Source organism: Quercus robur, chromosome 11, assembly GCF_932294415.1.
Source record: "Quercus robur chromosome 11, dhQueRobu3.1, whole genome shotgun sequence".
Classification (NCBI taxonomy): domain Eukaryota; kingdom Viridiplantae; phylum Streptophyta; class Magnoliopsida; order Fagales; family Fagaceae; genus Quercus; species Quercus robur.
In genome coordinates this window covers 3,969,010-4,041,098 of record NC_065544.1, presented here as the reverse complement: position 1 = coordinate 4,041,098, position 72,089 = coordinate 3,969,010, and the positions used below count along the sequence as shown (strand labels likewise).

Sequence of the window (72,089 nt, the reverse complement as noted above, 5' to 3'; positions counted from 1 at the left end):
ACCTCCTCACAGCTGGTAGCTTCTCCTTTTTTTTGCTTCTTCTTTTGCGTTTTTGTGTTCTCTGCTTCTTCTCTTCTTCTTTTTCAGTCCTTTGCGTGTAGTCTGCCTTCACTGCCTTGTATTGATTTATTGTTTAATAGTTAATACTTTAATTTCTTTTAGTTTTGTGAGCCCTTCACACATGAGTCACTTGGGAAAGCTGAAAGTTTCAGCCTTTAGTCATTTGTGTTGACTTCCAAGACACCCCACTCCACGTGGCTAACCTATGCCTCACCATTTTTAATTTTTTTTCCTCTTTTAATTTTACTTTTATCATTACTCTTGTTATAATCTAAAAAATAATTATTAATTAATTATTGTTATTATTAATTATTATTATTATTATTATTATTATTGAGTGATATCTGGGATTTGGGCTTAATAAGTTTGACATATTAGTTGAAATATGAACTTATAATTATGAAATTCTTAAAAATTTATATGGATTTTGATGAATAACCTACAATATATAAGAAATAGCTATAACCCGAAATGGCATACCGAAATAGACCGGTACCGAAATATTCCATTTCAATTGACAAACCGAAATGGTTTCCGAAATGGTATTAAGAACATTGCAGGTAACCATATTCCTCTTTCATTATTCTTGAATTTTTACTATAGATTTGAGCTTTTGCATGGTGGGTTTAACAATTTACTTCAATAGAAATTTTGGGTTTGGTTTTTAGTTCTTGGCAATGGGTATCTTTGGGAAGGAACTTTTCTTTGTTCGGATTATGAGCTTATGTGATTAAGTTTTGACTTGTTTCTAGTTTCTAGTTTCTAGTGTTTGTGAATTCCAGATGGCTTGATGTGCAATGGTGTATAACATCTGGATCCAAAGGAACAATAGGGTACATAATGGGGTAGTTTAAACAAAGGAGCAGTTGTAAGAAATATTTGCAAATCTGTAAAAGCTAGGATGGCTACAAAGAGACATGTTTGTAATTCAATTCTTAATAGAATGTTGTGTAATAATTGGGGGTTATCTTGGTCCTAGAGGAGAAGCAAAATGTTTTTTGTTGTCCTGTTATAATTTCTAGAAACTAGTTTGTAATTTGAGTTTGGTCTTTAGCGAAAGGACTTATTCTGATCACAGAAAAATTAAGATAGCCTTAACAATAGAGTTAAGTCATTTTTTGGAATTTACACTCAAAACAACTATTTTTAAAACAGCTTATCCAAACGCTTAATTTGGCTTTAAAAATAGAAAACACATATTTTCACATTTTTACCAAATGCTTATCTGTGGTTTTTAAAATGGAGTTTTCGAAACGCATGTTTTAAAAATGCTAGTTTTTAAAACGCACATTTTGAAATAGTTTATCCAAACAGGCCCTATATTTTAAAAATGAGGTTAACTAATGATTTTTTTTAAAAAAAAAATCTCACATAAAAAATATAAAAAATATTTTTATTAATTTTATAGATTTTTTTTTTTCATGTAAAAAACTTTTTTTAAATGGAAAAATTTTAATGAAATTAAACAGAAGGCTTGAATTGAATAACTTTGAAATTTTAAAAGACCTAATTTAACGAAAATAAAGTTAGATGACTGAAATGAATTTTAGTTAAACTTAAATGATGCAATTTGAATTTTAACCTTAATTCTTTTGACAAGTAGTATGTGCAGGTTAGATCTTAAGACAACTTGAATGTGTGTAACCTAAAGCCTAACAGTACATTTTGGTGTCAAACTTGGTGAACAATAAAAATGTAAACTTTAACACCAAAACATGAAAAGGAAGACAATGGTAGAATAAAGAAAGTAAAGAACAAGGATATATGCGGAAAACCCTGTGTAAAAACACAGTGAGTGAAGGACAAAGTATCCTTCACTCTTGAAAGATATGTAATAATATGGAAAGTTGAAGGTTACACAAGGTGTTGCTCTTCCCAAAAACCTATCAATTTGCCTCTCTTTCCTTCCAAGATTTCCTACCTCTCCACCATCTTTGCTTAGCAACATTCTCCTCTTACAGTACAAGGAATGCTGCTGGGTGTATAGTAACAGTTGTCTCACTCTCATTTCTCCCCCACAAATGCTAATACAGCTACTATACTATATCATGGCTGGAGGAGAGAGAAAAAATGCTTTTGCCAGGATATTGGGATGAAAGGCAGCTCTAATACATTGTGAGGGACAAACATCAACAAGGAAAGGGACTGCATGGACCCTGAGGGCGTTGTATGTGTCTCTAGTAGTAATCCAGCTTGGTACTAACCAATGTGGGGTGTTTTACAACCTCTGATCAATAGAGATTGAATCCCCTTTCATGGTAGTGCCAGTGTCCATGCCAAATTGTGCATTTCTTTTCCCCCAGTGGTGATCACGCTATTGGCACAAGCCAAAGGTGTAGCTCCCCTCACCAACATCCCTCTTCTTTTATCTCACAATTTGTCCGCGAGTACGGCCCAGATGTAACCAAGTCAGCACACTTTTCTTTCACTAGCTAGTGTAATGTACAATTTTTAGTCAAATTTTTTTTTCTTACAATATGAATTTATTAACTTTACACATTCTTCTTTGGTGGATTTAACTATACATATAACTTTACCTTTACATATTCATCTATTTTAATTTGAATGTTTGTAACTAAACATTGAAATTAGTGAAGAAAAAAAAAACTTTGCCTATACATATTCATCTACTTTGATTTAGGTTGTTTATAACTGAACAGTGAAATCTATATAAATAATGTCTATATTCTCAACAAGAAAAACAACTATAAATAATGTATATAAAAAGGTATTAACTAATCTTGTTTAATCTTTGATGATATAACTTGACAATTGCCTTGTAGGATGAGCTCAAATCAAGCATTTTGTAGATCTACAAGAGGTTTGTATCCTCATTATCCTATCCTTAATTAATTTTTTATATGATCCATCATGCAAGTATTTGTTCTGGCACTTTATTTACAATACTGAATGCTTTTAATTAATGATGTTTGTTGGTGACCTGAGTTGAGGGGAAAAATCAAATTATAATATATCTTACTTCTTCTTGTTGTTACGTCTTAGTTTATTGGGAAAACAATACAATGGTGAGTGACAATTTTTGCAATGGAAGAAGATGGTCTACCCAAATTAATTTTATGTTGTTTCCTTTCACCTTTTTTTTAAATATCTTGTTTGACAAATTAGCAACGAATTGTTATGTCTTTATTATACGACGTTCCTAGATCTCTGAGTACGATTATTCCATGTTGGATTAGTTTATGACATTATTTACACAATTTTTTTTTTCAAAAACTTTCCTCTTACCTTTTTTCTTAAATAAAAAAATATTATAAAATATATATTTTATAATATATATATATTTTTTTTATTTAAGGAAAAAGTGTTACAATTGTCATATATATGGCTACAAGCCTACAACCACCACCGCATACCCTTGGTGCGATAGTCACTTCACAAGTATAAGTGCTTGTGGGGTGTAGGGGGTAAAGGCCGAGGTTTAAGTCTCTAAGAAAGAGTTTCACACCTATATTCTTGATGAGAAAAAGAATAAGGATCCCATAATATACTAAATTTTTTCCCCATAATTCGTTCTTCTCCCCCACTTATTCCAACTTTGATTTAATTTCATATAAGTGGTGTTGAAGTAAATATTTTTTGTATTTTGGTTTTGAGTTGTAGTTTGGTTGTGTTTTATTATTTTTTGAGATACGTTTTGGGAGATTTGGATTGTAGGAAGAAAAATAATTTGGGTTTGACAAATTTAATTTAAAACTAAAAGAATAATTTTCAATTTCTAACATGCTTTTTAAGGATGTATAAAATGTTATAAACAATTAGGTGGAAATACACTTTTGGTCCTTATATTTTGGGTCGATTCTCAATTTGATCCCTAAATTGATTTTGCTCCTAGGTCAGTCCCTGACTTCAGAAAATTGATTTTATTTTGGTTCTTGCCTTCAACTTAATAACAGAAAAATCTAAGGTGGCAAACGGAATGCATTGTGTGTACGGTAAATGCTAACGTGGCTAATAAAATTAAAAAAAAAAAAACTATTTGGCATTCATTAAATGCCACGTCAACATTTTAATTTTTTTTAAAAAGCCATCTCAGAAATTAAAAAAAAAATTAAAGAAAAACCTTAAATCTAATTAATTTAAAATTCCATGTCAAACAATTAAACAAAAAAAAAAAAAAACCTTCAATCTAATATTTATTTTTACTTTATTATATATTTCTTAATTTCCCCTCCCCAGTGTAAGATCAGAATAAGAACCATTCCAAAATCCCTATACAGAGAGGCAGAGAGAAATCGAAAAGGCCAAAAAGAAAGAAAATCCATCTCGTTCAAGACTCAGTGAGTCAGCCATCGAGTCGACAGCCGCCATGGATAGCAAGGAGGGAACTCAACAACCACACCTCATGCTCGCTCACAAGCTCTTCCTCCTGAGGCACCAGATGTCGCCGATTCAGTATTAAAGCCCAGATCAGCGGTTCTCAGACCTCTTCGATCCATGGCAAAAGACACCAAGCTCCAAACCCAGACACCCATGGCCAAATAAAACAAAACTCTCTCTTTGATCTACCCAGAAACCCACCTTGTTCTTCCTAATTGAGTCCATGAATTCCTTGGGGACTCTCTTCATGTCGTCGTGCATGTCCTTATCGACTCCAGTCTATAGAACTCTCTCTCTGACCTGGGTTTGTTTTTCCCTACGGGTGTTGGTTTGTTTTAAATTTTTGGGTTTGGTTTTTACATGTGGGTTTGATGATTTTTCTAGGTTGGTTTTTTCATGTAGGTTTGATGTTGGAGGATTTGGTGGATGATAGGGATTTGGTATGAATTTTTTGCATCTTTTTTTTGTTAAGAAAAGAAAAGAAAATCTTAGACTATTTTAATTTTCTGGGAAACCCGAAGAACATGTTACCCTTATTCTTCTGAAAATAATGAAAAGAAAAAAAGAAAATAATTCAACGTTGTTGTTGTTGTTGTTGATTGTTTGTTTTTTTTTTTTTTTTAATATAATAAATTTTTTTAATATTATTAAATTATTTTTTTAATTAGATTTTTTTTTATCTGGTTTTTTTTTTATTAATTTAAATGCTGATGTGGCATTTTAAATGTTGACGTGGCATTTAATAAATGCCTAATAAAATTTTTTAATATTTTTTTATTAGTCACGTTAGCATTTATTGTGTATACAGTGCATTTCGTTTGCCATCTTAGATTTTTCTGTTATTAGGTTGACGGCAGAGATTAGAATAAAATTGATTTTCTGAAATCAGGGACTAACCTAGAAGCGAAATCAATTTAGGAACAAATTGAAAATCGGCCCAAAATGTAAAGACCAAAAGTGCATTTTCGTCAAATAATTATTATTAAGAAATGACTATTTTCTTAACTTACCTTTGCAGAAATATTGTGTGTGTATATTAATTTTGGTACTACAGAATTTGTTTTATCATTTTTGTATTAAACTTTCATGTGCATTGTGCATGTTTGTGACTTCTTACTATTAATAACAATATGCAATCATAAACAAAAGAACAATAAACTTCAACATAATATTAAAAATAATAATACTTCTTAATTGTGATTTTGGTTTCAAAGAAATACCCTTAACCTTAAGCCTTCATTGTTTATTTTTTAACCAATAATTATAAGTTGACAAGGTTGTGCATTGAAATATGGATAATTAATGTAGATACCGTATTTTGTCCGTCCTTGATTTACATGTCAGATTCTAAAAATTTCAAAAATATTATCTTTTCTCCATGGGGATGCGGAGACATCTAAATTGACATGGCGTAAACTGTTCAAGCATTAAAGTACTTAAAGTGCATTTTATGGTCAAATTGACCAAAATGTCCCTAGTTAATCCTAGGTGGACCAAAAGTCAAACGAGGTCAAAGTCCTCTTCAAACAACAACTTTCATGCTTTTACATCAAACTTGAGCTACTCGGAGATTTTTGTCAACTTTGACCAAATTTGACCCAATGCTAACTCTCGGAGGTACTAGAAACCCAAATTTTGATCTGACCATCATAACAGGTTGGGACTAGTCCCATTGTGATATTATTAAATTCCATTTCCAATAACTATTCATGTGTCGAAATCAGAGTTAAAACGGATGAGATATCCAGAAAATTGTGCAAAGCGAATCAGCACGCTTCCCGAGGCCATAACTTTTGATTCGACTGTTGGATTTCCAATTTCTTTAGTGTTATGGAAATTAGACATCCAGAGCTTTCTAGGGACACCAATATCAGCTTAATCTTACGCGTTCGAAGTTGGACCCGAAAAAGCTAAAATTGCTGATGTCAATAGAGCTGACATTAGTAGTTCCAGCGACCATTTAAGGGCTGACGGAAGCTAAAAGGTCAGATTTTAGCCATAAATGCTTCTAGACCCCTTATTTTGCAGAATAAAGAAGATTTTGGGCAGTTTTCTAGGCAGATCCTCTTTCTCTTCTCTCTAATTTTTCTCACAAACACATCCAAACACTTTTGACTCTTCTCTTTTCTCCACAATCACAAGGTAATGTTCTTGCATCCAATCTTCCTCTTCTTGGTTCCATACCTTGGATTTAAGGATTAGAGGTGTGGATGTAGCTTTTTAACTACAATCCACACCCTTTTCTTTTCATAGCTTTTTTTTGTTCAATAATATGTTTTATTGCTTTTCCTAGTATGTTCTTTCTTTATATTGCTTCCTAGCATGTTTTATGGTTTTTATAGCATGTTCCCTTACTTTTTGCCATGATTTATCTCTTGATTTTGTTGGCCTAGCCTTCTTGGGCTAGGATATGTTTAAATTCCATGCTTGAGCTTAAATCTACATGCCTATACTTTCTTTGCCATGTTAATGCTTAGATTTACGTGCCTATGTTTAGATCTATGCCTCTATGGGCCTTGTGTCATGCCTATGGTTAGATCTATGTGTTTATGTGCTCCACGACATGCTTGTGTGTTTAGATCTATAAGTTGGTTGCTATGCCATGTGCTTCTATAGCCCTTTTGTTTGTTGATGTCTCTTTTTCTTGTGTTTTGGCCCTTATTGGTGGGGTGTAGATCTAGATCTCATGGTCTAGGTCTACATCCATACACCTAAGCCTATATTAAAGGGTTTGAATCATTTCCTTATATGCATGTGTATGTTTGCTTGCTTCTATGTGTTATGTCTATGCTTGCCTTTCTAAATCTAGGCTTTGCCATGTTTTGTGTCCTCTGTGGGCTTGTTCTTGTGTGGTTACATCCATCCCCTTCATGGCTTATTGGGGTGTAACCACTTGTGAGATGCATTCCCGTGATGCCAGTTTGCTTGATGCATACCTTTTCTCCGTCCCGTGCGATGTTGCTTGCCATGCTTGCTTTGTGCCACCCGTTTGGCTTTCTTTGCTTCTATGCTTTCTCTTTGCTTGCTTGCCTACATGTTCATGCACAAGTCTGTGTGTGGTCCATACTTCAATCTAATGGAACTATGGGCATTCAATCCAAACCTAAATTTGTCCTCCTACAACATCCTCTTTTGTTTGATAACATGCTTGCATGCCCTTTCATATGCTTAGCATGCCTTGTTTGCCCCCGTTTGGCTCCCTTCGTTAGTATGTTCTTTGCATGCTCTCCCTATCTCTTTTGTTTCTTTCTTTGCTTGTTTGCTGGCTTGTCTCCTTGTTTGTTGCGGTTCAGATTTCAGCTTATTATTATTATTATTATTTTGTTGAAATGATTTCATCTTTGTTTAATAGATATCTTTCATCAAGAAACAATTAAAAGATGCTCTAGAGATCAGCTTGGAGCCTTGATTTCAATTCTTGTTTGAAAACTGAAATAAATAAATAAAAACTCAAAAACCTCACATATATGTCAATTAATTATTATTATTATTATTATTATTTTAATATCTAATGTGGCATAGCTATTTAGAGTGATATATTTTCCTTTTTTAGAATGAATAAGAGGAGAGAAGAAAAATTGGAGAAATTTTTTTTACGGTGCTCACCAGTTTTCCACTTTATGCTTTTTGCCCAATTTAATTATGCATTTTTCTAGTACTTAGTGTCATATATTTTGTTCATTGTTGGTCCTAAGCCCAACAAAAGGAGGAGCATTGTGGTTGGAAAATTTAGTCACTTTATTATGAAGGGATCCAATACAAATATTCGTTGGGCATTTCTTATAATACATGTAACTGACCCTAACTAATCTATATATATCTAAAAGCTGAAGCGTAGCATTTATTGTTGCTACGCTCCAGTTGAGTCACATCATCGCCATGTCACAAAGTTTTTATTTTTCATTTTTTATTTTTTGGGTTTCACTTCATATATTCTCTTTAATCAATCCCATTCTCTCTCTCAACTCATCATCTTCCCATCAAACAAACGGCTAATGTTTACACTATTAATGACTTTTCCATTAAATCCAAATTCCCTTAAATTCAGCAATCAATCATTCTCTCTCTTTGACTTATCATCTCCTTATCAAAAAAATGGCTTATTTCCCCCATCAAAACATTCAATTGCCTCCCTTTGGATTTAAAATCCATTGATTTTTTATATATATATGTTGTGAATTGCTTTCTTTCCACTCCATCAGTCACCAAATTACATCTAGAATTGGAAGGTCCATTTGAGGTTAGTTTTTCTTTTTCTTCCCTTGAACTTCTTTGCTTTTTTCTTTTTTCCAATTTTCAATTGATAGTCTATCTCTTTGTATTCATGTTTACAATTTTTTCTTTATATTATTATGTTTTACCCATTAAAATTGTTAGTGTCTGAAGAATTGGAATGTGTTTTATTGATTTAGTACATGATCATTTGCCTCCCATTTGTTTATTTTATTTTCTGAATGGCTTTGTAATTTTTAAATTAAATACTACATAAATTCTTGCTACTTTTCTTTTAATCTCATCTAAATCTATGCTAATTTTTAACTTCTTAGGATAACTTGGAATAGGAAACAAAATATTATGATTGATAGGTATGGATCATATGTTGTTCCTCTTTTTCTTTGTATTTGGGATTATAACTTAGTTTAATATGGTTATTTTCATTAATTTTTTGACAAATTACGATGTAAAGGTTTGTATTGGATTTTCTTTTCCAGGGTTGTAAATATCATGTTTTTTTCTTTTTCTTTTTTTCAATTGATATTCTATTTCTTTGTATTCATATTTACAATTTCTTTTTACATAATTGCGTTTTACCCATTAAAATTGTTAGTGTTTAAAGAATTGGAATGTGTTTTATTGATTTAGTACATGATCATTTGCCTCTCATATGTTTATTTATTTTTTGAAGAGCTTTGTAATTTTTTAAATTAAATACTACATAAATCCTTGCTAATTTTCTTTTAATCTCATCTAAATCGATACTAATTTATAACTTCTTAGGAAACCTTGGAAGAGGAAACAAAATATTATGATTGATAAGTATTGACTGTATGGTGTTCCTCTTTTTCTTTGTATTTTGGTACCATTTATCTTCTCAAAAAAAAAAAAAAAAAAAAATTTCTTACAATTTATAACTATTGCATCCATTTTATGACTATGGACATGCATGCAATATTGCTTTATGTTTCCATGGTAATACTAATGTCCATTACTTTGAAATTAAAAAAATTCTCTCAATTGAAGCATATACCTCGACGTGATCTCATTCTTAGGAAATCCTGCAACTTAATTCAAATTATGCTAACCAATAGATATATATATATATATATATATAAAATAAATAGAATGATTTTGTATAGTCCAACATGAATATATATATATATATATATATAAAATAAATAGAATGATTTTGTATAGTCCAACATGAATTAAATCATATTAACTTAGTAATTAGCTCAATTAAGCTTATCTAATTCTCAAGAAAAAAAAAAAAAAAAAAAAAAAAAAAAAAAAAAAAACTCAAACTTATATCTTATATCTTATTGTTCAATTTGGCTATGATATGTTGCACTTCAATCCATCATACTCCTTAAATATTCAAAAATATAATAGAAATAACATAAGAAATATAATAGATAAATACAATAGGAAATCAACTAGGCATATCTTTTGTACTACAAATTTCACTTTTATAATTCTTAAATAATATGTGCTTAAATATTCACTATTAGCTCTTTTAGAAATACAATCAATTTTTTTTTTGTTTTTTTTTGCCTTCCTATATATTTCTTCTATCTAATTGAAAAAAAAAAATCTATAAAATTCTCATTTACGAAGGAAATTATTTTCTTCGACTAACATTTTTGGGGAAAAAAATAATGAATATGGAAAGTCTTAAATTTTTCATAAACCTATATGGTAGCCCAAAAGTCCTCTATTCAACTTACTATTATGTTACTACATTGGATTTGATGAGTTTTTTTAAAATGAATATATATATATATATATATATATATATAACATTAACTATGCAACTTACCAGTTATAAATACATTTTCAATTACTAAAACGTACAAAGTCTCTTTGTCTTCTCCAACTTTTTCTCTCCCTTAACACTTATGTATCGTATTTACATTTTTCCCTTCCACACACACACACTCACACACGTATATATATATTATATTTATATATGTTCTCTTTTAATCTCTTAAAAACAATAAGTATAGTATTTGTGATGGAAATTTTTTTAATTATCACTACACATTTGTGATATTTTTTAATCTCTCTATTAATTATCACTAAAATTTAAAAATTGTGTTTGGCTTCATTTTGCTAGGCTATTTTCATGATCATTGGTTTATATGCTGTGAGTTGGGTTAAAGCTGCAGAACTGGGAGAGATCAAACAAGATACAGTTGTCACATAAATATTTTAGAAAGCAAGAGTATTATTATACAAAAACAAATATGGACATATATAAACAATTATACCGTGAATACGTTTGCTTTCCCCTACCCCATTTATGCTATTTATTGATTGACTAAAATCAACTACGCATTTTTATTTTTTTGGAGAAATGATCAACTACACATTTAGCTTCCTTAGTTTTTCACATTTTTTAAATTGTATGGAAAGGAATAATAGAAATCAATATATGTTTTGGGGAGAAAATTTTTTGTAATAGTTGATTCTCATACATGAGTTTAGTGATTATCAAAATAGAAACTATTATAATTTTGTTTAATAGTTCTTATGTGATAAAATGCAAACAAAGTTTGGATAAATTGCTCAATAACTTCTCCAAAAATGCAAAATAATGTTAGTTTTCAAATGAAACCAACAAGATTCATTTTCATGTTCTAATAAAAATTATACATTTTCCATTTTTTAATTGTGTTGTGTTTTGATACATATCTCACACTATTATAACGTATTGCAAAATATTTTGCAATATATAATAATTGAAAGTAAAGTGCAACATGTTTCCTTGCCAAAATATATACACACACAAACACAAAATCAAGATAAAGACTTCTTTACTTACATAAAATTTATTATATATATTACAATGTAATCACATTATTGTGAGATGAGTTTTGGACTATTACTTATAAATCTCAACTATTATTCTCATTCTTTACTTAACAAAAAATAATATGATATCAAAATTATCCTGCGCATTGCGTGGGTCTGCGACTAGTTTTACTAAAAGTTAATAGCTTATCCCAAAAATTTTGGGACTAAAACTGTCTATGCTATATGCTTTCCATCCAATTTGGAAATAAAAAGTCATGGAATGATGGAAATGCTTAAGTAATCCTAGTGCCATTTAAAAGTTGGGCAAGGATTTGCTGCAAACTAAGTTGCAACAACTCCTATAAAAATGCACATGTGTCAATACCTCAAATAGACACCTGTCCGAGCTTATATTTAAATGAAATCTTCCATGTCAAGATTAAATTTTTCACCAAATGGCCACTTGACATATGTGCATTTTATAGGAGTTGTTGTAGCTTAGTTTGCAGCAAATCCTTACCCTTAAAATTAAGTTTTTACTTTTTGGAAAGAATTTAATTAAATTAATAGCCAAAATAAAGAAGAACAATATTTTTGGTAAAAGGGATTTACTTTTCCCTTTTTCAATAACTCAGTCTTTTTCTGAAGATTTCATGTCTCTAACAGTTTAGAATAATAATTATAGAAACGAAAATAGAAAGAATATATTAGAGCAGGCCTAAGCAACTTTATTTTGTAGGACAAATCATTGGATTTATGACTCGTCAAAATTTAAATATTTACCTAGGATCATTTTATGGTATTTTAATTAAATGGTTGATGATGTGACAGTATCCTTTTCAAAATCAATCAATAGGATTTTAAGAGCTATATTAAGTTACTCTAATTCATCATAATGATCATTAGGTATATTGTAAAATTTTGATACGCATCACATACTAAAAAATCCAATGATCCGTCTGACCAAATAAAGTTGCTCTGGCCCAAACCAACATATAGATGAGATCTGAACCGAATATGAACATTAGTTAAATGCTCTTTTCATGATTTCCTCTGCATCAATCTCTCCTTGAGTTTGTACTGACTTGCCATTTGCCAAAGTAATTCACTCGAGTTTTTACTTTTTAGTCTTAAAATCCTCGAAATTTTTTCTTTGTATTATCACACGGTACATTGGTTTAATTGGAGCACGTGCTTCCACAAGGTTCCCTATATGCTGTTGTTGACACAGTTTTAAGGACAGAGTCAATAATGACCAAAAATATATACCCGAAGGCAATGGTGCTGGAGACAAATAAAGAAGTTGATGAAGCGTGCATATTTTACCAATTTGAAAAGCAAGAGACAGAGTGAGAAAGCATAACCAAAAAAGTTTGCTAGAGTTACTACAAATTTTATTACAAAATATTTACAAATTGATGTGATAATAAATATGATTGTTGGCTCTTGAAAATGAATGTGATTGATGACATTTCAACAAGATAATAAATGGATATCTGGATTATATCTTGTGATTGGTGATACATCAATTTGTAGGATTTATGTGGTAAAATTTGTAATATTTCTAGTATTACTCAATTTCTTTTTTGGGCCTTCTTAAGAGTAAAAGAAAAGATATACAAATTAATTTTTTTTTTTTAAATACAAAAAATCATTTATTAACTGATAAAGTTTATAGACACAAAAAAATTGACAACAAATTTTAAAAAGTGATATCAGTATTGGGATTAGATAAGACCCCGTAAAAACTTATCAACTCAATTGTTATGAAATGTTTTGTGTACTACTTTTTGTACGTAGCATTGCTTCTTATTACCCCAACATTTAAGGGCATTTCTTTAGTAGGGGCCCTAGACTATGGCCTAAGTTATGTTGCTAACAACTAAGGCTTGATTAAATTTACTTGAACTAAATCGAAGAACACAATTCTTGTAAAATCTTTGTTAAAGCAAATTGAAAACCGCTTTGAATATAAATGTTGAAGATCACTAAATTGCATACAAGAAGATTTCTCTTAAACCAATCCTAGTAAAAGAACTACCCTATGTCTAATGCTTGTTGCCTTGAAGAAGTTCTCTTAGATGTGCTTGGTTGTTATTCCTAGCCCATAACTATCCCACAAAGCAAGGATGGAGGTGGTTAAGTGTCTTTTAATTTGTCATTTTCTTGACAAGTGTTCAAATTCTTGACAACAAATGACTTTTTGTCATGACACACATACCGTTTATCAAACTTTCACATATAATGTCTACCAAGTTACAATTGTCATTCTTTCCAGCACTGCATGTGGTTTTATGGCAACAAATATTTATAGTATAAGGTAACAAATCACAATCATGAAAAAAAAACCACACACATTACAAGGCCCAGATCAAAACAACCTTTTAATCCCACAAAACAGAGTTTATTTTCCTTCGTTTTCCCAGCTACCAAACAGAGATCATTAAAAAAAAAATGAGAAAGAACTTACTGGGAAGTGCAGTCAGCAACAGCTAAATCGAGGTTGAGAAAGAGCACATAGGATCGTTATGGAGAGAAGCCGCAGAGGTGGTGGGTCGGTTGCGCAATAGTGGATTCGGGATATTCTTCACTAGAGATGCAGAGTTCGAGCGGAGAAAGATAACATAATTTAACAAACAAAACAGTTTCTAGGAATGGATTTCATCTAAATAAACCTCATGTTTATAGATTGATCTAGAATTCAAGTACATATGGATTCAGACAGAAATGTTAAATAAATTGATAGCCATAGGATATCAAACAATAAGTTGACATATTAAGTAGGACAGTATTCAACTTTGGAAAAATTGATTGACAGGACAATTAAAAAGAGCAAATGCATAAATTTCTTAAATATTAAAAACAATGCGATTCAAAGTTATCCATGGAAATATTTATCTCACCAGATCACAAAGAAAAGAAGAAATAAATGAGGTCTTTTATATTATTATACGACAGAAGAGAAGACTAAAGAAAGCAGCTGTACAAGTAATAGATAGGTTATTCTAAAACTTGTTTTCCTCCTCAGAGCTTCTAGTTCTACTAGTTATTGCCTCATAATTTCAGTTTTGCAAATTTCTTTGGCTATTATCAATCATCAATTGATAAATGGATCCCAATTATAAAATAAAAGAGGCCACATGATTCTTAATTGTTTACGTTACTCTACCGTCTTTACATATCAGCATGTTAGAAATTATAAGACTAATCCACACTTCTGCACTGTCGAGCTTGGCCAGTTTCAAGCAGATGAATGAACCCTCAATAAAGATGATTCTGATCAGCAACAACACGGTTACTGATCTTCAATTGATAGCAGATAATCCATCAACTACAAATATTTTACAGAAAGAAATTAATAATGCACAACAAGAGCAATAAAAGTGCAGATTATTGCAAATTCCTTCTTTTCATTTGATTTTACAACGCTAAGATTGCATGCTCCTATTGCATTTTCCAATGGAAAATTGTACTAAATACTATATATATATATATATATATTTAGAGAGAGAGAGAGAGAGAGAGAGCAACGAGAGTGCGGATTTTACCCTCCAACATAATTGAACAAAAATGATGAGCACACAATCAGTTGCGCCTCTCTTCTTGTCTGCTAACAGTGCGAAAAATTGTCTTTGCCAACAACGTCCAAAACGTCTACACATTCAGCATGGGGCAACTAGGAGAAATACGAAACACAAATTACTGAACTGAAATAGCCCTTGTCACAGATTAAAAAGAGAAACAAATTCAAGCATATGCCAATGAATTTAAAAAGAAAAAATAAATAAATATGCAGCTACAACCAAACAGAATCCTTTAAAGGGAAAAAGATGGTGCTTGCAAAAAAAACAATATTGTAGTTCTAAAGAAAGGAATCAATATTATAGCTTTACTCTTTAAACCCACCAAGCTAACTTGTCAGACATACACACACATCAGGAGTTCTAGACAAAATTTCGTCCTTAAATAAATTATTCCAATAAAAACACAGAATAATGACATTTTTTTGTAAGTTTCTTATAGATATCGGGACCCAGAAAAACAAGTCAGGACTCAGATGGAACGTAATTCAACTGTTTCAGGTCTAATTCCATGGCAAACTCAGCACAAAATCCAAATACCAAGAAGGCAAAATTTCCACAGGTTTCTAATCAACCAAATAATGGGTGGTGTGTGGTCAAAATTTTATAAAAATAAAATAAAATAAAGGAGAAAAAGAAGGGTCCTTTATGTTTTAAAATAGTAGTCCTACTTTGAAATGATATAAAAAGTTTAGATCCCTAAACATAAGCGACCAAGTTGCATTAGTTCTATTTTACTCAACAAGAAAAGTTGGCAAATAATGTGATCACCTTCGTTGAAATTTAACTTCACTTGTAAACCCCCAAAGCCCCCACCTAGTGGTATAAAATTATTTAAAAGAAGCAAAATGAATACTCTCTTGAGACTAATTTCGAAACAGGGCCCAAATTTTTTTCTTTCCATTTGATTTTACAACAGTGGAGTGGCATGCATCTATTGCATTCTCATGTGGAAAGTTGTTAGTAAATACTATAAAAAAGAGAGCAGCAAGAGTGCCGAATTTAATACCACAATTGAACAAAAATGACTACCGTACAATCAGTTGCTCAAGTTTTCTCATCAGCTAGCAATGTGACAGTTTTTCCATTCCAACAAAGTCCAATAACTTCTTCGTAGCCAGTATGAGGCAACTAGTAGATATAGGAATCACAAATTACTTAAAATCATATGGTGTTGTAACAGATTAAAAAGAAAAGGAAATGTAAGCATTTGCCAATGAATCTAAAAATTAATAAATAAATGAATAAATATACAACTACAAACAAACAAGATCCGTACAAGAGAGAAAGATGGTGACTTACAAAAAATCAAAGACAGAAGGTTTATCAGCCTTGAAGAGTTATCAATGCTACCATTGTCACCAGGATTCCTCTTCCTCACAATTAGTGTTACCTTGTCCTTGTGTGCATAAATTCCCAATCCAATTTTCAATTAGATTAGGGTGTTGTATCCACTTTGGGTGTGGTTCGTCTACTTCATCAAAGTTAGCTTCTCCACTAGGTCCCGCCCCGTCCCCATTTGAGTCATCACGACTTCGCCTAATTTTGGTATCTTTTGCTGAATTGTCTAAATCATCCTCATAAGGAGTGATGCTGCACTTGCTGCTCCAAGCCATAGTTTGTTTGAGATCTTCAATGTCTTGCTTGTATACTAAACGGGCCCCGCATTTCATCACCTCCAAGCCTGGACCGAAGGTTTCAAATTTAACAACAATCTGACTCGATCCATTAGCATCGATTTCACTCAATTCCTTCTCCCATTTCCCTTTGAAAGGAAAATATTTTATCCAAAGGTGATATGAATCAATCTTACCAAATTCTTCGGAAAAACCAATGTTTAAGTTTTCTGAAATTTTAGTTCCGATGACATCACAGTAAAAATAAATGTGATGGTACTGAGGTGAACGATGCTGGCGGAGTACAAAAACAGCACACATAGCCATTCCCATAAAGTCTGAAGGCCCTTGCAGATTCAGTGATGTCCCCTCACTTTGATGGCTAAACCATTTCGGAATTTCACTTCCAGGAATAAGAAAATGAAATTGCCATGAATATGATCCCTGAAACATACAAATCAAGATGTTTAGAACTGAGAGAGAGAGAGAGACCTGAAACTGAATGTGAGAGAGAGAGAGAGAGAGAGAGACCTGAAATCGAATGTGATGACTTAGCATTGTTAAGAACATGTCACCGTAACCTTGATTGTTGATCAATTTGACACAGTTAAGAAGATGGAGACTAGGGAGAAAATTATCTTCTTGTCTTATTGGTAATGTTTCCAGTGAGGTACAACCTTGTGCATCAATCCATGTAATATTTAATGGGAGCTCAGGCAACAGTCGAAGATCAATGCAACCACTCAAATAAAGATAGCCCAATTTAGATAGTCTAATGATATTTTTAGGGAGGCATACAACATTATTTCCCCTTAGATTTAAATTTTTTAAAGAGGATAAACAGCCAATAGCATCAGGGATTGCCCGAATATTGCAATAACTTAGATCTAGATTTGTCAAGGAACATAAGCCTGATAAAGACCACTCTAACATGCCCAAAGGATCCGGACTTCTTCTTTGCAATAAAGGAAAATTGAGGAGTTTATTCGATGGCTTAGATGATAGAAAATCACATCCACGGAGAGAGAGTACTTTGAGATTTTTTAAGAGAACCATGGATGAAGGTAGTCCTCTTATAGCTGTTTCACTTAGATCTAGCACCTCTAGACCTTCAATATTTCCTAAGTTCTCTGGTAATCTGTCAAGTCTTGAGCAACCAGATAAAATGAGAGTTTTTAGAGACAACAAACTACAAATGGCTTTAGGAAGACTTGAAAGATTTTTGCATTGTCTTAGATCCAAATTTATAAGGCTAGTTGAATGTTCCACTAATAATGATGAATCTTTTATAGCAGTCTCACTCAAACAAAGTATTGACAAATGTGACATATTTTCCACAATCTTTGGAAACTTCTTTAATCTTGAACAACCCCCAAGATCGAAAGTTTCAAGAGCTTCAAAGCTGATCTTGTAAGGAAGGCTTTCAAGATATTTGCAACCATTTAGATCCAATCGAATAAGTCGTTTGAGATCCCCAAGAGATGCATGAATCTTATATAGTCTTGTACAAGATTTAAGAATTAATTGCTTAAGATTTAAGGCTCCACTAAGATCTGGGATCTCAATTAAGTTTTGAGAGCCACTCAAGTCAATGAGTTTTAACTCATTTAAAATCTGTGATAAACCAATAAATAATTTAGATAAACTCAAGCCTTAATGAAAATGAAGGAAATACACATTTGTATAAGTGAAGATCTTACCATAATTCCTTTCCATAGTTGTTTGATGCCACTGCAATGCATTCTCAGTTCAACAAGTTTGTTTGGTTGGAAACTAGTCGGCATGGATTTTAAAGGATATCCATGCCAATCTATTGTGCATAACTCATTAGAAAGATAACTGAGGCCTTGTGGAAGTTGGATTGGACCTCTAATGAGGTCTTGTGGAGGTTGCACAATGCCTATTTTAAGCAATCTCAATTTCTTCATCCTTAAGAAGGCTTCAGCACTCAAGTGTTCTTCTATTTCAATAGGCATGTTCAGCATTATGCCTTCAACCACCTCTGTTCCCTAATAATGAAGAATAACAAAATTAGAGTAATTGGCAAATCTTTAGAAGAACTTGTAAGAATATATATAGTTATGTAAGTTTAGGTATAGACTAGTCAACTTACAGTATTATTCTTTAATACATATAGCACGTCTTTATAAAGCCACAACCTACTACGTCCACCAGGCTCTTTGGGGGATTCTTGACGAACAATTTCTTGACCCATTTCTTGTAGCAAATCATGCATCAGTATGGTTCCCTCTTCATTAATGGTTATGAGAGATTTATCTATAAGAACACCGATATTGTATTCTGGATAGTAACCAAAACTTGTTATTATATCTCTTATGCAATCTTTGTTCTTTCCTTTGAAAAAACATGCAATATCCAAAAATAAGTCTCTCTGCGTATTCATTAGTCCATCATAACTTATTTTAAGTATATCTAAAAATTTTCTATCTGGCTCTGCTTTTAGTTTATCACGAGCACTTTTCCATTCATCTATTTCTTTATCAAACAACAAAGAACCTAAAACTTTAAGAGCCAAAGGAAGACCATTAGCATAATTTACAAAGTCCTTAGACAAATCCACATAATCTTCTTCAGGATGGAGTTTCTTGAAAGCACTCCAACAAAAAAGCTCCAAAGCATCATTGTCATTCAACCCATTGACTGTATATATAAAATTCATGCCACGTCTTCTCAATACATGGCTATCTCTACTTGTTACAATGATTCTACTCCCTGGACCAAACCAATCATGGTTCCCTGCTAATGCTTCTAGTTGTTCTTCTCCATCCACATCATCGAGAACAATAAGAACCTTTATATTACGTAGTCTATTTCCTATAACATTGATTCCCTCTGAAAAGTTCCATATCTTTATTTCGCTTTCCATAAGGATCTTGGAAAGAAGTTGTTTCTGTAAAGAAACTAGACCTTGATTTCTAGTTTCTTCTCTTACATTATCAATAAAGCTACTAGCTTCAAAGTTATTAGATATTCTTTTGAAAATTTCTTGTGCAAGAGTTGTTTTGCCCATTCCACCCATCCCACAAACCCCTACAAAGCGTACACCACCCAATCCTTCATCCAAATATAAATCCAACACTTCTTTCACACAAGTGTCTATTCCAACGAGGTCCTTGGAAATTAACAATATTTGAGAATTTACAATTCAATTCGCTAAATATCTTCTTAAGTATTTGTTGGATATCTAATGATTCATGGCTGCAAAGAAGATAGCATAAAAATTATTTTGATGAGATAGAGCTAACAACATTAAGGAGACAAAACATTCAGAATAAACACAATCTTAGCTTCATTCAGTAGCAAAAGGGGAATTCGAAAGTATATAAAATAGCACTGTTATGACTATAACAGTTCAATGAGTTGGGAGTGTGCCTAATTTAATTAATTAAGTCCTTTGTTGTACGTTTCTTGGATTTCAATTATTATACTCCTTTTCATTTTCTGTCATCTACATAATAAAATAAAATAACGAAAGAAAATTTGAACCACTTACAATATACTTCTGCTTCTAGCCTAACCACGTGTCCAAGACATTACAAACAAACTTGCTCATCAAAGCAATTTTACAGCTTTAAAATGCTTGCCAATTATTTATTTTCATAATGAAATTTAACCACTGCTTAATTTTTACATGATTCTTGATTTCTGATAAATACTTAATAAATTCTGGGCTCTAACTTCTAACACTACCTTGTTATGTTTCTTTTAAAGAAAAACGAAAAATAGATACAATCAGATTTGAATCTAGTTATGTTATTTCTAGCTTTACCATATGTCTTTATATTTTATTTTAACACTTCAGATCTTCATTTTTTAAGGTAGTTTTTCTTCTACAAAATCTAATCTTTCAGGAGGAGGATGCAATAATTGATTTATCATGAAGATATATTTAACACCCCCCCCCCCCCCCCCCCCCCCGCCCCTCTCTCTCTCTCTCTCTCTAAGAAAACAATAGCAAACAACTGGAAAAAAAGGATAAAATTATTAATTTGAACAAAATTACTTATCAAAAGACAAATGATACCTATCATTAACATGCCATCCAGAGATATTTCCCACTTCTTTCAAAGCAGCTTTCCACTCTTGCACATCCTCTAGGTTAACCTTGGGATCTTTTTGATGTTTAGCAAAGGCTTCAAGAAGAGCCCCAGTCTGATTCCGTACTTGAGAGGGATCCACATGGTAAAAGACGGGCAAAACTGTTAACCTGGTCTCCTTCATGCATTCAACAATCTTTGCTAGTTCAATCAAACACCACCTAGAAGAAGCATAGTTTTCTGAGAGAACGATAATTGCATACTTGGACCCTTCTATTGCTTTCAAGAGCTCTTGAGAAATATATTTTCCTCTCTCAAGTTTCTCATCATCCCTGAAGGTGATGATGCCTTTTTGTTTCAAAGCAGTATAGAGATGGTCTATGAAATTTTTACGGGTGTCAACACCGCAAAAACTAAGGAAGACATCAAATTTCCAAGAACACGAAGAGGCTGCTGGCATGGTCATGGAAGCAATCGGAAATATACTAGCTTGTAAAACGATATACCAGAGAGTGTTGCAGTTGCAGACTTGTAGAAATATAGGATTAGGAACAACAAAAAGAGACTTCTAGTTTCAATTGTTGAAATTGCAGGTATATTGCTAATGGGCACTATTAGACAGAGGTTCCGACCTTCACAAATAAACAATTCATTTTTTATTAGAGTTGGTGTGCAAGTAGCTCTCCTCTTCTTCCAGGTACCTTCCTGGTCCAACAACTACTTAATACTTCTTTTTTTTTGAGAAGAACAACTACTTAAACTAAACATTGGTTGTTAATGGGAACGTGCATAGATTATAATTGAGCAAGTGGCCCTATCCCCTCCAGGCTCCAGCTGCCATTTGCAAGGGCTGTTATTTACACACTGGTGTGTAAGGTACGTGTGGGCCATATCGGTTGAATTTGTTGGTCTAAAACAAGATTTTAATTAGATTATAAAATTGTGTTTTCGAGACAATCACCATTTCAAAATCATAACTGAAATCGTGTTTTAAACCCACAATTTCCAAGGCTGTGTACCAATGTGTAATAGACATTAACACTTTGTAAAAATTAAAAAATAAAAATTGATTCTATTATGTGTCAATTTTGGTGGAGACAAAATCTACTGTTAAAAAGCTGCTATATGATTTATCAGGACACTATTTGTAAACCAAAATACCGTAAAGGTGCTTGGAGTAAGGAAGACCAAAATATATATATGGATTTTGTTAACAAATGCCTTTAAATGCATTTGTTAGTAAATCATTTTAGGAAAATTTTTATAGGAAAAGAAAATATCAAAATAAACAATTGACTTTTTGATAATTTTTTCTATTTTTCATAAAAAATAGTATAAAAACTTTCCTAAAATAACTCATTAAGAAATGCCCGAATTAATGGCACCGTTAAAAGGACCCTATATACAAATACATAAAAATGGAGGGCTTAAATATTAATTGAGATTGCTTCCTGCTGTGCGCCATGTAGAATTTGTTGTCCTCTCTATCCCTTCTTCAAAACCGTTGCAAATTACCAGTTTGTTGGTGTTCTTCAATAAAACGGTTGTCTTCACATGCGTACTTATACAGACAATGGTGATGACAATTGAGTAGATGCAGTTATGCAGCAGTGCCAATATGTGAGTTGATCTCAGTGATCATGGAGGTGGCAGCACTGTGTACAAAAGAAAAGGGGTGGTATCAGAAACCAGTCTTAAAGCATGGAGACAACTTATGTTAGAAATATGTCCGACAGAACTTGAAATACCAACAAATATGCAGCATATGCTCAAGCTATGTTTGATAATAATATATATATATATATATATATTATCATGTTTGAGTTCTTTACAAGTATGTACAATTACAGTTATGATCACTTTGGATTTTTCTTGCAGTGTATTAGGTATTGCTTCCTTGATTACAACAATAACGTCACCAATATGAGCATACCTTCAATTACTAACTCCTATTATTTGAATACACATTAATTGTCGCACCGTGCTGTTATCCACTACATTTAAGGGTGCGTTGGCATATTTTAAATAGTATCACTATATTTTTGTTAATGTGGAATTGTGGATCTATGAATATTTGCTTGATTGTTCTTGTGATTGTTGGGCTTGTTTGCTCATCTTTTATTTGTGCGTTTGTTTCTCTTTTAATCCTGATGATGGTTTTTAATGGGCCCGACAAGATTATTTACATTCTGTCATTTAATAACGTTAATTTTCTTTAAATGCTGATGAAGGTTTTTTCATGTGGGCTTAGGCCATTTTTCCATGGGCCCGACTAGATTCTTGTTTACATTGTCATTTAAATAGTGTTATTTTTCCTTTAATCTTGAGCAAGGATTTTCCATATGGGCTCAGGCCATTTTTCTGTGGACCCGATAGGATTGTTATTTATTCAGCCCAAAAAAAGAAAAAAGAAAAAAAAAAAGATGGGACTGTTATTTACATTTTGTTATTTTAAATAAAGTCATTTTTCTTTTCAACCCTAAGTAGAGTTTTTCCATGTAGGCTTAGGCCATTTTCCATGGACCCGACATAATCTTTCTCTACATTCAGGCATTTAAATAACATGTCGTGACACACACACATCCATAGTGTAATATATATTTTTTGAGAAATGCTATATACATAACATTTTCATAATACTTTCATAATAATTTCTAAGTGATAGATTGTTATGAGCTATTATTGGTGGGAAAAATAAGTAATTTCAATTATAAGTTCAAATTAAAATCTATAACAACTAATCATCTATAATTTTTCTAAATATCGATCGTAGCGCTTCTTGAATATTTTACTTGTGTTAAACCCAAAAAAATAAACAAACTCTTTTTGGACTTATTTTAGGGTTTTTGGTGAGGGTTACGACCCATTTTGTTACATGGAAATGAGAGCCTACCTTGGGTACCTCATCCATCAAGTTTATTTTCTTAGGCCATGACCCATGTCTGTTGGGCTCACCGCTCACGGACCAAGAATGTGATGAATTAAAATGCTTGGATTTAATTTTAACCCATCTCTCTGTGTTTATTTTGCATGATTGCTAAGAAATAAGAGGGTATTTGGTACTGTATTTTAAAGAATAGTTTTTAGTATTTAAACAATATTATATGTATTTTCACATATTTTTTCTCTTACACGTATTTTCAAAAAATACAAGCAACATTACTAGAATAATATTACCAAACGAGCCCTAAACTGCATTGATATTTATCACTAATGATTTCACTTCAGAACCCTGGTCCAGGTTAGCCTCAATAACCCTGTTAAATTTAAGTGTTTGGTTTCCCTATTTAAATTCAGGCTTATGCCTATATTAAATTTCCGATGCATCATATCTGAGTCTTGTCAAGTATGTTTTGGGATGAGAGATCATCCAAGACAGAAGAAATCCTATTGGGTAGAGTTATCTGTGCACGTACATGGGACATGGAAAAAGCCTAACGGTCCATATGTTCGCACTAGGTGCATGCCCGCTGTATTTAGCTTGTATGTGTGAGTGTCTCTATCTATATCAAAACTATTTTATCTCTTTGACTTTGAGAGCAAGACCCTGCTGGTGTGCCAAATGCACAACACATGCGAAATTTTGCCAAATTTTCACTGTGAAAATCAAGAAGGTAAAGCCCTGCCAGATTTTCAACATGAAAAGTTAACAGTATTTCCTGCGTGCCAAAAAACATAGATAGAGACCACACAAATTTTACTCTTGAAGTTTCAGAATTTGGGAATGTAAAATCCAAATATCCTAAAACTTTAGGGGTAAAATCTAAATTCTAAAATGTCAGGGTGTAAAATCCAAACACCACCAAATTTCAGGGTGTAAAATACTAATACTTCAAAATTTTAGAGGTGTAATTTTCAATTTACATAATTTTATTTTTTATAACAAGAAATAAAAACCAAACTAAAAAAAGAAAGAGAAACTTTTGGATGTGATGGTGGGGAAAGCCATGGAAGAGACAAACTGAATTAGAAAAGAAGAAGAAAAAAAAAAAATCAAAGATGTAGAAAGAAGATGAACGGATCAAGAATGACAGTAAAAAAGAAAAAGAAAAATAAAAAATAAAAGAAAAGGATGAGAGGTCAGAATGAGAGAGTTACAAACTTGGAGAAGAAGATGAGGGATGGGAGGACTTTGAGAATAGGAATGGTGAGAGAGAAATAAAAAATAAGAGAGATTAAGGGTCTATTTGGTTAGGCGTTTTGAGAGCTTAAAAAAGCGTTTTCAAAACTCAAAACTTTGTTTTGCAACCACAACTCCTCATAATTTTTTTACAAAATGCTCATTTTATACTCAAAATACTGTTTTCCACCCACTTACAAAAGCGTTTTACCTCACCCTAAATAGGTGGTGATAATAAAATATGGGAGGGTAGATAGGAAGCTTCTAGGAAGGTGCTTCCTTTTACAATTGCCATTACATTGTTTTTCTATTTACAAAAATACCATTACTTCAATTCATTAGTTCTTTTAAATATTTCATTTGATAATCAATTTTAAAATTTAATTTAACAATAATAATAAGTCCCACAAAAAAATAATATAAATCCGATGCATTATTCTAAAACGGTATAGTAATACACACTAGTAGCAAAATATTCAGTTCTAGTATCCAAAAATTTGATATGGATTCTTATTTGGAGTTTTTTTTTTTTTTTTTGGCTTATAATCCAAACCCGTAGCTTGAAATCCTAGGTCCGTCCCTACTCATAAGCACACAAACCGTACCAAAATATAATTTGACAAGCACGAGGTCAAACCTAGAGAGACTTATATGAATGTAAGAAAATTAATCAAACCTTAACCAAATAAATCCTAATCTAGTTTAGTAAAAATTAATTATTTTAAAAATTAAATAAAACTAGCAGACGAATAAATTAAGCAAAGAGATTATTAAAGGTAGTAAAAAAATGTAAATAGCTAAGAGAAAATGATTAAGGTTTTGAAGTCCACCTTGTAATTCACATTAGCATATGTTTATGATCATTGAACTTTCCCAAACTACTGCATGATTATCTAAACATCAATCTTATCATCAATATCCTCATTAAAATCTCTGTTTAAAAATCTAAAGTATGCTCTTCTTCGATTCCTAACTATAAAATCAAGCCATCAATTGTATCAATTGACAAATAAATCAAAATATATATCCAATTTTAAAATCAAATCATTAATTGTTTCCTTATTGACAAACAAATCAAAAGAGATATCCAATTTTAAAATTAAGAAATAATATACCAAGCTTTCAATTAATCATGATCACCCGAAATAATAAGTAAAACATTATTGAATTCATATTCAGAATACTATCTTTATCAACTGATATAAAGCAAGAACAATTAAAACTACTAATGAACAATTATTATGGGAAAAATTAAATCTCATAAATAAATATTGGTAATTCTCAACATGGTTTCATCCTCACCTTAATTAGAAATTTAGCTATTCAATTTCATTCAAATAAAATATTAAACAAATAAAATAAAATAGAGAAAAAAATAATAGTCACTGTGATTTCATGGAAGCACAGATGCAGCCGCCATTGGCTGCTCTTTCCTCTGCTTCTCTCTCTCCTTCTCTTCTTTTTCTTCCTATTAACAAACTAATCTAAAGCCTTTATATATAAGAAAAGCCACCTGACACTTCAGCCCATTGCTAACACCACACAGCGGAAATCATTCTCAAAAAATCCAAATCGGTGTTGGTGCCGTTGGGTGAGGGATTTGGTGGGTTAGGCACTCAAGCATACTACGGCATTAATTTCTATTTTCTGGTTTTTTTCCCCTTTTACTAACAGCTTTATTATTTTGAAAAAATAATAAAAAATTATTTCTTTTATTAAATAATATAAGTGAAAGACCAAAACATTGCTGTTTTGGTTGTTTTTAACTGAGGAATGCAACAGATACTAATTTAAAGCCTTAATTGATCAATTTTGAAGTTCAAATGATTCAATTGAACAAAAGCAAAATTAGAGGACTGAAATAAATTTAATGAAACTTAAAAAATAGTTTTCTCAAAACAAAATTATAAGGGGACAAAAATGTACAATCGTTGAAGATCCGTTGTTAGGCATTTTGTCATCAACGCATTTTTACTTGCGTTTGGCTTACTCCTGGTGGGTGGTGAGCACAAGGTACTCAACAAAGTGCTCAACAAAATAGACCTAATTCTCTCTTTTTAATAGAGGTAAAGATAAAGAACTTATAGGTATTCAATGAACTTTAAGTTCCATTCATACCTTTAAATTGTGATCTTTCAATCGGATAAAGGGTCATTCTTACTATAACTTAGTGGGATATTATAGTTTTGTATTAGAATCTGTTTGGAAGCTTATGAAAGTTTTAATTTATTTTGGTTTTTAGCTTCTTTCTTGTATTTCTCATAGGCCTTGTTACATTTTTTGATATTATCCATTAGTTCTATTATACTATTTAGCTAGCTTTTAACTTTTTTTTTTTTTTTTACACTTTCAACAATAAATCTTTAATTTCAGCTAAATAAGTTGTTTCCAAATGGACCTTTAGTATACTGTAGGATTAGAAACTGAAAATTGCAGTCTCGCACAATGTTTACATCCCAAACCACATGAAATGGGCTGAATATACCAAAGTCCGCACAAAGTTCTAAAATGCTAATGAACATAGGAGGCGTTATAATCCAGTGTGCACCCTTTTTTTTTTTTTTGGCTGAGAATCAAATGTACACCTTCATCTTTCATTCTTGTTACGTTATATTCAGACAACAGAGAAACAATTCTATTTATATTGTATATTCTTAATCATTAATTATGGTAAGCAAGATGGAACAAATGAGAACAAGCACCAATATTAGGAGATGGTCTGTTAACTGCAGGCTGTCTTCCATGTTGATCTTGTATGTGCTACTGTTGTGTTCCTTTTATGCATATTGCGAAGCTAGAGACACAATGAGGCCAGGAGAGTGGATTATCGACAATGGAGAAACTCTGGTTTCGGCTGGAGGGAAGTTTGAATTTGGATTCTTTAGTCCTACTGGAAGCTCTGGCAACAAAAGATATGTTGGAATATGGTATCACGAGTGGGATGATAACCGAACAGTTGTATGGGTTGCCAACTGAAACTTCCCAATTATCAATGCCATTGGAGTTTTCAACGCTACAGAAGAGCTGGGGCTCATGGTATTAGATACGACTGGAAAGGAATATTGGTCTGCAGATATAGGTACTAATCCTTTTCACATGGGTTTGCTTGCTTTTACTGAGTTTTTAAAATTGCAACCACCTGCTGTTTTTCAGCAGGGTTTTGATTGTTTCAGGTCCAAAATTTCCACCTTCTTTTACATCATAGTTAAAGTATGGATATTCTTGAACAGGTTTAGATTTTCTTACATTATCTCTTTTTTCACGTACACTTTTATGTAATAAAATATAAAAAATTTTAAAATATCGATATTCCCGCATTGAATTATTGTAAAAAAATATTTAACTTTCTAGAAAAATATGAATATTTACTAGTCTTGATAATCTGTGAAGTAGTTTATAATTATCTAGAAGTGCGAAATAATAATTAGCCATTTTTCACTAAAGTAGATGTAGAAATGACATTAGAAATATATAAGATGACCTCAATATAAAAAGGGGAAAAAGCATTTGGATGGAGGACTAGAACAGTGCCAAAATTGTTTGAAATCACCACCAAACACAAACAATTGTTCAAAATGAATTTTATTAATAAAAAAATAGTCTGAGTTCAATCATCCAAGGTTTTGTAGAGTTTCCAATAAATCAAGAGATAAAGATAGCATCTATGAAACCAATCTTAAATGAACTCAAATACTAATCTTTACTAATCCAAATACTACTAATCCCTATCATAACTCAAACTAAATAAGTAAAAACTTAAAATGTGGAATATTCCAAAGAAAATACAAAATAAATTTTTTTTAAATAATTTATGATTGGTGCTCCTACATCACATTTTCCCCTTTATGTTTGGGGTAGTTCACAATTCCTCTCCTAAACATTAAAACTAGGCTATTTCAAAGAAAATGTGGAATATTCCAAAGAAAATACAAAATAAAATTTTTTTAAATAATTTATGATTGGTGCTCCTACATCACATTTTCCCCTTTATGTTTGGGGTAGTTCACAATTCCTCTCCTAAACATTAAAACCAGGCTATTTCTCCCTTAAGTTTTGGAAGTGAGCAATAACTACCCCTACAACTCTCTCACTTGAACCCCAACGGAATCTTTTAATTTGTGGAATTCTATAAGGTTGAATTTATTTAATCATGTGTTGGCTTTATTCCGTGCCAAATTTGCTTGTAATTTAGCAATTAGATACCCTGTATTTAGGTGAGAATTATGTAAGGGTAGTGTGTTAGAGAGTATGAAAAAAGTTCAAGTGTGCACTCAAGAAGAGCCTCGTGACTGGATCTCGGGACTGGCTTACAACTGGCAAGTCACCGGAATGGCACACCTGTGAAGCATGCAGGGGGAGTTGAAGGGTCATGCCAAGTGTAGCACTACTGGACAAAACTTCTCGTCTGGCCATTCAATTAGCTCGTAACTCAAACTCGCGACTCGTTCCAGTCGCGAGGCCGAGTTGCCAGAATGCCCTGTTTGGTTGTAACTGACTCTTCGCATTCCTCATATACCCTACTATAAATACCCTTATACCTACGAAATGTAGAGAGCTTCTAGAGAGAATTTTAAGAGAGAAACCCTAGAGAAAAACAAGATTGACTCATCCACAATCTTCATCTTTTGATTCTCCAAATTCCTCTACTCTCACCCTCTCCATTGACATATCCTTGAGAGGTACATTAGTCAAATCCTTATCTCACCATACCCATATCAGTGAGGAGGTATTTTGGTGCTTGGAAAGCAGTTCAAAAGGGACCAATTCATTTTGGTTGATGCAATGGGCTATTGCGGAAATCCGATAAGCTAGAAAAGATAAGGTTCGGCATAACCCTGTTGGAGCAAGAAGCTTGGAGGGCTCAGGTGCACTAGGTAGATTAGGCTTTGAGGGTCTTCTGCTATTCATGTATCCCAACTTCATTCACTAGTAGATTATTGATCGTTTGGAGGGCAACAGAGAGGTTTTTCGCTGAGTACTTCAATTTCCTCTTCGATAACACATCGCCTTGTTATCTTTGTGTTTGCATCCCTCTTCCCTTATTCTTTATCATTTAATTGCTGTTGTGGTTGTGATTAATTATGGATTAGAGTGTTTTACCAATTTGGGTTTAGCTTATATTCATATTCCGGACATATATTGTTTGTCTATAAGCTTGTTTTGGTAATTTTTAATTTAGGGGTCTAAACATTCATAGGTGTTTTACACGCTATTTGAACTTTCATATTCTATTATGTAATATCTAAAATACCCTAACTAAATAAGTAAAATCTTAAAAATACGCTAGTTCTATTTAATTCGTTTGGTAAAGTTTTTTATCATCGAGCAAGAGATTTGGGGTTAAAAATTTTTTGTCTACACCAAAAACTAATTGCTATTTTGGTGATAATCATTATAGCCAATTGCTATCATAACCAATTGGTGATAATCTTGTCTACACCAAGGGCAAGGATTTTTTTTTTTTTAACCGAAATAAATAAATTAATAATTTCATATTGCTTTTTTTTTAAAAAAAATTAATAAAACTTTGTGTTCTCTGTAAATATATATATATATATATATATTACTTTCTTTTATATTAAAATTTTCATCTACTTATTTTATGAGTGAATTTTCTTGATATATATATACACACACACAAAATCAAAACATACCAATATGAAGATGCTTTGCAAACAAACAAAATGACATATCAATTGTTATCCAACAATGATTAATTGGACCAATTAGGAAAACAATTTGTTATTGATAATCTATTAAGATTATTTTCTCAGAAAAAGCTACATCGTCCACCCAAAAATATTATCAAATAAACAATTATTAGCAAAATCTCATGATTAAGTTTATATATACATCATTGTGAAAATAATAAAAATAATAATGAAAATAAAATTGCAAAAGCTAAAATATATCACTTATCTAATTATTTTAGTTTGTCTAGACTTTGCTTTTGTCTAAATAAGTGGCCTTATAGAATACTTCTAATACAACTACTGAAAGTACTTTATTTACAAAAACTATAAATTTGTTCACCCAAAAAGATTAAAAATTAAACAACACATAGTAAAGTCTCATAGTTTAATATCTAAATGAATCACTATAAAAACTCAAATTCTAACTTGCAAAACAAGTAATTATTAATTTAAATCAAATCAAACCAATGGGAAGAAGAGAAAAAAAATGTGATTAGAAATTGGAATACCAAAACACCTAAATATGCATAAAAGCCTATGCACCTAAATGTGATTTGAAAATTAAATCAAGAATAACAAAAAGAACCATTAGTGGTAAAAAAAAATATTGAAACAATAAAGAATCCACCAAAAGAAACAAATCAAAGAAAGAAGAAAGAGCATTGACTTTTTTGTCATGGACAACTTGGAAGGAATATGGAAGAGAAGTCGACAGAAGTAAAAAGAAATTTATATGAAAATTAAGATAGAAGAGGAAAGGTTGAAGTAGATGAAAGTGTAAATAAAGTGAAACATTAGAACTTAAGAAGATACAATGGAGAAAATTTAAAAATCCATAAAGATAATTGGATGAAAAATTTAAAAAGGCAATGATTGGAGGAGATTAGAGATTGAACAAAGAAGACAATGGTTGGAAAAGATTAAAGGTTGAACAAAGTGAAAATTGCAAAAAAAAAAAAAAAAAAAAAAAAGTATTAATGACATGGTGCAACAAAGGCGTTTTGTAAAATTTATTGCAAGGCTTCCATTATTTTATATAGTTTAGATCATGTTTTTTATCTTGATTCTTTATTAATTTCATTGTTTAGTTATGACCATTTTTTTTTTTAAAGAATGTTATGAGCATCTAAATTAAAGTATGTGAATAAATAAAAGCAAAATTATATATAAATTTAAAATCACCCCAAGATGAATGTGTAAAATCAATCTATATATATATATATATATATATATGAAAGCTCGAATTTGTGTGAAAACACAAGAGCTATTTAGACCCCCAAATTAAAATTACGGCTTGGTTGATTTTACTCTAACTTAAACTAAGTGCGAAATAAAGTAAATGCGAGCGGATAAACAATATAACTACTTTAAGCCATATTCATCAAATTACAGCAGTAAAATGAAAGCTAAAAGAGTAGGGAAGGAAAAATGCAAATACAAGATAACACGCCGATGTGTTATCAAAGAGGAAACTGAAGAACTCGGCGAAAAATCTCTCTGTCGCCCTTCAAGCGGTAAATCAATCTACTAGAGAATAAGTTAGAGTATACGAATAACAAAAGACCCTTCAAGTTTAGTCTACCCCATGTACTTGAGCCCTCTAAGCTCCTGCTACCAACTGACTTAGCCAAGCCTTGTCTTCTCTAGCTCTCCGGATCATGCAATTTAGCTCGATTGCATCCATCAAACAAATGGCTTCTTCCAATACTTCCCAACAGCACCAAAACCTCACTTTACACTCAGAATGGGTGTGGTAAGTATTTGGGCTATTAACCTCTCAAGGATTTGGATATGGAGAGGTAGGAGTTGAGGAAAACCACAATGGATTCTATAGAGAATTGTGAGTATGACAATCTCTAACTCTCAAAGGCAATGGCTAGGGTTTTTCTCTGAAAAGCACTCAACTCAATATATGGGTAATATGGATATATATATATATATAGTGTGGATAGAGATAAGTGTATCAGATATGACAAAATAGCAAAACAGAATGTTTCGCAGGTATCTCATTGGAAGGCCTTACTCGCAAGACACTTACGAAAACCAGCTGTCACCATTTGTCATGACTCTTCGTATTCCAGTCATGTGGAATTTGACTTTTCAAACAAGACAAAAAAAGTGGAACGTAGGGAGTATTATTGTAAAAAAAAAAATATGTTAGGAGTAAAAAATAAATAAGAAAAAGATGATTATGTGGAAAATGAATTGGTGTACTAAGAGCTTAGCAACATTTAATGCTATGGTTTGACTTTTATATATTTTTTTTATAAATGTAGTATAAATTGATGTATTTTAGACATGGACAAAGTTTAACTACAAACTTGGTTATACCCATAAACCAATGACTACAACTCTTTCTAAAATAATTAACACAATTACATATTTTGAAAATCTTAATCATTGAATTGCATACTCTTTATTTTCTTGATTACACGTATGCATATCAAATTTTGTGTCAACTAGATGTTATTTATCATTCAATCCATGAACTTATTTTTTTATGCATAATTTTAGACTAAAAAACTTGAAATTTAAACATTTGATTTGTGGCATAACTATTGATTTTTGATTTTATAGAAATTTTGCAAGTATGAAGGATATAAAAAAAAAAAATGTTAACCAACAATAGATTTTTCAAAATTCACATCTAATAAAAATATACTAAATAGAGTTGTGGTCATTGGCTATAACCAAGTTTGTGGTCAAATTTGTCATTTAGACATTACATAATGGAATATTTTAGGAAGGACATAGTTTGTCTACACCTCTCAAAAACAAAATTAACATGGCTAAATATTTTGAAAATAACAAATTTTGGCTACAATTTGTAACCTAAGGCTATAAGTTCCATTAAAAAAATTAACATGACTACATATTTTGAAAATCTAACAATTGAATTGTATATTCTTTATGCTCTTAACATATGAGTAAAAAATTTTGCAATTTAAAAAATTAATTGATGATATAACTTTTGATATTTAATCTTTTAAAAAAAATTTGCAAGTGCAGAGGATATTAGAAGAAAATATAATCCAATGGTGGTGCTGTCAAAATCCACATCCAAAAAAGATATTAAGTGAAGTTGTAGACTTAAGCTAAAACTAAGTTTATAGCCTTTTTTTTTTTGAAAATCTAACCATTAGATTGTAATTGCATGTTCTTTATATTTTCAACGCAAGTAAAATTTTGTGTCAATCAAAGTTTATTTACCATTTGATCCTAAACTAAAAATTTAAACATTTGATTAATAACATAGCTTTTTAGGAAATTTTGTAAACTTGAAGGATATAAGAAGAAATGTAATCCAATGGTAGATTTGTGAAATCCGCATTCAATAAAAAGATATTAAATGAAGTTATAGCCAAACATTTTCCTTTTAACAATCATAGGACTTTGTTAGGGTTTAAGTGACAAAGAAACAATAAAGGATATTTGGTAATTCCTAAAAATTTATGGAAAAATTGCTTGATTTTAAAGTTTAGAGTAGGAAATAAACTAGCTCAAGTACTTTTTAAACCACAATTTTTGCAATCACAAATAGCTGTGTTTAGAGTAGGCTATAGGTCACTCTTTTAAAAAAAATTTATACGGCTGGACCTATAGCTACGTTTTTTGCATTTTAAAACGCAGCTAAAAGTTACCTATAGCTGCGTTTTTGAAAAACGCGGCTATAGGTCCAGCTGTACCTATAGCCGTGTTTTTATGGGTTAGTTATAGCCACGTTTTTTGTAGTGTTAGAATCCTATTTTTCGGGCCTTGCCTAATGAAAAAATGTTAAAAAGACATCCACACTCTGTGGACATACTAAAGAAATAATGATGGTAGTACTAACTGAAAAATATTCTTTATAATGAATTTGACAAGATCATGTTTCTACCTAAATTTTGTCAAGATGAGTCGATAACTGAATGCAATAATCTTTTCTTTATATGATAATCTCTCACCCATCCGCTAATAGGTTGTCATGGTGTCAACAGATGGATTTGACATATCACATAAAATACATTTATGGATTTGACATGCAGGAAGCTCAAAGCAGTACTACAAAGCTAGACAAGTCAGTTCTCTCTGTTTTTGTCTTGCCAAAACAGAGACATGGAGTGTGAGTTCTCTGAAGCAGGTAAGTCCAAGGAAGAAGAAGCTGAGCTCCAACAGAGCAACAAGAAGGCTAAGGATGCGAAGGGAGCCTTGGAGTTTGGCTCTCCTCCTTCCTACAGAGATAAGCTCGTCGGTGAGATGCCAGGAGCCTTTGCGTAGGCTTTCAAGCTGGATAGTCACGAGTTGGACCTGTCCACACCTTCAGTGAAAATGGGTGAACTGGTAAATGGCATGGTGGCTGTCAACCTGACTCCGGACGCGAGAAAATCCATTAGGTTTAGATGGAACCATGCACTGATCGTTAAGGTTTTTGGACGGATTGTGGGATTTCATTATCTTCACTCGAAGGTAGTGAGTTTATGGAAGCCAGTGGGGAGGCTTGACTGTGTTGACTTGGGTCATGATTTCTTCCTCATGAGGTTCGGGCTAGTTGAGGATCATAAGAACGTTATTAAGGGAGGTCCATGGTTTATTGGTGGACATTTCTTGACGGTTAGAGCGTGGGAACCGAACTTCAAGCCAGCTAACGCACTGTGTAACATGGTGGCTGTGTGGATTAGGCTACCAAAGCTCCCATTTGAATATTACGACCTTGGGGTGCTAAGGGAAATTGGCAATGCCATTGGACCGGTCCTAAGGGTGAACTCTAATACGGCATCAAAGGCAAGGGGCCGGTTTGCCAGAATTTGCATCCCAGTTAACTTGGACAAGCCGCTGACCACTTTTATTCTCCTTGAAGGGGTTGTACAAGAAGTCCTATATGAGGGTATTAGCACCCTATGCTTCTCCTATGGCCGGGTGGGACACAGACGGGAATATTGCCCTTTTACAATTCAGGAAATGACTCCAGCTGCGATGATGGAGGAGTCAAATGATTCTGCCGATCAAGCTGAAACTAGTGGTGAGGTTGGTGACATTTCAAAAGAGGCGGGAAAGGTCGATCTTGATTTGAAAGGTGATGGGTAGGAAGTGTATGGCCCTTAGTTGCTTGTTAAGAGGAAGAAAGCAGTAGCTAAGTTCGAGGGACATCGAAAACTCAATCAAGGAATGGGTGTGGGTCCAGGCAAGGGGTATTCTAGGAATTTTAAGGCTATTAATAGGCAGGTTTATAAGTCATGTAACAAGCCAACCTTCAGTAATAGGCATGGGTCTGACGTAGATAGTATGGAGGTGGGTCCCGGCATGGTTGGAATGGGCTTGCCCTTGGTGGATATTTCCATCAAACAGATCGACAAAAGGGGAAGCTCAGATTTTTGGGTGGAGAGCGCTGTCGCCGCAATCTCTGGAGCTAAGCTTGAAAGAAGTGAAAATAAAGGAAGAGGACGAGGTAAGCAAAATTTGGATGTCCAAGTTGGGTGTAGTGAGTTGCTGTGGAAACGTAATTTCCAAGAGTCTGATTCGGCCGAAGTAGTAAGGGGGGGGGGTTCAAATCTTCTGATTTCATCAAGGGAGACTCAGAAGGAGTACTAGAACACATGGTGCTTCTTGCACATGGAGTGGAATTCTCCAGGAGGCCTCTGAGGGAGTTGGGATGGAGATTGCTGAGCAAGATGGAAACTCAGAATCTAAATGAAGAAGTGCGGGCTACCTCTAATTCTGTCCGAATGAATATTATTCTTTGGAATTGTAGGGGGGCTTTGAACCCTCGTTTTCATGTCACTTTGAAGAATTTGATAGACACCCACTCCCCCTCAATTGTGATTGTCACGGAAACACGTGTTGGTGGAGAGAGGGCAAAGGATATTACAGATAGGCTCCCTTTTGATGGAGCATTACATGTTGACACTATTGGTTACTTTGGTGGTATCTGGGTGCTTTGGAAGTCTGATGATGTTGAAGTTACACAATTAGCAAAAACTGAACAAGAAATTCACGTGGTGGTTAAGGTACGTGCTCTTAACTCCTCCTGGTTACTTTCATCAATCTATGCTAGTCCTAGATTAGAGGAAAGGAAATTGTTGTGGAATAATTTAGCTTCTATTGCTCCATTGCATGAATTACCCTGGCTATTGTTGGGTGCTTTTAATGAGTTATTATCTAGTAGGGACAAGCTGGGAGGTAACCCTCTTAATCTTAGAAGAGTTCAATTGTTTAAGGATTGTCTAGACACTTATGGTATGGTGGACTTGGGCTTTCATGGGCCTCAGTTCACTTGGGTCAATAAAAGGGAGGAGGGTCACTTCATTCAAGAAAGGTTGGATAGAGGGTTTGCTAATGCTGAGTGGAAAAGCCTGCATCCAAAGGCAGCAATACACCACTTGGCCCGCACACACTCTGACCATTGCCCCGTGCTGCTTAAGTTGGATGATCATGGCCCTTCTAATTTATGCAGGCCTTTTCGGTTCCAACCCATGTGGATGTCTCACTCCCTGTTCCCGGAAGTTGTAACTGACTCTTGGACTGAAGATGGTCCATTGAAATCGAATGTGGAAAAGTTCATAGCTGATGTCAAGATTTGGAATAGAGAAGTCTTTGGAGATATCTTCCAAAGGAAAAAAAAGAATAGAGGCTAAACTTAGAGGAATTCAATCTAGAATAGCTGAAGAACTGAATAGTCAGCTCTTAAACCTGAAATGCCATCTTAGAAAGGAGTATTTCGAAGCTCTTCAATATGAGGAGTTATGGTTTGTAAAATCAAGGTACAACTGGCTTATACAAGGTGATAGAAACACGAGCTTCTTCCATACCTCGGCCTTGATTAGAAGAAGAAGGAACTGAATCCTATGCCTTAAGGACAGCCTTAGGAATTGGGTTCAGGGTGAGAGAGATATCGTTGAGCTGATTAGAAGCGGTTTCATAAAACTCTTCTCTACTAGTCTTATTAGTGTCCCTAGAATGAGGTGGAGTTTGGACATTTGGCCTAGTTTCCTCTGGAATGAAGATGCTTGCAATTTAAGTGCAAATCTGACCAGACTTGAAGTTAAGGAGGGTTTGGAGAGTATTAAGCCGCTTAAAACACCAAGACCTGATGGGATTCATGCGGGGTTTTTCCAAGCTTTTTTGGCAGCAAGTGGGTACCTTGGTGGTAAATGAAGTGTTTAAGGTGTTCCAAAACTCCACCATGCCTCCTCACCTAAATGAGACCCTTATCACCCTCATCCCAAAGCATCTAGGGGCTGATTGTCTGGCTTCCTTTAGACCTATAAGTCTATGTAACACAGTGTACAAAGTGGTCACCAAGATCATAGTTTAGAGACTCCGCCCTTTTTTGCCTAAAATGATATCTCCCCTCTAAACTGTCTTTGTTCCGGGAAGAATGGGGTTGGATAATATGATCATCGCTCAAGAGCTTATTCATACAATGACGCTCAAAAAGGGGAAGACAGGGTTTATGGCCATCAAAATAGATTTGGAGAAAGCTTATGATAGACTTGAGTGGCATTTTATTAGAGATGTTCTTGAGCTCTACAGGCTGCCCCCCTCTTTAATCAAACTCATTATGAGTTGTGTGTCTAGCTCGTCGATATCTATTCTTCTTAATGGCGGCAAAATTGAGCCCTTTCATCCTTCAAGGGGTATTAGACAAGGGGATCCTTTCTCCCCGTATTTATTCATCATGTGTATGGAAGTGCTTGGTTTTCTTATTTCGCGGAGATGTGAGGAAAACTTGTGGGATCCGGTCCGGGCATCAAGAGGTGGGCAAGCTTTTTCTCATCTTTTCTTTGTCGATGACCTTGTTCTCTTTGCAAAAGCTGATTTGCGGAATTGTACTAGTGTTCACGAGACTTTGGATACCTTCTATGAGTTATCGAGTCAAAAAGTCAGCCTAAATAAGTCTAAAGTTTATTTCTCCCCAAATATCAATCTTGAATCTAGAGAGGAGATGTGTGGGGTGCTTGGCATTCACTCGACCCCAAACCTTGGTAAGTACCTGGGCTTCTCGATCAAGCACCCGGGGTCATCTTCGCAAGACTTTAACTTTGTGGTGGAAAGGGTGCAAAACAAGCTGCAAGGTTGGAAAACAAATTTATTGTCAATGGCTAGTAGGGTAGTGATTGCACAATCAGTCCTATCGGCAATCCCTGCCTATGTGATGCAAGGGTGCATGCTTCCTACCCGAATTCTAAATAATCTTGATAAGGTTAGCAGGAATTTTGTGTGGTGATCGACAGAAGATCATAAAAAATTGCATATGGTTGGCTGGGGAAAAGTTACTAAACCAAAGTTTCGAGGGGGTTTGGGAATTCAGGAAGCAAGAGGAAGAAATCTAACACTAGCTGCTAAACTGTGTTGGCGAATGAAGAACTCAAAAAGTGGAGGATGGGCTGATGTTTTGAGGAAAAAGTACATGTCTGGGCGTGCTAGAAAGCCAAAGGCTCAAACTGGAGCTTGGAATGCAATGAAGATTGGAAGAAGCATTTGTGAGAAAGGCTCTAAGTGGACAATGGGTTGCAATAACCCACTAAGCTTCTGGAATGATAATTGGTTGAATATTGGCTCAATCAGGTCCCTTATTGAAGGTCCTTTGAACCAAGGAGAGAGTGAGGTGTGCATTAAGGAGGTGACTACAAATAATGGCTGGGATTTGACTAACCTCTCCTTTGTCTTCCCTAACCACATTCTGAATGCTGTTAGAGCCATCCCACTTAAAAGATATGCTGTGCGGGAGGATCATAGGAGCTGGATCTCTAGCTTAAATGGGGAGTTTGACTCCAGAAATGCTTACCTATTGGCAATTGATGAGAACCTTGAAATATCAGATTTTCATGGCAAATGGATTTGGAAGATCCATACTTTGCCCAAGATTAAAATTTTTCTGTGGAAATGCTTACACATGAACTTACCTGTGAAAGCCATTTTGACTCATCGTGGTATTGGCGGTTTGGGAGGCTGTGACAGTTGCACAGAAGTGGAGGAGAGTATTATTCATGTTTTGAGGGAGTGCCCAATAACAAAATACCTTTGGGAGCATTCTAGCTGTCCTGATAGTCTAAAACAATCCTGTTCGGATGATCTTATGGTATGGATAAAAAAGAATGCCTTAGACTCTTCAAAGGCCAAAGGTAAGGATTATGACTGGTGCAATTTTTTTCTACTGGGCCTGTGGAATTTGTGGCTGCAAAGGAATAAAAAGGCTTTCAAGCAACAATCCCCCAACCCAAATCTGGTACAGGTGGTGGAAATGCAAACTCGTGAGCTCATGTATTGTGTGTTTGAGCCTAACACAGGGAAGGACAGAATTTTGAGACAGGTCCAATGGTTGAAGCCAGCTGCTAGTTGGCACAAGCTCAATACAGATGGTTCGATTGTCAACTTGAGTGGGCTGGCAGGGTGTGGAGGTTTACTTAGAGATAGCACCAGACAGTGGGTTGTGGGTTTTACAAAGTCCATTAGTGTTAATTCTAGTATCGCCACAGAGTTGTGGGCTTTGAGGGAGGGGTTGGGATTGTGTCTAGAAAGGGGAATTTCTGCTGTGGAGATTGAACTTGATGCAACTGCAGCAATTTCCTTAGTTTCTAGCAATGTCAATGCTAATGGAGATTTGCCTGGTCTTGTTGATGATTGCAGGGAATTACTGCTGTGTCTGCCTTAAGTTAAATTATCGAATTGCTTCAGGGAAGCAAATTTTTGTGCCAATGCTTTAGCAAAGCTGGGATCGGCTTCTGCAGAATTGTCTTTAGTTTTTGTCTCCCCTCCCCCTGTTATTCTGCAGCACCTGTATGATGATATGATGGGCGCTTTTCGCGCTAAACTTTGTATAACTGGTGCTTCTGCCAGTGTTTCTTAGTTTAATGATATTTCCATATTTACCAAAAAAAAAAGCTAGACAAGTCACAAGTTTGAACTTTGAAGTTCATGTTAAATGGCGCTAATTATAACATGTGTAGAATCGATTGTACAAAGTTGAGAGCCTTGCGGCATAAACATGACACACTATCCATTGAGCACTGGACCAACTTGTGGTGATTCTATTTACTACAGTTTCAACTGCAATACTACCTCAGGCCAGGTTAGTTTCATGGCACCAAGTGACACATATCGAGTCGCTAGTATTGATCCAGATACACGAACCTTTTTAATCCAAGTTAATGACAAAGGAAATCTGCGGCTCAACCATTCGTTGCCATTTGATTTAACTAGTCCAAGAAACTTTAGTTCTGAAATTTCAGCTGAAGTTGAGATTGTTTGGGAGCCACCAGGCCCACCACTGGAGCCTATTTGTAATTCATCTGCAAATTGCATTGATTGGTCACATTCGACTTGCAAATTGGCAAGAGATGGGAAGAGGAGGTGTCTTTGCATCTTTAGCTATCGATGGGATGGCGCGATGTTAAAATGTATAAAAGGTTAGAATCCTATGTCGTTTGCCTTGTTGCCGAAGCTGTGATTTTTTTACTGAGCATTTCTTATTTCTAAATTGTGATAATGGATGCTTTTGTTTCTTTAACCACAATATTAGGACTTTGCCTATTTAACTTAGAGATTAAATTCTATAAAATATGTGGTATAAGTCCCTATTTTATAGCCTACACTCTACAGTATTATTTTGAACTCAATTAACCATGAAATCTTTAAGTCGAATGCAAAAGTCATTTAATCTACATCATTTCATCAAAATCTAACCATAGTAATCACAAAAAATCCACGGGAATCAAAGGAACCAAAAAATAAACCTACCCTTTAAATCCTTGAAATATTTCATTTAAATCCTACCTTTTAAATAGACCCTCTCCATTTCACTTTGAAATAGAGAGGAACCAGATCCACAAATAATGATGGAGGGTTTTGTCTATATAGAATATAATATCTTTCATGTAAGAATAATTCCCGTTTTGCCGAAGTTTTCATTTACTTATCAGTAATCACTTTTTAATCTAACTTAGAAGTTGGGAGGTTTTTCCTAAAATTCAAAAATTAAATTGCCTGTACCAGGTTTTTATTTTATTATTATTATTATATTATTATTTTTTGAAGAAATTAGCCTGTACCAAGTTAATAAATGTTATATGTTATATATAATAGTTTTGTAAGGGATGGAGCCATATTGGTACTAAGGGCCGGGGGCAATGGCCCCATAGTCCCAATAATTTTTAATAATTTATATATATCATGTTATTTATAAATAATTTTTAATAATTTACAGTGTCATGCTATTTATCAAAATTAGATTTTTTTTTTTTTTTTAAGATTTTGCCATCTAAAAAGATATGAAGTCACCCCACCTTAGAAAAATAAAACAGTCTTTTAAGGAAATTAAAAAATGTTGGGAAATTGTAATATCAGTTCTCAAAAAAAAAAAAAAATTGTAATATCGCATGCAAATTAATAAGATTACTAAGTAAATTATACAAAATTTATAAAAGTCCTTAAATTCATTGTTTTTATGAAAATATGCACAGAAAATTTTTTTAAAATTAAATTAAGGGATAAAATATTAAATTATTACTTAAATTTTATTTTTCCAGCCCCCATGAAATATAGGCCCGCCACTGTCGCAATTCCATTAACTACATGCCCGCCAAATTTTAACCAAGCTTCAAACTTCTTCCTGTCTTCATCATCTTCAGCCTTGCATATCTCTGCATCCTGGACCATCCTGTCATTCTCTTCACTGGACAGTCTTCCCTTATAATTAGTGAAAGTGATCTTACTCGTCACGCCAGTGGTCATCTCCTTGGCAGAAACATTCAAGATACGATTAGTGTCAATATCAAAACAAAGTTTTGCCTTAGTAACACCCCTAGGTGCTAATGGAATGCCAGAAAGCTCAAATTGTCCCAATAAGTTGTTGTCACAAGTTCTATCTCCCTCACCCATGTAAACAGAGAACAACATAGAAGTTTGGTTGTCCCTCATGGTGGTATATATCTCCTTCTTCTTGGTGGGAATGGCGGTATTTCTTGGAATCACAATAGACATATCTGATCCATGAACCTCTATTCCGAGGGACAGAGGAGTGACATCTAAGAGCACGATGTCTTGAAGTTTCTCATTACCCATTCCGGTCAAGATTGCAGCTTGAACTGCAGCTCCACAAGCCACAGCCTCATCTGGATTAATGCACTTACAAAGTTCCTTCCCATTGAAGAATTCCCGCAACAATTCCTGCACCTTGGGAATTCTGGAAGAACCACCTGTAACAACAACATCATGGACACAGCTCTTGTCCATCTTAGCATCAGTCAAACACTTCTCCACGATATGGATACACTTCCTGAACAAATCCATATTGAGTTCCGCAAATTTGGCACGGGTAATAGTTGAAATGAAATCAATACCATTACATAAAGAATCAACATCAATAGTAGTCTCCATTGCAGAAGAAAGAACTTCTTTTGCTTTCTCACAAGCGTTTTTTAACCTCCTAAGAGCTTTGGAGTTTTTACTAATGTCCACCTTGTGCTGCCTCTTAAATATATTAACGAAATGCTTTACCATTCTGTTATCAAAGTCCTCACCTCCAAGGTGAGTGTCTCCAGCAACAGCCTTTACTTCAAAGACACCCTTCTCAATGGTAATTAGTGAAACATCTGTAGTGCCACCACCCAAATCAAAAATCAGTACATTTTTTTTGCCAATGCTACTGTCCATCCTATGAAGACCGTAAGCAATGGTGGCAGCAGTTGGTTCGTTAATTATACGCAAGACATTCAGGCCTGCAAGGCCTGCAGCATCCCTTGTTGCCTTACGTTGTGAGTCATTGAAGTAGGCAGGGACAGTAACAACTGCATTTTTTACAATTGTGCCCAGGTAATCTTCGGCAATCTCACGCATCCTTCTAAGGACCATAGATGAGATTTCCTCAGCAGAAAAGTGCCTCTCTTTGCCCTTATACTCGACAATGATCATAGGCGTATCACCAGGACCTTCGATGACCTTGAATGGAAAATGATTGATATCACTCTGAACCAAGGGATCGCTGAATCTCCTACCAATCAATCGCTTGGCATCTGCATATATGACAATACCACTTTAAGGAATCAATAAATGATTTGACAACAATAAAGCATAAGGAGCAGAAATAAATTATTCATTTCTTGTCCATAGGTATATATACATTTAAGTAGAATTAGAAAACATCAAAAATTGGCAGCTTAAGCTCTTGTTGTTGGCCTTGAAATTTTTTAATTTAAATCGATAATATATGCCTGAAATTTGTAACAGAGAACTTTAATTAAGCTCATATTAACTACAATTAATAAAGCCAAAACTACCCGTAATTGATAGCTTTTAACACCATGCGTGGTAGAATTTGAATGAGATTGTCGTCTACAAAATGGTGAATATGAATGCTATAAAACATTGTGATATATATTCGGGTAAGTTCCTTTTTTTTTTTTTGGGTTTTTTTTTTTTTGACTTATTTAATTAGATAAAGTATAGCAATATATTTATCATTCGAAGAAAAAGTAAAGTTATATTTTTATTCCCAAAAAAAAAGTATAGATATATTTTTACGTAATTTAATTTCAAATAAAATAAAAGGCAAATAATAATTAGCTAATCCAGACATATTACAATGATTAAGTCGAATATCCCATCATCTTTTGGCTAATATTTGAGTGCAAACTAATTTTGTAAATGGAAAAACTAGAAAGTTCTGGAAAATAAGTTCCATTTTTCCTTTAAATTTTCACTAATCTGAGCAATTAATGCATGGGAAAAGTTTGATAAAAAAAAAATTATATATGATACATATTAATTCAATAAGTACTAATAAATAAAATTTGATTACATAATTTATAAAAAAGGTCAAAACTAATTTAATAAATAAAAATTGTACTATTTGGTAACTTATCAAAAAAGATGGTGAATTTTAATTAATTTAAGCTAACATAGTTTGATATTATTTCTAACTACAAAAAATAAATTAATATATTAGAAGGAGACCAGGGATGGATCGGAGCCAAAAAAATCATTCAATTTCTTCTGTTCTTAAGGAGTTTGCCTTCCTAACATGGTGAAAAATAGAAAATAAATGATTCCTCCTCCTAACCATTTTTTTTATTATAAAAAAAGAAAAAAAAAAGTACCTTGCATAGTAATTCAATAAAAATAAATAAAAATAAAAAGACATGTATATTTTACCACCATATAGATACCTTTAAATTGCATCTGCTTCTGCTTACTAAAATGATGACCACCTTTTATGATATCCATCGAGAAATTGATTTTCTTTTTTTATAGAAAAATATGTGACTTGTTAGTTGTTAGTTGTTACTATCAACTTAATATGACATTAAAAAAAAAAAAAAAAAACAAAACAAAACAAAACAGAAAACAAATTATATATGAGTTATTATGTGATGTAATATAATTGTCAATTTGACGTAGACAATTTTTTTTTCCTTCCCAAACAGAGGTTAGAAAGACTATCTTTTTCAATTCTGACCCATTCACAATTTAGCAAATAAAATAAAATAAAAATTTATGTGGAATTATTATTAATTTTCATGTGATGAGCTAACAATGGATGTGATCCAGTGGCGGAATTAGGATTTTAGTTTAGGGGGGCAAGGTTTAAAGACAATATTAAACTAAAATAACCTTAAAAAAACCAATCAATATTAATAACCTAATAGATAACTATTGTAAATAACTATAGTATAAACTATAGTTTATTTTTTCATAACAAATTTAATTTGCTCAACAGTATTTGATGTTTTATATTTTTAAACTATTGCATAGTCACTAATAATCAAAGTAAAAAAGTATAGTAATAAGCCAATAACCTGTAAAATTAGAAAGTAAAAAGTCAAGAAGGAGAAAAAATGGATAGTGGAGGTTTGAGAATTTCAATACCGTACTGGGACCTTAGTTAGTTTATCTTTTCTATATAAAAATAATAATAATAGAGTGTAAAATTTAAGACCACCATCATTGCGGTGAAAAAAAAAAACCCAAAAATAATAATAAAAAATAAGGAGAATGATAACAGAAGAAAATTGGGCAAAAATGGCTCATTACCATCAATTTTCAAAATAATTTGCCCAGAAACACTGTTTCCAAACTATATAGCAATGTACCACTTTTTTGGGTACTCGAGCTTGGTGAGCTCGAGTACCATGTTTTTTTAATCCACTGTCGCCCCATATTCAAGGAGCCCTATAGTGGCGTTTTTAAGCCCTATAGTGACGTTTTCGGGCCCTATAGCGGCGTTTTTAAACCCCCATACCAGGTTAGGGGGCCCTATAGTGACGTTTTCGGGCCCTATAGCGGCGTTTTCCTGCAAAAAATTTTTTATAAGTCCCCCGTAACAGGTTAAGGGGCCCTATAGTGGCGTTTTTAATCCCTATAATGACGTTTTTGGGACCTATAGCGGCGTTTTCCTGCAAAAATTTTTTATAAGTCCCATAACAGGTTCAAGGGGCCCTATAGTGGCGTTTTTTGGCCCGAAAACGTCACTATAGAGCTTAAAAACGCCACTATAGGGCTCCTTGAATATAGGTTGATAGTGGATTAAAAAAACATGGTACTCGAGCTTGGCAAGCTCGAGTACCTAAAAAGTGGTATATTGCTATATAGTTTGGAAACAGTGTTTCTGGGCAAATTATTTTGAAAATTGATGGTAATGGGCCATTTTTGCCAGAAAATTGAGTTAAACAGTAAAGTGTCATATATGGTGATAAGCTATAAATTTGGACAATATATAAAAGCTTAAAAGAGAAAATAAGTAGTATTACGGTAAATGGGATGATCTATACAGCTTTTTCCTTTTTTATATTACGTGTTAGGATTGTTTTTCTATAACAAGACATTTTGTTTTCTTGAATTTTTTTCCTACGTGACTTTTCAGGAGGAGTCCGGGGGGCAGTTCCTCCCCCCACCCCCCCCCCCCCCGGGGCTCCGCCCCTAATGTGATCAAAGTTATTTTCACGAATCACCTTATTATTATTAATGGGGAGTATAACACTAAGTGCTTAAAAAAAAAAAAAAATTTAGAAGATTACCAAAGACGGAGTTGGTGGGGTTCCTGGCGACCTGCGTCTTCGCCGCATCACCGACCAAGCGCTCCGTGTGAGTGAAAGCAACATAAGATGGTGTCGTCCTCTTTCCCTGATCATTTACTATTATCTCTGCTCTTCCATTTTGCCACACTGCCACGCACAAGTTCGTCGTTCCCAGATCGATTCCTATCGCCGGACCCTCTCCATGGTCGGACATTGTCGTCGGGAATAGAAGCCCAAAGACTTTTGTTAATCAAAACTAAAGTAGATACTGTAGATGAAAGTAGACTATGAGGCAATTTAGAACTGAAAGGTTGAAGGCCCTAAATACTTAACATGCACATGGGCAGGTGCTTGTAGAAAAAGCAAAAAGAAATAGAAGAAAGTAGTATGTATGAGACACTTTTGACGATGAAAGCTTAAAGATGGTACAATCCCCTTAACCCTTTTTTTTTTTTTCTTGACAACCTATATCCCTTAACCTCGAAATTTCCTCCTTTCCACTTAAGATGGAAAAAGAAAAAGAAAAAAAGAAAAAAAAAAAAAAAAAGGAGGTCTTAAATATAAATATGTCCTACATTTAAAATGTTTACATTTACGTATAGGTGATGTGTTAATTTTAATTCTTTTTCTTCTTAATTTCTATAATTTCTTTGATGATTACACAACAAACATTGCTGTTAAGAAAAACACTCCCACAACAAACATTTTAATTTACATTTAAACGTAAAAATTTGAAGAATAATATAAATTGCTAATATAATAGTGTTAACAGTGATACTCTTAATTTGCTAAAAAGTTACTTTTAGCACCATAAACAACAAAATGCATGCTGCATTGATGGTGCTAAAGTTAAAAAATTTAGCATCCAAACTATAGTAACTATAAAAAAATGATAGGTTACTATAGCTATAAAGTTATAATTTTTTTTTAATTCCAATTCTCTCTCTTCTTCTATTTCTTTCTTTCTTTAGCTCCCCAGCCTGTTCTCTCTCTTTCTTCATTTTTTTTTTCTCTCTTCTCGTCAGACTCAAATCTTTTTTTTTTCCTCTCTTCACTCTCTCTTTTGTAGTGATATAATGGGTTTTGTGGCCGGCTGTGGGAGTAGTGGTGATAGGTTTTCTGATGACAGGTTATGTGGCCGGTTGTGGGTTGTTGGGGAAGAAGTGAGAAAGAAATTAATAAATAAATAAACAATGTTTGGCTTAGATGTGAAAAATAAGAGAATTGATATGGTGAGAGTTATGAAATGGTGTGATAAAATAGATAAAATAAGTTATTGAGATGTTAAAAAAAAAGAACTTAAAATTTTAAATTTACCATTGTGAATGCTCTAACAATGCATAATTAATTTAAGTTGTAATGGTCTTTGTTACGTATTTGTAATTTCCTTTTAAATTCATATATCAATAACATTTAAATTTGAGATATTATATATTAATAAAAAAAATAATGGAATAGGAATTTATTTTCAACAAAAAAGAAAAATGATTCTCTTTTACTAGATACAAGTCCTTTGAGAATGCATCCAAGTGGAATCTCCTTGTCCAATACCCCGACCCCCAGGAGAATGGAAGAAGCATCATAAAGGAGGATAGACTACTATAGAATACAAAGTACTTGAGAGGCACTCCAAATTAGGCAGCAAATCTCAATTTGTGCATAATGGCTTTTAAGAAGTTGCACTTGACATGATTATAAGCCTTACTAAACATGATTATAAGCCTTGAAATTACGTCCTATTTTTCTTTCCGTAGAAATCTAACATGTAATTTTGCTAAATCAAAGGGGCGAAATTTCAAGGCGACAGCCAACAAGACCACTAAAAAAATTGGAAAACAAACATTTATTTTTCTAATCTATATTTTTATCTATACTTACATAATTTTTTATATAATCTTTTTTTTAGGAATTTTTTTTTATTTTTATATAATGTAATTATGTAACATTAAATCTTTTTATTTTTGTTAAATAATTTTAAAGTTACCATATAAGTTTTTAAAATCCCCTTTTTTTTTTTTTCAAATCATTAGCCAAATATACATTTGATTTGAATTTTAGAATTACAAATGGTGCTAAACCATGATTGTTTAAACTAATTAAAATCCACACTTTTTAAAGCAACCCAATACCAAATAAATCTGGTTTATTTTTTAAAATTATAATTAAATTAGATATATTCTTTTCAATAAATTCTCTAATTTGGCTTTTTATATATCAATATCATTTATAAATTGTTTTGTCCAACTTTTTCATGTATTGTACAGTTTGTACTGGTTAATGATTTGCATTATGTTATTTCTAGCAATACTAAGGACAACTTTTTTTTCATAATATTTTTAACAATATATTAAAAATAATAAGTTGTGATAACAATAACATCACTTACATATAAATCTACATTGATTTCCTATTTATTATCTGCCAATCAATCAATCAATATCAATATATATATATATATATATAAGCAGAGATTTTATGCGGGAAAGCATAAGGCCTTGCCATATGACACTCTAATGTTAGGTTTAGCCTTTCACGTTAACTTCTTCATGCCATTCTTAACATGCACATGGGCAAGTGCTTTTAGGAAAAGCAAATAGAAATAGAAGAAAGTAGTATGTATGAGACACTTTTGACGATGAATGCTTAAAGACGGTACAATCTCCTTAACCCTTTTTTTTTTTTCTTGACAACCTATATCCCTTAACCTCGAAGTTTCCTCCTTTCCACTTAAGATGGAAAAAGAAAAAGAAAAAGAAAAAGAGAAAATGAGGTCTTAAATATAAACAGGTCCTACATTTAAAATGTGCACTTTTACGTATAGGTGATGTGTTAATTTTAATTCTTTTTCTTCTTGATTTCTATAATTTCTCTGATGATTACACAACAAACATTGCTGTTAAGAAAAATACACCCACAACAAACATTTTTATTTACATTTAAACGTAAAATTTTGAAGAATAATATAAATTGCTAGTATAATAGTGTTCATATAGTGATACTCTTAATTTGCTAAAAAGTTATTTTTAGCACCATGAACAACAAAATGCATGCTGCATTGATGGTGCTAAAGTTAAAAATTTTAGCTCCAAATTATAATAACTATAAAAAATGATAGCTTACTATAGCTATAGAGTTATAAATTTTTTTAATTCCAATTCTCTCTCTTCTTCTATTTCTTTCTCTCTTTAGCTCTCCGACCTGTTCTCTCTCTTTCTTCTATCATTTTTTTTCTCTTCTCCTCAAACTCAAATCTTTTTTTTTCTCTCTTCGCTCTCTCTTTTGTAGTGATATAATGGGTTTTGTGGCCGGCTGTGGGAGTAGTGGTGATAGGTTTTTTGATGATAGGTTATGTGGCCGATTGTGGGTTGTTAGGGCAGAAGTGAGAAAGAAATTAATTGTTAAGACATATGTAATTCACTTGTTAGGAATATATGTCACTATTTTATGTAATTGGTTAATCGTTTGACAAAACGTACTTTACTTGTAATTAGGTAAACCTAGGTGTTTTTAATACTTCAAGAAACTGTGTTTCAAGATCAAGTGTTGAAGTCATCAAGTTTGTCCAAGAAACAAGTTGTGAAGTGCAAGTTCATTAAAACTCGACAGTTACATCTATCAAGTTTAAGAAAGCTGTTTAGCTCGTGTGTTCGACACCTACTCGACAACTGCTTGACACCTCATATCTGTCGAGGTTTAAGAATGAATCAGAAATTCTGATATGTTTTCTTGGAATACGTGAATGTGTCTTTGGGACTTCTTTTTTCCTAACCCTAGACATATAAAATGATTATTTTAAGGGCCGTCAAAGAGTTCACAAGTTGCACAAGCTTTGAGAAAAGTCTGTTCAAGAAAATTGTGACCGAAGACAAAGTTTTGCCCTAATTCATCATTCTTGAAGAAGTTGCTGTGTATGTGCACCATAGGGTTTTGTGACCAAGCATCTTCTTGATCTTCATCATTAGGATAAACTGAAGAACTTTGCAGCCAACAACCTTTTCTAGTTGGTGATTAAAGTCACGTACTGGGATCCACGCAATTGATTAGTCACGTACTTGGGAGCCATGCATCGAAATGAGAAATTGTCACTACAGAACAAGTCCAATTGGGTATTGGGGTAAGAGTTCAACTGTAGGTTGGTATAAAGTACTAGGATTCCTTTACTTGTAACCGCTTGTTGTGATAAAAGTGGAATTTCAGGAGTGGTGACCTAAATATCACCCGGTATAGTTTTTGCCGTTAAATTTTTCCCATTCGTAAACAAATCACCGTGTCATTTATTTTCCGATGCATACTTAGTTTAATTGGTGATTTGATTGTGCTACCACATGCTTTGCATGTTAATTTGATTAATTAATAAACTTGGCTAATTAATCAATTAATTTAATCACAAGGGGTCAATACGTTTTTGGCCTATCATTAATAAATAAATAAACAATGTTTGGCTTAGATGTGAAAAATAAGAGAATTGATATAGTGAGAGTTATGAAATGGTGTGATAAAATAGATAAAATAAGTTATTGAGATGTTAAAAATAAAAAAATTTAAAAAAAAAACTTAAAATTTTACATTTACCATTGTGAATGCTCTAACAATGCATGATTAATTTAAGTTGTAATGGTCTTTGTTACGTATTTGTAATTTCCTTTTAAATTCATATATCAATAATATTTAAATTTGAGATATTATATATTATAAAAAAAATAATGGAAGAGGAATTTATTTTCAACAAAAAAAAAAAAAAAGATTCTCTTTTACTGGATACAAGTCCTTAGAGAATGCATCCAAGTGGAATCTCCTTGTCCAATACCCCGACCCCCAGGAGAATGGAAGAAGCATCATAAAGGAGGATAGACTACTATAGAATACAAAGTACTTGAGAGGCACTCCAAACTAGGCATCAAATCTCAATTTGTGCATAATGGCTTTTAAGAAGTTGCACTTGACATGATTATAAGCCTTACTAAGGAGAAAGTATATCATATTTCGGTAATACCAACTCAGCATTTGTTTTGGTATTTCCTACTCAATAAATGAGTGACACATGTTTCAAAAAACCACATCAAACTACTTCAATAAATAATTAACTTATCTTCCCAATAATATAAAAGATTGTGATTAATTTATTGGAGTAATTTGATGTGGTTTTTTGAAATAGGTGTCACTTATTTATTGGGTAAGAAATACCAAAATAGATGCTGAGTTGGTATTACCGAAATATGGTATACTTTCTCCTTATTAAGGGCATCTCCAATAAAGTAGGTAAAGGCAAAATATAGAGAATGAAACTAGAAAAAAGTGGAAAAATGAGCTTCAACAGCTTCTTTAAAGCTCAAAAAAAAAAAAAAAAAAAAAAATTGCTAATGAACAGCCATTCTCCAAACCTGATGTGCTACTGTTCATTAGCAAAAGAATAAAACATAATAAAAAATTAGCAAAGAAAGGAGTGGGGATGGGGGTATGGGGATACATATGTTAAAAAATGAATAAATAATGAATGAAGAAATAATATTTAAATGAGATTGAAAAATGATAGAAAATCTGTTGGAAGATGCATTTAAAAAAGTAGGTAAGTAAAAGGTAAATGACATTATTCACTGTCCAAACAGTACAAAAATATAGAGAAGTTGCTGAAGATGCTCTAACATGATTATAAGCCTTGAAATTACGCCCTATTTTTCTTTCTGTAGAGGTCTAACATGTAATTTTGCTAAATCAAAGGGGCGAAATTTCAAGGCGACAGCCCAAAAAACCACTAAAAAAAATTTGGAAAACAAACATTTATTTTTCTAATCTATATTTATATCTATACTTACATAATTTTTTATATAATGTTTTTTTTAGGAATTTTTTATTTATTTTTATATAATGTAATTATGTAACATTAAATTTTTTTATTTTTGTTCAATAATTTTAAAGTTACCATATAAGTTTTTAAAATCCTTTTTTTTTTTTTTTCAAATCATTAGCCAAATATACATTTAATTTGAATTTTAGAATTACATATAGTGCTAAACCATGTTTGTTTAAACTAATTAAAATCCACACTTTTTTTAAAAAAATAAATAAAGCAACCCAATACCAAATAAATCTAGTTTATTTTTTAAAAATTATAATTAAATTAGATATATTCTTTTCAATAAATTCTCTAATCTGGCTTTTTATATATCAATATCATATATAAATTATTTTGTCCAACTTTTTCATGTATTATACAGTTTGTACTGGTTAATGATTTGCATTATTATACTAAGGACAACTTTTTTTTCATAATATTTTAAACAATATATTATAAATAATAAGTTGTGATAAGAATAACATCACTTACATATAAATCTACCTTGATTTCTTATTTATTATGCACCAATCAATCAACCAATATCAATATATATATATATATATATATATATAAAAGCAGAGACCTCATGCGGGAAAGCATAAGGTCCTGCCATATGGCAGTCTAATGTTACGTTTAGTCTTTCACGTTAACTTCTTCATGCCATTCTTCTCTACCACTCAAACACCATTCATCGTAAATAACCCAAGCCCATCTTTAATAGCTAATGTAAATGATAAGGATTAGTTTTTTATTTTTTATTTTTTCTTTTTTTAATAGAAGATAGAATTTTACACTAGCCTAATTTAAGTGTATATGTGTGTGTAAAACTCCCTCTTGGAGACTTAAATCCCAGATTTTACCCCCCCCACAAGCACTTATACCTATGGAGTGACCATCGCACCAAGGGTGTGCAGTAGTAAGGATTAGCTAATGATAATAAACAATATGACATCCCTTTTCACCCCTAACTCTTTGAATTCTTTAGATGCTTCAGTTGCCACCTCGTATTAAACTTCTTTAAGATTTCCAATCTCTCTTTCCTCTCTGATTGTTTTACCAGTAAGGTGAGTTTTTCTTCTTTTCCTCCCTTTTATTTTTCAATGGATTTATGGCTAATCAGCTTTAGACATGTCTATCCATGTGTAATTGGTTTTCCCTATGCTAGCTACTTTGTTTGACAACTTTTTTTTCTTTCTAGATTCACAATTCCAATTCAATGTTTAATCATTTGGTATTTTATGGCATTAATTTTTATTGAAAATCCCATCACTTTTGGCTTTAATAAGTAGATCCTAGGTTTTGTTCTATTAGCTATTGCGATTCAATGTTTAATCGTTTGTCTCTTTTGATTATGTTAGCTATCTTTTTCCACAATAGTTGATTCAAATTGTTATGAAGTTTTGGTATTTAGACAACATGATTGTTGGTGAATGAAAAATAGTTATTTCACGTGTTGCTCATAGGAGAAACGAAGATTGGTGAGATTTCTTTCATTCAATTGTGGTTCTATCAAGTGCTTATCTATCTATTAAATGATTAATTGTAAACATTTGAATTAGTCTATTATGAAGCTTTCGATTGCAATGAGAAAGTTAAGGTGCCAATTCAACATTTCATTTATTTTACACAAATTATGATCTAGAAGAATGGGGAATTTTTTTTTTCCAATTTGTGATGGTTGAGGTTCCTCAAATATTATCTTGGGTAGTCCCTATTACTGGTGTTTTGGTTTCCTTATGAATAAGGAACTTATCTCTCTATTGCCAGAAACAAAAATATACCACTGTATTTACATAAAATTTAAAACCCAATTCTAATTCTTTGTTCAATTTTGTGATGTTTGTTTACCTATGGCAAGGTTTGCTTGGAACCAAATCACCAAGATCTCTCCCATTCATCGACTGTTTTTCAGGCAACAACTGTAAGTGACCTTTTTTTCTATCTTTTTATCTCTCTTCTATTTCTTCTGATATATTGATACGTTGTTTGGGTGGGTACCTTTGGCTGCTTTCAAAAATATTTGATGATTTGCTATATGTTTGTTTGTTTGTTTTTTTTTTTTTTTTTTTTTTTTTTTTTCCCTAAATGGACTAACCAACCAAATGTAACTCATATTTCTTTTGCAACATCTTAAAAGTTTATAGCCTTAAATCTTTATCTCTCCACAATTAAAGCCCCAAAAGAACTATTTGCTTTGATCTAATTTGGGTGGTTTGGAGGCATGGCTGTGGCGAGTGGAACCAAACATTTGAAGCCCACACATCCTACCAAATCCTTGCTAAATATATTTTTTCTCTTTTTCTTAAGTTACTTTTTATTACAATTTGTTCTCTCATGTCATACCCATTATATCAATGAAAATGAAGAGGCCCTCTTATCTTACTTTCCTAATATCAATTTCCCATATATAGAGCTTAAATTCTTCTAAGTAAAACTAACCATGTTTTGTGTTATTCCTATATTGCTTAGCGTGGGGGGTAAGTTTTTCTAATTCCCATTATTAGTCCAAAATTTTACGGAGACTTTGTGGTTGAATGAGTTTTCAAGGTTCAAATTTTAATAGATTGATGGTTGTTTTTCTATGTTTTAAATTAAGTTGTGACCAAAAGATAATTGAAAAAAAAAAAAAAAAACTCCCAATTTTAACGGTTTGGTTTCAGGAAAAATGAGCACGGTGCATTTATGCTTCCATCTAGCACAAGCGTCATATTCTGCAAATCATAAACCTAGGTGGATTTTGTTCCATCTTCTCTTTGGTGCAAGAATTGGCTAGATTAGTAAATACTAATGTTTTGGCACATCATATAAACTTCAATTTTTCATTTCTTTTTGACATGAACTTTGATATTAGGAAAAAAAAAAAGGAGATGCAAAATCAATTTTTTTTTCCTACTTTGTTCATAAACATTCCACAATTCTTTTGTTGACAATTATATTTGTTTCCCCAATATGCTATCATTCTATCATTTTGATTTTTTGTCCTTTTTTTTAGAGAAACAATCACACATAGAAGTAAAGGAGAGGGAATGAGTCTAACACAAAAGCATATCACAACACACTCTCTCAAGCAATGAAGAATAATTATCTTTTTATTTTTATTTTGAATCAAACACACACATCACACACGAGGGATTGTGCCTTTGTGCTTGATTCTCTTCTTAATCTATCTCAAATCATGAATAACTTTTAATTTTTGTGATTCTAAAAAAAAAAAAAAGGTTCATAATAATATGAGGAACCTATACATATCATTTGAGTTTGGGATAAGTCTAACACACCCTTTCTTGGCTCTATCTCTCTACATCACCAACACCAAGTGAGCTTCTCATATAATGTAACTGATTATCTAATGTCACTGGTATACTAAACAATTCTAATTGAAAACTAACTATAAATATATTTTGGAATTGGAAAATAAGTGTTACTTTATGTTATTACTTTAAAATATGTTAAACATTCTACATAATTTTTACTCTAATTTTGCATTTAGCTTTTTTTAACCTCTATCATTATTATCATTTTTTTTTTTTTTACTATTACTCAAAAGTTCACATTAACATATTTTACTGTTATCTCATTAATGTCTCATTCATTGACTAAGCTTACACCACATTTTTCTCTATTCTTCATGTCTTTTAGCGTACTCACCATTTTAGTATTTTAAAAAAAGCAAAAAAATAATAATAATTAAGGGCTAATAGTAATAACTAACCAGAAAAGATTCTGAAGAGAGATAGAGAGACAAAAATGTTGTGGATTATTAAAAAAAAAATATTGTTTCACAATGTATTACCAAAATAAAATACTTGAGACTGACAAAGCATTTGAAAGAGAGAGAAAGAGGAATCTAGCTAAGAGGTCACCACCTCTATTATACAGGCCTCCCACTACCATGAAGATGCCGAAACCCCTACAGTTTTTTTTTTCTTTTTTCTTTTTTCTTTTTAAAATTAGGGGCATAAATATGATTTAGGTTTCGGTAATTTGGTTGGATAGTTTTTGTTTTGGGTATTTAAGTAGAGAGAATATTTGGTTTGCAAAATAAAACCATGTTTTAACATGGTTTAATTTTAAATTATCTATAAGATACATGCATACACATTTGCTCACATCATGTCTTAATGTCACACTATTGATGAGTAGAAGATAGTGAGAGAGTTGGACATATTTTTCTTTTTATGGTATGAAATATGTGAACACAACACAAATTAATTGATTTTCATGGTCATGTTACTCTTTTGCATTTATCTTTGGTTAATTTCATGATTTTAAAAAAAAAGTAATTTTACCTTGAGAAAGCTACAAATATACAATGAAACTACTAAACTAATTTTAATATCTCAAAATGTATATGTTTCTTTACTCTAATTTAGTTTACTTTTTCTTTATAATATATGTACAATATTATTCAAAACTGTCTTCCATAAAATATCAAAAAATTATCCGTGCATCATACGGGCAACTTACTTGTTATATAATAATTGCAATGGCAAAAAATTATGTGTCCCTATATTTATGGATTTGCAAAAGCCCATAATGTAGTTTCTACGATTTTTCTCTTGGTCGGTGATTATCACTTTCAATCACAAAATCCCAAACATATAACATTTCGGACCTCCAATTCGGCCTAACAATGTGACCATCTTCGACTACAGGCCCAAAGCTGAGATTTCTACCAAGCCTACTAAGTCTACATAGGCTGAACCTGTAAAGGAATTAAAGCCGAAGCTGATTCTTTTTATTTAAAAAAAGAAAAACCCAAAGGTGGTGCCAAAATTAGTTTTAAGTTTACCTCGTTGAATTTGAAGCCAAAAGGAGAGTTCGAAATTGGTGTTTGATGAAATCTATAATCTTTTTTTGTTGGTTCCTCAAGATTTAGGAAGATTTTTAGTTTACACTCGTTTTGGGTTGTGTCGTGCGGCTTGTGCCTTGATTTTACTCGTTTTGATCTCACGTTCAAATCTTCAATTTGAATACAAGCTTGAAATTTATAAACAGAACTTTAATTACCACTGGGCAGAAAATATCAATTTAAATATAATGGCTTTTAACACTAGACATGATTATAAGCTAATTTCCTGAGACATGATTATACTTCAACACCATATCGCCTTGTTTTCCTTTCCGTTTAGAAGACAGGAAATTTTGCTTACGGAGAAAGAAAAAACCTTTCTAGGATTTCAAGGGAACCAGGCCACTAAAAAATTGGTAAAAGAAAATTTACTTTTCTAATCTATATATATATACATCAATATTTATATATAATATAAAATGAAATCTTTTTAACTTTTAGTTGATCTTTTTTTTTTTTTAAGTTACCATACAAATTATCAAAAATCCAGAGTGATTATTTTTAGGGTAACAAATAGTGATAAACTATGTTTGTTTAAATTTATTAAAGCCCACAAATTTTGGCATATAGTGGGTAATAATGTTGTGAATGCTGTGTTAGACTTTTTGAATAATGGAGTCATGTTACCTAATTTAAATCATACCAATATTGTGCTCATTCCTAAAGTGACGAATCCAGAGAAAATGTCTGAATACAGACCAATCAATTTTTGTAATGTTGCCTATAAGATTATTTGTAAAGCTCTAGCAAATAGGCTAAAACAAGTGTTTCCTGATATTATTTCCCCCACCGAGAGTGCCTTTGTGCTAGGTAGACTTGTTACAGATAATGTTATTGTGGCATATGAGGCTTTGCATTCTATGCATGTTAGGAAGAAAGGCAAGACAAGTTCGTTGGCCTTGAAGCTAGATGTTAGCAAAGCTTATGATCGAGTTAAATGATTATTTTTATAGGGAGTAATGCAAAAGTTGGGTTTTCCAGAAAAGTGGATTGAGAGAGTGATGACTTGTGTTACCACCACATCATTCTCTATTCTACTCAATGGGAAACCTTATGGGAATGTGCTTCCATCTAGAGGAATCCGACAAGGAGACCCTCTTTCTCCATACTTATTTCTGTTGTGTGCAGAGGGTTTCACATCTTTATTTGCAAAAGTAGAGAATGATGGTAAAATCCATGGCGCTTCTATTTGCAGAGGGGCACCAAAAGTTTCTAACTTGTTGTTTGCAGATGATTCCCTTTTATTCTGCAGGGCAACACAAAATGAAGTGAAGGTAATTTCTGAGGTGCTTCAAACATATGCTAATGCTTCAGGTCAATGCATCAACTTGGAGAAGTCCTTAGTATTTTTCAGCAGTAACACTTTTGCTAACCAGAAGTAAGATATTCTTAGGGTTTTGGGAGTTCAGGAGGTACATCGTTTTGACTCATATTTGGGGCTGCCTACCTTGGTAGGGAGATCTAAATATCATATATTCTCATATTTGAAAGATAGAATTTGGAAGAAGTTGCAGGGTTGGAAAGGGAAGCTGTTGTCTAGGGCTGGTAAGGAGATACTTATAAAAGCAGTTGCTCAGTCGATTCCTACATATACCATGAGTGTATTTCAACTTCCTTTAAAGCTATGTGATGAATTAGATGTAATGTGTGCTAAATTTTGGTGGGGGCAAGTGGGGGACGAACGGAAAATTCATTGGCAAAGATGGGAGAAGTTAACAACATCAAAGAAGGATGGAGGAATGGGTTTTAGGGATTTAAGGGCATTTAATTTAGCTATGTTAACTAAACAAGGATGAAGGTTGCTGCATGATGATAGTTCTTTAGTATATCAATGCCTTAAAGCTAGATATTTCCCTAGAACTCACTTATTTGATGCTAAGGAATCCCCAAATTGCTCTTTTATGTGGAGGAGTATTGTAGCTGCTTTGCCTATTTTGAAGTTGGGGTGTTGTTGGAGAGTTGGGAATTGTCTTTCTATTCAGGTTTTAGGGGATAAATGGATACTGAATTATCCAACAAATGCGCCTTTGTTTCCACTTAGGGAGGAGGTCCGAGAGGTGGTTGTGGCTGACTTAATTGATCTAGAATTGCATGCTTGGAGATCTGAATTTATTTTGGACATGTTTGAGCAGTCGGATGCAGAAGCCATTTGTAGAATCCAGCTAAGCCGACGAGATGTGGAGGATACTATAATCTGGATGCACCATAAAAAGGGGTTGTTTACTGTCAAGTCTACATATAAGGCGGCAAGGGAAGTATTGCACAGTGGAAATTTAGCTGAAAGCTCAAGGGGCTTTGTGGGGACAGAAGCGTGGGTTGCACTATGGAAACTTCGGATTCCAAACAAGATTAAAGTGTTTGGGTGGACAACTTGCAATGATATCTTGCCAACAAAACAGAATCTGTCAAAGCGGAAAATAATTGAGGATGAGATGTGTCCTATATGTATGAGATTTTCAGAGTCAGCAATCCATGCTTTGTGGGAGTGTGAGGCGGCCAAGGATGTGTGGGTTGGTAGCTTGAAAATTCTGCAAAAGGGGGTATCGGGTTTGGCTGATTTTACTCACCTTATAGAGTACTTACTGGATCGGATTGAGCTACATGACATGGAGGAGTTTCTGGTGCAAGCTTGGCAGATTTGGAATCAAAGAAACTGGGTTGTATATGGAGGGAAATTTCATGACCCGGGATGGTTGAACAATCGAGCCAGGTAGCTGTTAGAGGAATATCGAACTGCCCAAGATCATATGAGAACCGAACCAGCTAGGCAGCTAGCTCGTGATACCTGGCAACCTCCTCCTCAGTCAGTCTTCAAGCTTAACTTTGATGTAGCAGTGTTTTCAGGCCTCAATAGATCGGGTTTTGGTGCTATTATACGCAATGAGAAAGGAAAGGTTATGGCAGCCATGGCAGCTAAGGGTCCGGAAGTGTTTTACAGTAAGGAAGCTGAACTACTTGCCTGTTGGAAAGCGATTGAGTTTGCAGTGGATGCGAGTTTCTCATAATTAGTTATTGAGGGAGATAACAACTCGGCCATGACAGCTATTTCAACGCTGAAGATTGATCAGTCCTTGTTAGGGAATGTGGTTGGGGATATTCAACATTTGATTCGTAATTTGTTGTGGGTAAGGATTGATTGTGTTAGAAGAGTTGGGAATCGGGTTGCTCATGTATTAGCCCAATTTGCTAGGAATATTACTGAGGATATGTTTTGGATGGAAGATGTTCCTCCAATAGCTAGAGAAGCTTTGTACCAAAATGCTAATTTTGTTGATTAAATGAATGATATGCTTTTGTTTCAAAAAAAAAATACCAAATAAATTCTTATAAAATTAGGTTTATTTTTTAAACAATAATAATAATAATAAAATTAGATATGTATACTGAAACAGAATTCAACGACACCAAGCTACGGGTTGAAGCTAAATCCTTATCAATGGAAATGTCTTCAAAATTTCCAACAATTGCCTAACAAAGACCAAATAACTAACAAGAAAACACTAGAACGAACACAAATGTAGTAAAACTCTAGAAACTTTTTGGGGCTGCCTCAAATACTAATGGGATTGCAAACGCTTTGGATCCATTTTATCTTTTCTTCATACAGTCCTGAATCCACGAGCTCATGGTCATCTAACCACTGAAATATGTGTTCAATAGCATCTTTAATCTTTTTCTTACATTTAGGGTCAAACTTGGCACCAATCTTCTCATCATTGATAGTATTCCTCACCTTGCAAGCATAGTCCACCAAAGCTTTCCTAGCATTAGACTTCTTCCTGTGTTCATCATCTTTAGCCTTGTACGTCTTTGCATCCTTCACCATTGTGATGTTTCCCTCCTTTTTGGCAGGAATGGCAGAATTTCTTGGAACCAAAACAGACATATCTTTCGTAGGATCAGTTAATATGCCAAGAGACAAAGGGGTGACATCTAAGAGCACAATAGCTTTAAGTTTCTCATTATCTTTACCAATCAAGATAGCAGCTTGAACAACAGCTCCATAAGCCACAACCTCATTTGGATTAATGCTCTTACATAGCTCCTTTCCTTTGAAGAAGTCCTGCAACAACTGCTGCACCTTAGGAATTCTGGAAGAACCACCCAAAACAACAACATCTTGGACACAATTCTTGTCCATCTTAGAGTCGGTCAAGCACTTCTTTCACAATATCAATACACTTCTTGAACAAATCCATGTTGAGTTCCTCAAATTTGGCACGGGTAATAGTTGAAGAGAAATCAATAACTTTATACAAAGAGTCGACTTCAATGTCAGTCTCAATTGCAGAAGAAAGAATCCGCCTTGATTTCTCATAAGCAGTTCTTAGTCTCCTAAGAGCTTTGGGGCTATCACTAATGTCCACCTTGTGTTCCCTCTTAAATGTTGCAACAAAGAGTTTTACCATTCTATTATCAAAGTCCTCACCTCCAAGGTGAGTGTCTCCAACAACTGCCTTCACTTCAAAGACTACATTCTCAATAGTAAGTTGTGAGACATCAGTAGTACCACCACCCAAATAAAAAATCAGCACATTTTTCTTACCAACGCAGCCAGACTTCTCAAGACCATATGCAATGGCTGCGGCAGTTGGTTCATTGATTATACATAGAGCATTCAAGCCTGCAATGCCTCCAGCATCCATTATGGCCTTAACACTGGAAATCATTGAAGTAAGTAGGGATAGTAACAACAGCATTCTTCACAGTTGTGCCCAGGACAACCATCTTCTGATTAAAATGGCTTACATGCTCTACGGGATTAGTCTTCCCATTATAAATGGTAAATGTCAGCTGAGAAAAACGATGAGAAAGTTTTGCCTTGTTAATCCTCCTGATGAAGGGTGACTTAGAAATCTGTTATAGGGCCTTACTCATTGCATCGTTTCCCATGCCATGGTGGGAAGACCTTTTCTCACGTTTATTACTACTCTTATCCAACCTATTCCTACGAGAAGAAGTTGAGTAGGACTCACTAGATGGAGTTCTAGACCTACGATGATATGAACGGTCCCTGTTTCCCTTAGAACCATCACTTGGTAGGCGATCAATTTCTCGCTGCAATTTCCTTGTCTCCTGATCATGTGAGACCTGACTCCTAGGCCTTGAATAACTCCGCTCAGTATGGTAAGACTCTACCATAACATTTGGAGTATGCTGCCTATCTCTTCTTCACTCTAGGTTAACAAACTGGTTCTCCCTTTACAAACCAACCTATTCCTCCCTATCCTAGCCTATGTTAGTCATGAATACTCAAGACAAATCCACCACACTTTGTCGTTCCCATAGATGGGGCCAATTATAAGAACCAAAAAATCTGGCGACCCAAGCCCACTTAGAATAGTGGCTGGATCAGTTCAACCATGGCCCAAAACAAAGAATTTGTAAGACAACCAAAGGGGGGCTTCGCACGAGGACAAAAACAAGGAAGAAAAGTCCAATCGTATTAGATAGGTGAACCACTTTATCCTTAGAAGCTTGTCCGAGGAGGCCACAATTACATAGGAATTATTACTGTTCACTCTCTTTCTCTAAGTGTTCTTCTTGTTTCTTCTTTGTCTCTTGATACTTGTGTCCAGGTCCATCTCTCCGTGATCCTTCCTTTTCTTATATACTCCTCCCTTTATCATATCTCAACCATCCATCCTCACCTAACATCCCTCCTCTCATGACACTTGTCGTTTTTTACATTTGAAGAAGGTGGTGGAAGGAGTCTGCTTAACTGTGACTTACATTATTTAGGTCACTTCCTCATCAATACAGCTGACAAAGCTGTTGCCCATCATTTAATGCGGAGGCAACAGGCTACTCCAAACTAGAAATTTTCCCTATGACCACTGATTCTCTCTTTTCAAATTCTTGTTCCCACTTGGAATGCCTTAGAGTACTTTAACCCATCTCTTCCTCTCCTTGGGCAACTTTCCTCCTCGGGTTCATGGACTGCGACATCCCCACAATTATATTGCAACTCTTCAGATCCATCGTCGATCCTCGGGCACCCACATTAGTTATTTTTTTTAAAATAAAAATTTAAATGTTTAAGAGGTAAAAAGTTTTAATAAAGCAAAAACCATCTCATAACACATTATTAAAACTAAAAATCTATATTTCAGATACCATATAAATTCTCAATATTTGAAAATAAATAAATAAATAAAATTCACAGATCTTTCCATCACTCAATAATATATAACTTATTCAACATACAATACAAAAGATAGTATATATTATGTATACGTGTGTCTGCACGTGCATGCAGATGTGTGTTTGATTTGAGTTTCATACAATTTCATTTTGATCCTAAAGGCCGGCCACCTTAAAAAGATTTCTAACAATGTCTCCGCAAAGTTTGTATTTTGCACAACAATGAACGTTATAATTACCCAATTGATGAATACATATCATCAATTGAATCTTGCTCATTATCGTTTTAACATATCATTTGAGCTTGTTTATTGAAGTATGACAAGGTTTTTTTTTTTTTCCCTTCCCTGTCTTTTCTTTGCCATCAGAAAAGTGGATGACATTGCTTCTGATTATTGGAATAACTAGTGTGATTATTCTCTGTGCCATTAATTTTATTTACATCTGGCATAGACACATGGCCAAGAGACAAGGTAACTACCATACAAATATGCATGCATTGCACAATTTATAGTTTTTTGTTAATTTGAATATGTATACAAACATGTATAAGTTCTTCCATGTTATTAAGATGTGAACTAATATGCATAAGTATATTTTGAATTTAGAAAATAAAAAAAATCGATCAAAGAAATCGAGCACATCACACGTTAAACAGTGAAACACATGTTCAAGACTTGATAAACTTACGTGAGTTCAAAGAAGAAGATGAGTATGTATACAAACATGTATAAGTTCTTCCATGTTATTAAGATGTGAACTAATAAGCATAAGTATATTTTGAATTTACAAAATAAAAAAATCAATCAAAGAAATCGAGCACATCACACGTTAAACAGTGAAACGCATGTTCATGACTTGATAAACTTACGTGAGTTCAAACTTCAAAGAAGAAGATGAGAAAGGCATAGATGTGCCTTTTTTTGATTTGGAAAGCATACTAATTGCTACAAATAACTTCTCAAGCCAAAACAAGTTTGGAGAAGGAGGCTATGGTCCTGTGTACAAGGTAATTTCAGCAAAATTTATTGGTCATTAATGCTCATGTCATGCAAATAGTTTTTGGATAAATGGTAATATTGTTCATTGGAACTTCGAACACAGGGTAAGCTTCCAAATGGTCAAGAAACTGCAGTAAAGAGGCTTTCAAGTGTCTCAAGTCAAGGTTTACTAGAATTTAAGAGCGAGGTGGTATTGATTGCAAGGCTTCAACATCGAAACCTTGTCAAACTCTATGGATATTGCGTAAAAGGGGCTGAAAAAATTTTACTTTATGAGTACGTGCCGAATAAAAGTTTAGACTTCCTCATATTTGGTTAGTTTTTAAGCATACTATCTAATATTTTACTATCCATGTTATGTTCACATTATTTCTTATTTTACCAAATGCTTACTTATTATAGTTGCTAAACTTGTTCTTTGAAATGGAAATGAAAACTTGCAAGATCAAAACCAAAGCATGTTTTTGGATTGGGAGATGCATTTCAACATCATTTGTGGAATCACTCGAGGGCTTCTTTATCTTCACCAAGACTCTAGATTAAGGTTATTCATAGAGATTTGAAAACCAATAGCACCCTTCTAGATCAGGAAATGAACCCGAAAATATCCAACTTTGGATTGGCAAGGATTGTTGGTGGCACACAAACTGAGGCCAACACAACTAAAATAGTTGGAACTTAGTATGTTTCTTACAAACAACATGATTATTGAAGTTGGTTGTTTAAATTATTATATATTATGGCAAGTCTTACTCATCAGAAAAATATATTTTTCCAAACAAGATATATCCAATTTAAAAATTAAGAAATAATAAACCAAGCATTCAATTGATTATGATCACCTGAAATAATATGAAAAACATTATTGAACTCATATTCAGAATACTATCTTTATGAACTACTAAAGTAAGAACAATTAAGTCTCTGATGGTTGAATAAGAGATCTAGGGTTCAATCATTGCCTATATCAAAAATTGATTGATGTTTTGGTCTGATGATAAAAAGCTATCATCAGGAACGAATGCCATAGGTTTAAACTCTCTCTCAAAAAAAAAAAAAAAAAAAATCTGAAGCATTAAATTTTAATTTCTGAAGCGATCCTTCTCCTCTTGGTAGGAGCTTTTCTTCTCATCGTGGGTGAGATTTTTTTCCACTTAGTAGGGATAGTGGTATTTCCTTCCCTTCACTTACTTACTGTGGTGAGTGGGAGCTAAGGTTGTTGTATTATTGTTCTCACTAGTTTTATCGGGGTGTTGTTTCTTTCCATCCAATGACCAGACACTTTGATTTGTCATAGGAATTCCTCTCACACACATGGATTCATATTTCATAGACAAAATTCAGCGAATAAGCTTGACAGAGGAGGAGGGAGAAATCATAAAGGTTCGATCAAACAATCGTGCGAAAATACTCAAAGAATGCTCTTTGAGCCTAATGATGAAAACGATAAACACTCGAGCTGCTAAGAATCTTCTCTGGTCAATTTGGAAATTTGGTCAAGACTTGAAGATCACGGAGGTTGGCAACAGATTGTTTCAGTTTAAATTCTCTATGGAAAGTCAATTGAATTGAGTTCTAAAAAATAGTTTGTGGAGTTTTGATAACCAAATATTGTTACTACGAAGATGGGAAAAAGGGATGATGACTTACTCAGTGGAGTTTGAGTGCATACCAATCTGGGTACAGGTGTGGGGATTACCGTTCGATCTTATTACTAAGGAGGCTGGCCAGGATATTGGAGAGAGTATTGGGAAGGTACTGGAGGTTGACTGTAAGGCTATTGTAGCCGACCGAGCCCGTTTTCTTTGCATTCAGGTGGAATTGCCATTGAAGAAGCCAATCAAGAGAGGTGCTCTAGTTCTAAGTCCGAAGGGGGATAAAGTGTGGATCGCATTCCAGTATGAGCGATTGGTTGGCTTGTGCTTCAACTATGGATTAATTGGACATAAAGCTAGGGACTGCCATCATCCAATATCAAGCATTGAAGAAGACAAGCCTTATGGAGAGTGGCTCAGGGCTGGAAGTAGAGTGGCAAAGGGTCCAAGAGGGAAGAAACAAGCAAGTCCACCACGACGTAATACGGAAAGGGCCAAGGACCAAGCTACGGATCAGCCACAACCACCACGAGAGCAACAGATGGGTGAAACTAACAGCAATGCTGATCTTCGGCGAACTGTTACAAGTGTTGAACCTGATGAGAATCAATTCATGGAGAAAGGAGTTAATGCATCCGATGTAAATCAGATTAGCATGTGCTGCGACTTAAATAATGCTCCAAAGTGCAGGATTGTCGCGAAGTAATAACTCGGTAAGTCCGAGGTCAAATCCACAGGAAAAAGGGAATTGATTAGCAAACCACAAGAAAATAAAACTATAATAATAAAGTTTAACTGAAGAGATTTTTGATGGTTTAGTGAAAGTAATTTAAAATGAGAGAAAATAACAATATATTAAGGCGCTAAGGTTTAGGGATCCACACACAACATATCTATTGGTAGTCTTAACAATATTTATTTTATAACTCAACTAAAATTCATACGAATGATGATTTTAGTCGGATGATTTAACAATGAAAACTCAAGAATTAATTGGCTAAGGTAGTTTCATGCAATTGATTGATTTTTGGCAAAACAAAACTAGTGAATTAGTTCGCAGGGAATACTAAGCATTTAACGTGCTCGGAGTCTATGATAAATCAAAGAATTATACAGAACTAAACACTTTTCTAGATGAGTAAAACAATCAAAAACATAAAAACATAAGCATTAAAACCAATAAATAATTGTTAAGAAAATACCAATAAACGGTTGGGTTTCACCCCTTGCCTTAGCAAAGCTTCTAGCAAGCCATAACATAAATAAAACTCTAAAAACTGTAAAGAAATTTTAAGAAAACCTAAATTATGTTCTACAGCAGCTCCTCCCTAAATTTTGCCCTAAAGAGCCTTTAAATAGGTCAAGGAATCCTATTACAAGTTGAATTCCCATTTGGATTAGGTACAAATTTCCTTTGATACCTTGCTCCAATTGGACTTGAATTTAATTGGGTTGGCCTTCTTTGACTTCATCATGGCCCTTGTAAAATTAAAGTCCATTATCTTTCTTTTTTGCACAAATCCACTTATTTAATTTCATTATCCTACAAAAGACAAATTCATGCATTAAAATTCAATTAAGCACAAAATTGATTATTTAGCATTATTCCAAAATCAACTATAAAATGTATGAATTAACTCTAAATAAGTATGATAATGCTTTTTAATAATGATATAAATATGCAAAATTAAGCTATTATCAGCGTGGATCACGCTCATAATTATATGTATATGCTAACGGATAATTTTGAGGGGGAACATGAAACCGAGATTTTAGGAGAGAAATTAGTAATGGTGCCAGTTACGTTTATGGAAGAAAATAATGAGGGTATCCCTAGAGAATCAAATTCTGAAACCCTGGCAGCTGAGGCATAGTTTAATGTGTCACGTGGCCTCACACGTGATATGAAAAAAGCCCAAGGAACTAAAACTCGAAAGTGGAAAAAAAGAGACAGAGCCGTGAAAACAAAAACACCAACTCAAGGGTGTTCAAGTGAAGAAAGGGATGAAGTAGTGGGGGGAAAAACACAAGGGTGGGGCTGCACAAAATGATGGTAACACAGGTGGAAGGAAAAAAAACAAAGGGTATACACAATGATCAACCATGCACAATGGTGGAGGTTGATGTCCAGCCCCGCCAAGCACAATGAAAATCATAAGTTGAAACTGCAGGGGGCTTGGGAACCCCTGTACAGGTGCAGTGCTCTCTCACTTGGTGAGGGAGAAAGCTCCCAACGTTTTTTTCTTGATGGAGACAAAATAAACGATGGACAAGATGAGAAAAATTCAAGCTGATTTACGATACGATAACTTGCTTGCTCTTCCTTGTGTTTGGAGTGGATTAGCCATGCTTTGGAAGGATGAGGTTAATTTAGATGTCCAAACCTATTCCTTGAACCACATTGATGCTCGTATCATGACTGACCCAAACTCCCCTTGGAGACTTACGGGTTTCTATGGCAGACCGGAGGAACAACGAAAGCGTGAGTCTTGGGGTCTTTTGAAACACTTACACTCTAGAGATATTGTGTCGTGGGTATGCATTGGAGACTACAATGAAATTTTGAGTTCATTGGAGAAGCAAGGTCGTCGTCCAAGACATCCTCGGTTCATGGATGAGTTTCGAAGTGCATTGCTCCATTGTGGTTTAGTGGACATTAGTTATCAAAGTAATATTTTTACTTGGAGAAATGGTAGATGGGGTGAAGCTTTGTTCAAGAGAGGCTTGATAGGGCTTGTGCAACAATTGAATGGAGGGAATTATTTCCACAGGCAATAGTAAGGCATCTCCAAGCATCATACTCAGACCAGGATCCAATCTTACTCAATTTGCAAAGGGATACATAAAATGGAAGGAGGAAGAAGTTCCCAAATAGATTTGAAGAAAGATGGGCTACACATCCAGAATGTGAGGGCATTATTCGTGAAGCTTGGAGTAGAGGAACCTATTCGGGCAGCCCCATGTTTAAACTTTTCTCAAAAATAAGGGAGTGCAGATCGGCCTTGGTAGCATGGAGTAGGAATATGGGAAGTTTTAAGACAAGGATGGAAGAAAAGGAAAGGTTTTTGGAGGAACTAAAGGCAAGGAATGATGCTGGCAACCTAGTCATGATTCAAGCTATTAAAGGTGAGATCAGTACCCTATTATATCAGGAGGAGTTATCTTGGAGACAAAGATCACATGCTACATGGTTACTTGCAGGTGACAAGAACACAAAATTCTTCCATCAACGAGCCAACCAACCCCACAGAAAAAATCACATAACTGGTTTTATGGATGAGGGGGGGCGATGGTGCACATCAATGAAGAGAAGGAGAGGGTAGCGGAGGAATATTTTTAGAGGCTCTACACCACTACAAATCCGAATGGGATGGAGGCAGTCTTGGACAAGGTGGATCGAGTTGTCACTCCGGCTATGAATCAAACACTCCTCCAACCTTATTCACCTGATGAGATCAAGTGGGCTCTCTTCCAAATGCACCCTTCAAAGTCTCTAGGCCCGAATGGTATGTCTCCATACTTTTTTCAAAAATATTGGAATATAGTAGGGAGTGATATTATAGAAGTTGTGTTGTCTATGTTGAACTCAGGTCATTTCTTGAGAAAAATGAATTATACCCACATTGTATTCATACCTAAGATAAATTAGCCTAAAACAATTGCTGACTATAGACCAATTAGCCTTACAAATGTCATCTCTAGATTGGTCTTAAAAGTGTTAGCAAACCGGTTAAAATTGATCTTGCCCAATGTTACTTCGGATTCACAAAGTGCTTTTGTTCCTAACCACTTAATTACTAATAATACTACAGTAGCATTTGAAGTTTTGCACAGGATGAGGAATAAAAGAACAGGGAGAAAGGGGCAGATGGCCATCAAACTGGGTATTAGCAAGGCATACGATAGGGTGGAATGGGGTTTTCTCAGAAACATTATGATCAAATTGGGGTTTGATGTTCGGTGGATTCAGCTAGCTATGGAAACGGTTTGTACTGCCTCATATTCAGTGCTTATTAATGGAGAGCCTAAAGGATACATCAATCCATCTCGAGGTATAAAGCAAGGAGACCCATTGTCCCCTTACTTGTTCCTTTTATGTGCAGAGGGCCTGTCCTCCTTGATTAGACACGTTGTTGCAGCTAAAAATCTTCATGGGATTTTATCTAGCAATAATGGGGTATATATGAATATCTCACCTTCTGTTTGCAAATGACAGCTTCATTTTTTCCAGGCTACTATAGAGGAATGCCAACAACTCCTTCGGCTATTACAGTGTTATGAGGAAGCATCTGGCCAAACAATTAATAGGCAGAAGACTTCTATTTTTTTTCAGCCGTAATACAAGGCCCAATGTTAAAAGAATATTCAGCGAATGATGGGAGCAAGAATTATGGAGGATTGTGAAAAGTATTTGGGCCTCCCAATCATTGGTGTCAAGTCAAAGGTGAATACTTTTAGGGAGCTTCGGGAGAAAATCTCAAAGAGAGTCATGGGGTGGAAAAGAAAAATACATTTCAAAGGCAGGAAGAGAAATTTTAATCAAAACAGTGGCTCAAGCAATTCCCACACACACTATGGGAATTTTCAAAATCCCCAAGTCTTTATGTGATACCATAAATTCTACCTTGGCAAAATATTGGTGGGGCCAAATAAAGGAGGAAAGGAAAATCCATTGGATCAATTGGGCGAAGTTCTGCACTCCTAAACAAAAGGGTGGCATGGGTTTTAGAGATTTTTAAGCTTTTAATCTAGCCTTACTAGCTAAACAAGCATGGCACCTAATCCATAATACCCACTCTCTTTTTTATAGGGTGTATAAAGCAAGATATTTCCCTAATTGGTCCTTAATGGATGCAGTTCTTGGCCACAATCCCTCTTATGTATGTGAAAAATAGTATCACATTCAATGAAAAAAAACACTCACTTTACCTCTCTCTCTCTCTGTTTCTCTCTGAGGAAAAGGTAAAATAGAAGAATATTATTTCATTGAATGAGAATGAATCAGAAAGTACAAAGTAGCTTTGCTTTTATATGTACAAGCAAGCGTAAAAGAGAAGAACAAAAAAATAATAATTTCTAAAACTAATTGATCCCTGAATTAAGGAGTTAGTGGCTGCAAAAGCGGAAGTAGTTAATGCTCAATTACATGTCTGCATCTGGTTGCTCCTTATCAACTAATCTCTACTGCATCTTATCTTTACTAACCTTTTCCATGTGAACTTGACATGCCCCTACACTCTCAGTACTTTTCTTCTTATTTTTCTGCTTAATACTCCCCCTCAAGGTAGCCACTATTGCTGTGGTTGATTGGCTACCTTGAACCTCTATTGACTCTGCAGCAGGTTTGTAGATATCTATCATTCCTAACTTTGCTACCAACTTTGAAAAAGCTGGAAATCCCAGGGGTTTAGTAAATATGTCTGCATTTTGATTAACCCCTACAATATGAAAAGTTTTGATGATGCCTCTCTGTATCTTTTCCCTAACCAAATGGCAATCTATTTCAATGTGTTTGCTGCGCTCATGGAATACAGGATTGGCAGCTATGTGAAGAGCTGCTTGATTATCACAATACAATAGTGATGGCCTTTTGTGTTCTACATGAAGATCCTTTAACAGCTGCTTCAGCCACACAATCTCACAAGTAGTTGAAGCCATGGCCCTATGTTCAGCTTCTACTGAACTTCTTAAAACAGTACCTTGCTTCTTTGACCTCCAGGAGATTAGAGACTCCCCTAGATAGACACAATAGCCTGTTATAGACCTACGAGTGTCTGGACATCCAGCCCAGTCCGCATCACAGAATGCCTTTAAGTGCAAATCTGTATTGCTGAAAAGAAAAAGACCTTGCCCTGGTGATCCTTTGAAGTACTGAACAATCCTAAAAGCTGCCTTCAAGTGTGGCTCTCTTGGTTTACTGAGGTATTGGCTGAGCAAGTGTACTGCATATGTTATGTCTGGTCTAGTCATGGTAAGGTACATTAGCCTTCCAACAAGTCTTCTAAACTGTGTAGGATCCTTTAATAGAACCCCACTGGTTTTAGACAACTTAATATTTTGCTCCAGGGGTGTATTGAAAGGCTTAGAACCAGCTAAGCCAATGTCTTGTAAAATCTCTAATGCATACTTCCTTTGGTTTAGAGCTATTCCTGTCTTGCTTCTAGCTACTTCTATCCCCAAGAAATATTGGAC

General features: G+C 33.7%; 4 protein-coding genes and 1 pseudogene across 4 annotated transcripts; 2 read left to right on the top strand and 3 right to left on the bottom strand.

The window, feature by feature from the left end:
* Window positions 1-13,794: 13,794 nt before the first annotated feature.
* LOC126704629 (TMV resistance protein N-like) lies at window positions 13,795-21,127 on the bottom strand. Its single transcript, XM_050403665.1, has 7 exons — window positions 20,655-21,127; window positions 18,723-19,770; window positions 18,310-18,618; window positions 17,141-18,223; window positions 16,296-17,053; window positions 14,961-15,088; window positions 13,795-14,743 (listed from the first exon to the last, which is right to left on the bottom strand). The coding sequence occupies exons 1-5, from the start codon at window positions 21,125-21,127 to the stop codon at window positions 16,352-16,354; spliced, it is 3,615 nt and encodes a 1,204-aa protein (XP_050259622.1). The 3' UTR covers window positions 13,795-14,743; window positions 14,961-15,088; window positions 16,296-16,351.
* Window positions 21,128-34,788: 13,661 nt separating this feature from the next.
* LOC126704628 (uncharacterized) lies at window positions 34,789-35,544 on the top strand. Its single transcript, XM_050403664.1, has one exon. It carries the CDS (start codon window positions 34,789-34,791, stop codon window positions 35,542-35,544), a length of 756 nt encoding a protein of 251 aa, XP_050259621.1.
* A 509-nt stretch (window positions 35,545-36,053) lies between these two features.
* On the top strand, window positions 36,054-37,091 carry LOC126704627 (uncharacterized). The gene has a single exon (XM_050403663.1). It carries the CDS (start codon window positions 36,054-36,056, stop codon window positions 37,089-37,091), a length of 1,038 nt encoding a protein of 345 aa, XP_050259620.1.
* A 4,759-nt stretch (window positions 37,092-41,850) lies between these two features.
* Window positions 41,851-46,817, bottom strand: LOC126707453 (heat shock cognate 70 kDa protein-like). The gene is made up of 2 exons (XM_050407101.1): window positions 46,470-46,817; window positions 41,851-43,469 (listed from the first exon to the last, which is right to left on the bottom strand). Exons 1-2 carry the CDS (start codon window positions 46,681-46,683, stop codon window positions 41,962-41,964), a joined length of 1,722 nt encoding a protein of 573 aa, XP_050263058.1. The 5' UTR covers window positions 46,684-46,817; the 3' UTR covers window positions 41,851-41,961.
* A 13,890-nt stretch (window positions 46,818-60,707) lies between these two features.
* Window positions 60,708-61,885, bottom strand: LOC126704626 (heat shock 70 kDa protein 1-like; annotated as a pseudogene).
* Between the last annotated feature and the right edge of the window lie 10,204 nt (window positions 61,886-72,089).

Excerpts from the sequence above, each read along its gene's own strand:
- LOC126704629 (XM_050403665.1), bottom strand. The coding sequence starts at position 21,127 with ATGCCAGCAGCCTCTTCGTGTTCTTGGAAATTTGATGTCTTCCTTAGT. Across the intron at positions 18,224-18,309 it reads AACTATGGAAAGGAATTATG|ATTTTAAATGAGTTAAAACT; the intron begins GTAAGATCTTCA and ends GGTTTATCACAG. Across the intron at positions 17,054-17,140 it reads GTCATCACATTCGATTTCAG|GGATCATATTCATGGCAATT; the intron begins GTCTCTCTCTCT and ends TGTATGTTTCAG.
- LOC126704628 (XM_050403664.1), top strand. The coding sequence starts at position 34,789 with ATGGGTGAACTGGTAAATGGCATGGTGGCTGTCAACCTGACTCCGGAC.
- LOC126704627 (XM_050403663.1), top strand. The coding sequence starts at position 36,054 with ATGGTGCTTCTTGCACATGGAGTGGAATTCTCCAGGAGGCCTCTGAGG.
- LOC126707453 (XM_050407101.1), bottom strand. The coding sequence starts at position 46,683 with ATGTCCGACCATGGAGAGGGTCCGGCGATAGGAATCGATCTGGGAACG. Across the intron at positions 43,470-46,469 it reads CCCCACCAACTCCGTCTTTG|ATGCCAAGCGATTGATTGGT; the intron begins GTAATCTTCTAA and ends TCATATATGCAG.